The sequence below is a fragment of the Amblyomma mixtum genome, chromosome 4 (assembly GCF_055824585.1).
Source record: "Amblyomma mixtum isolate Tamu chromosome 4, ASM5582458v1, whole genome shotgun sequence".
NCBI classification, from domain to species: domain Eukaryota; kingdom Metazoa; phylum Arthropoda; class Arachnida; order Ixodida; family Ixodidae; genus Amblyomma; species Amblyomma mixtum.
Genome location: NC_143015.1, coordinates 108,990,805 through 109,052,700, shown reverse-complemented (window position 1 = coordinate 109,052,700; position 61,896 = coordinate 108,990,805). Strand labels below are relative to the sequence as shown.

Genomic DNA, 61,896 nt, shown 5'->3' with positions numbered 1-61,896 from the left:
AAATGGAATGCTCACACAAATAACATATCTGGGAAAGCACTTCGCAAACTTGGTTATCTCAAACGAACATTAAAAAATGCCACGAAGGAATGTAAGCTAACTGCTTACAAATCACTAGTTCGACCCATCCTGGAGTACGCCTCAATTGTCTGGTCCCCTCATTACGCGCGCGACATTGACCGTTTAGAATCAGTTAAAAAAAAAGCAATAAGATTCATCTTCAGCCGGTATGATCGCAAGTTTTCACCTTCTTCCCATATGCACAGTTTATCTTTACAAACTTTAGAACATAGGCGCACACGTGAACGCATCATTATGCTGCACAAGATCGTTCACACATCATCTGGCATTCAGGCACCCTTCACATTTGTGTCATCAAGCGCACGTGCAACCCGACGGAACCACCCATTAAACATTGTTCCCTTCAAACCACATATAGATTGTTTTAAATTTTCTTTTTTCCCTCTAACCGTTGAAATTTGGAATGGACTGGACGGCTCACTTCGTTCATTGCCAATTGAAGAGTTTGTTGTTCAGTTGCCTGACAATTTGACCCGTTGATCTGTTTTTAATATTTCTATGTTATCTATTTCTATGCTACCCATGTTATTTGTTTTTACTCATGTATTCACCCACTCCTGCTATGTCTCTCCTCAGAGACAGCAGTATTTATAAATAAATAAATAAAATAAATAAATAAAATAAATTCTGTTGAAAATAAATAACAAACCTGGAAAGAACAAACAATGTGGCAGTAATGTGGCAGTAATTAGCTCACAGTTGGCCTAAGTGCTAATCTATTATGTTTAAAGGAAAACTAAAAGTTTAGGACGTGCAGTGGACCTTTGGAAATGTCTACCTATTCCTAAAAAAGCCTTTCTTTAACTGAGGAATTACTGTAAAAGCCAGCAAGAAATGGCCGTAACAAATAGAAATTTAGCCAAATATTCTCTTCCAGGTCAGATTGTAAATCTAAACACACATTTGAACTCAGCAGTCTTTAATACCCCTGTGTGCCAAGTTTCAATTAGTTATGTCGTCAAAGGAAAACAGGTTATTACTGTTAGGAGATAATCAACTTGTACATAGCTATTTCATTTGTTTTAGTTTCCTGGAAGAAGCGGCGATCTTAAACTATAATATCGCTAAAACTTACTGTAAAAATTCTTACTCTGCTCTGACGAATTTTCTGACGCACCTCATCCTTTTTCTCGCACCTGAGAAGAAAGACTGAGGTTTTTATTTAGTTTCTTGGGCTCCTCTGAGTCCTTGTCTGGACAAAGACTCTCACCAAGGATACTCAATTTTTGAAAGAAATTATACCATGTGTTTGGCGCATGATGGTCCGAGTTGCTTATGCGTCATAAAACCCAATAAAATATAATACAATGCCATTCTAATCGCTACTTCTACTCATTTTCCTTTAAATTGAGTCATACTTAGTTCAGCGCCTACATCCTATCCCCTACAAGTGGAGAGGGTGGCGTAAGTGGAAAGAGGGTATAATCGCGAAAGGTGGAAAGTAGTCGATGTGGCCCTTTGCCAGGTTTGGAGTGCGACGGGGGAGGGGAGGTGGAAAGCAAGGACGGCTGCAGGTGTCGGAGGCGGCTGGAGCCAGGTCTGGCCACATGAAAGGCGTGACGACGGTCGGCACCTGGCCTTCCCTCCAACGGGATTTCTATGCTATAACATAATAAAAGCATAGAATGCGAGAGGCATAGCACCATGCTTGGAAGCACTGCCTTTTTTCTGTCTAAACAGCAGGGTAAAGATGGCAAAACACGGCCGACTTACTAACGCAACGCAATAAATAATGGAACCAAGAATGTACCGGCTTTGTCTTCTAAGCTGTGTAGTGGGGCTCCAGTAGCATTCCTGGGATCCGTACCCATCGCAGTGGCCAGAACCATATATCTTCTTGCCTTCAGCCATGTTGAAACGCTGGCGATGCAATATGAGCCACACGGTGCAGCTCGGAAGCAAACTTTTGACAAAAGTTGTACGTATTTTGTCCCGCTGACTATGAATACTCGCTTCTAGACAACTTTTTACGAAGCAACGATGTAAAATTGTCGAACATGCACACATTAACGCTATTCGGCAGGGATGTCAGAAACTGTATGTCGTTCATGTCTTGCATCTCCTTTTTATTAGTTCAATATCGTATCACTTGCCTTGGCACATGCAATCAACAGCTCGAGTACAGCCATCGTTTTGTAATTAGGGTTGGGCTTTTTTTGGCGAGAATAGCTTTCGGACCGCTGTGCCCTAGAGACGGTCATTCTGCTTGCGTCGCGTCTTGGCGGCTCCTCCCAGAAATCATGGGCGGCTGCACCTCTTTCCGAGGACTCAATGCTTAATGCGTTCTTGCGTGCGAATGTAACAAAACACACCTCACTGGATGGCTCATTGTGCTAGGGTGGTGCAAGGTGTCAGAGTGCAGGACGTTGACCGTGGCAAGAAAGGGACACTGTCACACCTGTTCTGTGTCAAACTGCAGGGTGCCCGCTACTGTCTCCCGTCAGGCTCGCACATTCCTCGCCGCAGAAGCACGGGGCGACTCACAAAACTGAAGAAACACCGCTGAGCGCCGGGGATGCATTCGTCACGTGGGTGTCAGCCACGACGCCGACGAGCCCACCTTTTTCGCCCTGACAGCGTTGACCGGGCGGGGAAGAGGAAGCCATTCCTTGCAGGTAGGAGTGCCACCTTTGTTGCGCACGTGACCTACCCGCGCCATTCGAAGCTTCACTGGACCCACTTTTCCCCTTCGCTGTTTTAGAGCGCAGCTCCTTGGCACCCGTTTCTGGGTTTCGCGGCCTCGCAGTTGCTATTGTCCCTCGTAACCAGTTTCGCAGTTATTTCACCCTTGTGATTCAGATCTGCGGCCACTACCTGCCCTAAGTAGACTTAATCCCTTGTCAATTGCATCTCCTTACTACAAACTGTGAACTCATTTGTGTTTTCACTAGGGGCGGCTCAAAGTTAAGGTGGGCAGATGAGATTAAGTTTCTGGGGACGGCTTGGCCGCAGCTAGCACAGGACAGGTTTAATTGGAGAGATATTGGACGCGCCTTTTTCCTGCAGTGAGCATATTAAGGCTGATGATGATGATGCGGTGCAGTGGTTTGGAAAAGCAGGAATTGGGAGCACCAAAGGGGCGAGTGGAGTGATGCCACTCTACAGCGCCGAAAAATTTTTACTTGAAAATTTCTCTAGGGATTATGTGCTTTCGGCGTATTTTCAGCCCACTTAGGCTCAAGGGCGGGCCAAATTTGGAATTTGTTCGCTCGTATGCTGCAATGTGCTTCCTTTTCTTCCAAGACATGTGGTTATGTTACTGTTCCACTACAGGCTGGAAATTGCATATTGCTCTCGCGAAAATTGTTTCGAATCAAAAGTGGGCAGTAATCATCAGTAAGAGTTTAAATATGCTTCTGTACCACGTACCTTTACTTGGACGCTGTATCTCGCTGCATTGTGTTTACCTCCCAAATGGACAAGTGGCATCTTTCGCTTCTGTTTCTAATAACTGACTGTGTTCACAGCTGTTTAGGTTAGGTTAGGTTAGGTCAGGTTAGGTTAGGTTAGGTTAGGTTAGGTTAGGTTAGGTTAGGTTAGGTTAGGTTAGGTTAGGTTAGGTCAGGTCGGGTCGGGTCGGGTTGAGTTGGGTTGGGTTAGGACAAGTGACATCTTTCGCCTCAATTTCTAATAAGTGGCTGTGGCGAAAATTCATCAGCTAGTTGTTGATAGTAACACATGTGAGAGACGCAGGTGCGGTCTGGTTCTACAAGAAGCCAGCTGCGCGTGCGAAATGGCAGATGTGTGCGTGCTTGGCAGCTACCGCCATCTGTCGCATGAGCCTGTCACTAACTGGAACTGCGCATGCGCAGTAGGAGCTGGTGGTTTTGTATTAAGCCAGTGGAGCTGGAGGAGAGGAGGAGCGCAGGCCCAAATGGCATTTTGGAAAACACGGACTGTGCTCAGCTTTTGTCATGTCTTGAAATGTTGCCAGTAAGCCCGTATTGCATTCTTTTTAACTGCAATGCTTTGGGGGCGATCAGCAGGACAGATGTTGATGTTTGAACATGATGGTATTGCTTTTCACGTTCGCACTGATGATCCCAGTAAGTTTCAATATCCTCGTGCACTTGATATGCGATTTTACCGACGGATTGGCATTGTCGCAGGCGTACATTAGCTGCTAAAAGCGCAGGGTTTGTAAGCATGATGCGTCACACTCCAACTCTCACTTCGCTTGCACTTGCATGGCGCTCCTCTGGAAGCGGTACGAGCTCCTTCTGAGGTGCATGAGATGGTGCAGCTTGCCGAGACCACAGGTGCTTTCCTAAGACCGTCTTTACAGTTCGTTTCGCGGCTAAGCAAAGCTAAGGAATAGATTGTCTGGGCCTCCATAGAGGTGACATCAGTAATTGTTGCTTTTTTTGGCAATAGTAGATAAAGTTAGTAAATCTGTTTTTGTTATCAATCCCGGCTGCTAATTAGCTCGATGTGCACTTCGCCTTCGCAGCAGAGCTATCGGCGCATTGGATGTGGCACTACGTCGGAGGTGGGCAGAAAGTCGGACCCAGGATCATCCTGGCCGCAGCTCCGGAGCTTCTGAGCAGGCCAGGAAGGTTGGCACAGATCGGCCTCTCTGATACCTCCCTACGTATCCTGAAACCATGAAGTGAACAAATGAGAAATTTATGTGCGCCATTAGGGACACCACACTGGGGCGCCCAGAAGGACACTGAACGCAGGCCACTTATTTGACGTGCCCGCAGGTACCGGCTGATGGTGTCCTAATGGTGGTACTAATTGTGGTGTTGGACTGAGTTGCTAAAGAAACTGTACAGTAGATTTATTTTACATTTTTACAAGAGTGCCTTAGTAACAGAGCATCAGCCCGTTAAATACCGTTCGTATTACCTAGATCCCTGGCTGGGGAATAAAGTTCTATGAACGGTGTCCAATCGGGGGCGCAGTTGTGGACACATGGGGAACCGCCCACAGCAGCGGTATCGTGGGGTCTGTAAAACTCTAAATATTGTGCAATATGAAACTGTGCCTGTCTCTCTTGGCCTTGGGCTCACAAGCCAAACGCGAGAACCATTGAGCCATAAGGGCGTGCCATCAGGAATCAGTACTAAGCTGTAGTAGTTAGTAACGGAGTTCGGCTGTTCACCGTGAGCTCGCTATTTCCATCGCAGCATTTCGTTGAAAGTTAAATTGAAAAACGGCTGAGTAGGAAGATTTCAGAGCACCTTTAGCATCTTTTGCTGACTACCAGCACCTATTATTACCTTATTTGCACGAATATATACTGCCTATACGGCACAAGTTATTGCCAATTACATGTGCTGCGTTGGTATTCTCACTCACTGATGCCAGATTAGGCTCTCTTTCCTCATTTCTTCCTGCACTAGAACTGAGTTTAAGAGGCCCATATGTACTGTGCGATGTCATGGAACGTTAATGAACCCCAGGTGCTCGAAATTTTCGCAGCCCATCACTACGGCGTCCTTCATAGCCTGTGTTGCTTCGGGACGTTAAACCCAAAAAAAATCAACCAACCAAAAAATGTACACACGAAGCCACATCTAAAAATTTCTCCTAAATACAAATCATAAGAGCCAACCGCTGATCCACACTTGTTCTTAGATTATGTAGAAACGTAAACGTAGAGAGCTTGATTGATCACGATCCAACTGGGCATTGTCTCATGGTGGCATTTGATAACTTTGTGGACAAATTCTCACCTGCTGTGTCTTTGAAGCCTTAATTTCGAACTGCATCATGGTGTAGGCTGACGTAACATTATTCATGCGTAGGCCGGCAGGCGTCCAAGCACACCCGGTCGCATGAAATTCCTTCGTCGCGTCGCGAGTGGAGAATCGCGGAGCCAGTCCAACGCTGCAGCCTTCCTTTCACTACAGCGGTAAGTTGTCATTGTCGAGCGAAGGGACAGCTGGCGTGGCATGTCGGTGGTAGCAGGGCTCAGTCCATGAGCACTAGGTCGCGTGTTCGACCGTTTCAACGTGAACCGGACTTTGAGATGCAAAAACACCTGCGCAGTGGAATTTTTGTGGTACTCTTTTATAGTAACCAACACATTGAAGTCATAAGTGCGTAATGTAATCTGGAAAAGGGAGTGAGGATTACAAGAGAATATTCTGTGGTTGTGTTCTATTGCTTTTTCTCCACTTCCTTATTCATGGTTGAAATAAAATTATTGATTGATTTGCATGCTCTGCAGCCAAGTTGCCTATAAAGCACAAGTGCAAAGCTCTGCACACAAAATGAGACAGCAGGAGTACACGCTTACAACATGCTAAAAGGAGGTAAAAATATCCCGCTGCGGGTGATCTTTCGAGCACCCCACTACCGGATGCCTCGTTGACTTCCGGCTCTTCGCTTATGCGCAACATCGATTCAAAATAGTGAAAATCATAGAGGGTGAGGAGCATGAAAAAAGGATGATTCCTTTTGAGTCAACGGCATTATACAGAGTAGTGGAATGCCTCTACCATATCTCCAGCTTTCATAGAGGAAAAAAAATTTGAATATTGGAATATTGTAAGCTACTGTTGTTGAAATATTGATGATGATGGTTCATTCTTCCAATGTCGTTTTTCCATCGCTCGCATCGGAGTATTTAAGACCTCAAAAAAAAAAACGAAGCGGCGCATTTTTGATCTGAGGGGAGATCTGCGGACATATGTTTACAGTGATATCTTTTAAAATAAGAAAACATCACATTCACCACCTCTGTCTAGTTTAAAAACGCTTTTGTCCAGATTTTCCGGGTGTGCACGCTCAAGACGCAAATTCTCGAGCATAGCCGAGTAACAAGGTACTGCGAAGGGCTAGTTTGTTTAGCACGGCAGAAAAGAACATCGCGAACGCAGGTCAACGGAGATGACCGACACAGGCTCTTACTAACCAATGAAGTTCATTCCAAGGTGCACACACAATATGTAGTCTCGCGGTAAGTAATCAGCTGAGCCGACATCAGGAGCGGTGGAAACAGCCGAATAAAAATTGAAGACAATTAAGTTTCTTCTTAAGTGATCCTTTCGCGGAGCCCCTTCACACACAAGTGGAGGCGCTGATTCTCATTTCTTTAAATTTTACTTAATTCATTCTCAACTTTAATTGAATGGTACGACGAAACAGCGCTAACGGACGGAACGGAAGAAGAAGAGACAAGCACATGCACTGAACTAACAACCAAATGAATTATTGTGAAAAAAGGGAGGGAGGAGGGGGGGGGGGGGGCCAGATGGGAAGCAAATGCGGGACGAACAAGATGTGACATACATACGGAAGCTATCAACGCATCCCAGATTACGAAAGGCGTGCTCCTGTGCTAATAGTCACCGATGATTGGTTTACACGAGTTACCAAATTCATGAATGTGAAAAGCCTTTGATACGAGGTGCAAGGTATCTCTATACTTCGCCATGATAGACGTGTGGTTCAGAGATGCCACAGTCTTTCCAATCTGCGGAATGAATGACAATGTTAATTCGGCGTAACCGGTTTCCAATATTCTTCGGGTGTTTGCGTAGTCGTTTATTTACGCACCGTCCGGTCTCCCCAATGTAAACACGGCCGCATGACAGTGGGACCTTGTAGACTACACCACAGCCACAGGTGGTCGAAATTTCCGGAGCCCTTCACTACGGCGTCCCTCATAGCCTCAGTCGCTTTGGGACGTTAAACCCCAATAAACCAAACCAGTTGACAAATTTATTTCGGTGTTTTTTTCTGACACGCTTATTTTCCACTTCCCTGGTTCACTCTCCGTCACAGGCCTCGCAACTTCAGAATAGCCAAAAAAGTATCAAATGACGACATCACCAGCAATCAGGATCACTAAAACATACCAAAGGTTAATTTTCAGTCTTTACATATGTTTTCAGCGCGCCTTTGTCGCTTCTTTCAGCCGAACTCTGGATAACATCCCCCTTGTTCTGCCACTGCAGGGAAGCTTGCAGCTGGTCAATCGCACGGCACTGGAGCCTTGTTTCCACTGCCCGAGTGGCTACACCGCACGTGGACCTGGCCAGCACCTCTCCACAGACATGCTTCGTGTGGCGCACTTGCATCGCGTGTGGACGCCTGCCTGGTGATGACTCTGCCCCCCACGTTTCCAGTGCAGTGCCGAGGTGCGAAGTATCTGCTGAGAGGATTGTTTTATGGTTTTATGGGGTTTCACATCCTAACGTGACTCAGGCTGTGAGGGACACCGTAGTGAACCCAACACCCGTAGTGATACCAACACAAACCAGCAGATTTCCAACAGGAAATTATCACCTGGGAAGGGATCCGGAAATTAGGCCACCTGCTAGAATAACCTGTATGCATATGATATTTACACTCGATATCTGTATGGGTAACCTGTATGAAAACCTGTATGGGCAACCTGCATAGGTGACCTGTAGGGATGAATGGGGTCCAGAAAGCGTTATAAAAATCTTTGAAAAGAAACCGAAACGGCCCTATTGGGTATTTGTTGTGCCGATCGGATGGTATCTAAACCATGGTGTGTTAAAAGAATTGCATTAAACGGTGTAGTTAGGCGGGTTCAGAAGGCTGGCTATAATGTTTTATTTTTTAGGCTCACTCTGGTATGCTGCTCGGCTGCTGACCTGAAAGACGCCGGTTCGACCCCGGCCGCAGCGGTCGCATTTCGTGTATGTACTGCGCAATGCCAGTGCGCGTTAACAAACTCCGGGTGGTCGAAAAGCCGCCACTATGGCGTCCCTCATATCCCGAGTACCCCCATTACCCATAACCCATAAACATCATATTCTGCCCCAGTGTGCTTTAGAAGGGAGCTCTGATATATATCCGTTCCAAGCCATTTATTCATTTTGCTTTCGATGAAATGATCGCGACATTCCACAGCCACTTATTCACTGTACAGGCATTCAGTAAGTCAAACATGAAATAGACGATATGCGAAATTGCTTGGTGGTCTGGCAACACCGCGCCCACAACTTCCGGTGTTCATCTTGGTTCGGGCGAGCTCGTCGAGCTGGTGCATCGTTTGCTATGCGTACATTCTTGATATCGGTATAGCTGTCGTGAATCTTGCGTGACAAATTTCAACAGGCAAGCTTCAGCTGCTGCGTTGTTTTCACTGCTGATATTTTACCAAATGTAGGTGCTTTCAGTAAGCACCAACTTCCTCCTACCGCGTCCTGAGCTTCGCTTGAAGTCTGGCGCTGATGATAGCCAGAATCGGCACTGGGAAGTATGTTGGCAAGTCGAACTCTGCGCCAATGCCATTTTAATTTGCGCATTAAAGCACCGGTTCAAGCATCACGCATTATCATGGCTATTTTATTCCCAGGTGGACGCGATTTCATCTGTTGGGGTAGAAATAAAAACTGGTATGGCGCAAGAAACGGGGACACAGAAGGCACACAAAACACAGGACTGACGCCGGGGTAGGGAGCGGTTATTTTGCGCTGAGTGCACAGATGGCGTGACAAACTTCTGTGACAGTGTGAACTTTCGTTCGCATCGACGCCTGGAGCTTCGTGCATTGCAGTATATTCACACAGGACCCTCGACCAGCGGCGTAACGTGATTCCGTTAGCGCAATGTTCAATGCAGATCCGCGGTTTTCAACGTCACCATTTCAGAGCCCGGCGCCGGCTGGTTTTCGCCGCAATTCGTTGAAACCGCGTCTTGCTTAAGACGCAGTTGAAGCGAGTATTCCGATGTTGTCAGTCGATATTAACAAAAGGAAAGTGGGCACATATAATTCAGAATATTGTAAGCAAAGACGCAGTTTTTTTTTTTTTTTCAGATTAGCACTGAGCTACCACGTACAGCTGTAGGTGCCTGCACGGACTCGATACGCTGGTCAAGCTGTGTATGCGGGGGGGAAATTCGCGTGTTCGGTTGCCTGCGACACTTAATTCGCTTCATCCCAAACCTACAAAAATTTCTTCGTTGCAAAACAATGTTGCACGTACTTTCTAGTTTGGAAATGCGTCCCACCTTCACAATAAAGTAGCTATATTTTTTATTTCAGACTTTCAGCGCCGGAGATCTCGAATGTATAATAATCCTCAAAAAATAAAGCATTCGCAACTCTTTTTTTTTATACGTAGGATGTATTGCTTCACAAAGACGCCTTAACGCGCATAACATATGCGGGCGCGATCACGTACGACATTATAAGAAAACAATGTGTGGGATCTTGCAACAACCCGATGGTCCAGAGAGATTGCTAGCCCTTCCAAAACGAATCGAACATGGGGAAAACTTAACTGCAACACGTAACAAACTAAGCAGTAATGTGCGTGTGGTTCTTCGAGTGCGCTTAGTACGCCACGGCATGAACAATCAAGGTTTTTAGATGGAGCGCACTGAGTGTCCATGGCCGCGATTTACCTGCACATTAATGAACGTGCTTCTTCGCGACTGGAATACACACTTGAGGAACACAGGCGTAGGCTCGCTCAAAAAAAAATACCTTCTCTATTACGTTCCTCAAGTATGCGTCTACATATATTCACGCCCGACCGGAGAGTTAATAAATGCACTAAATCGTCTTCTAATTTTGATCAGAGGCAACAAAGGCAGTGGTCCGTATCTTAATGTAAACGCAAATCACCTAGAAAGCTTTGTGCAAAACCAGCGCAGAAAGCGCAAGCTGTGCACTGAATGGCGTGCTGACACACGATAGCTCACATGGCATTTGCTGCTATTAAAACGTTGGGGAGTAAAGAAAAAATAGAAAAACGAAAAGCTCGAACGCACCTAGTTCTGGCACGCATCGTAGTTTCTTTGCATAGTGGACAGCATCGCGTAAGAGCGCGTCGTCATTCCACTTTTCAAACGAAGCGCAGCCGTTTTAACCCAACGCAGGGCCGCGGTTTCGTTTTCTCTACCGAACCAACATGGAGTACTTAGTTCTCGGAGCGCCGAGAGATGGCGCTGCGCATTTAGCATATCTATTATGTGCACCGATCTTGTGCCACGTGGTGGCGCAGCGGCTTTTCGACTGCGCCTGTTTCGAAACAGTGAAAGCCACAGTACCGTGGGGCACTGTGGCTTTAACGCCACCACCCAGAGGAAAACGGCGTTTTTGGGAAAACGGACGATAATGTGTTTAAGAAGCGTACGTTTCCATTGCGTCTGTTGCACAACTGATTAGTGCTTCCTTCTCCAATAGCAGTTCAAAGCTCTAATCTCGGTCACGGAGTTTCGATGACGGCGAAACGTGAAAGGCGCTAGCGCACATTGACGAACCGAAAGTGACCTAAATTATTCCGGAGCCCTCCACTATGGTGTTCCCACACAGCCCATTTGTCGCTTCGAGACTTGAACCCCGCAATATACGGTTTTTTCTTCTGAAAAATAGCTTTGATTTTCCCCAAGGTGTGTACTATATTTTTTAGATCGCATGGCAAGATCTTTTCCAGCCAAAATCCGCGTTTGAACAGTTGGCTAGGAAATAATTTTTACTCCAGTGTTTATCATAACAATAGGTACCAGCACGCAAAGCAATTTCGCAATTCACTTTGAGTGCCTGCTACCCTGTTACCTCGCACACTCGGAAGTTTGAAAGCTCACACAGGAGCTGGGACGTTACACCGAAAGTAGCTGCTATATAAAGCGGCAATAGGAAGAGAATACAGTCAACAAGCAAAAAGATGTTGCTCTTTGAAAGCAAAGCCGCGGTAAAAATTCATGCTCTCCTAAGAAATAGTGCAAACGAAAAGTCTTTATCATGGCAACGAATAGATTACCTTGGATTTGCTGATATCATCGGTGAGCGCCGACACGTATCTCAACTTGCAGGCAGCTGCCCTATCTCCCGTCAGGCTCGCCAATTGATCCCTCACCAAAGCAGGTATGTGGATGATTCCAGAGAAATCGAGAGCCGCTGGCATTTAGCGGGGCAGCAGATGACGGGAAGGTCGTACAGCACATTTTCCCCGTTCTCCTTCTCTCTCTTTTGTGAAGAGGCAAGCAGCGGACTCCAGGCAGTGCCCATGGTACCTTTGCAGCGGCCAAAGCCCCCGACCACCGCATCTGAAGTTCGTTCGTCGCGTGGGTGTAGCACCCAAGCCGCCCGCACTCAGCCTCTTCTCTGCGCCGGGCAAGGGAAGAAATGGTATGTGACACCTGGAAAAGGAACTACGCTCAAAAATGGCGCATACCTTGTCCCGGTCGCTGTGTCTGAGCAAACGAAAAGAGAAAAAAATGGTAGTGTTTTAACGTATTTAAGAAGAGTATGACGTGCGAAAGGACTTGAGGCAACACCGGCTCAAAGGCAACCGCATGCAAGATCAAGGTCAAAAGTTCAGGTGTCAGAGGTTAAGGCCGATGTTCAAACGTTGAGGCTTGAAAAAAATTCTCCGTTTTTAACGCGACGGCGTTAAAGGCACAAAATCTGGAGTCGGCATTGTCGGCGTGGTGAGCGAAAAATCACGAGCATGACTTCTCAGGTGGTGCCCAGAGAGCAACCTAGGAGGCAGGTGGGCCGCCTAGGTGACGTGGCCTTGTGGTGTCCTCAGAACCTACCCACCGTGGCAGGTGACAGAAAAATTAACGATTGGTCACTCGGACAGAGCAACCTGGGCCACACAAGCAAGGCCCCCCGCAGGGAGCACCTGCCATCGCAGGGCAGTGCCGCATAGCTTAATCACTGCACCAATGCGCCAGGAGGGCTACAAGGGTTCTCGGGACCTATGAATGTAGAGGATGACATTTTGCATATATGGGAATTAACACACTACGCTTACGCATCATACCCTTAATGCGGAGGGTAAGTGACCCCTCCAATGTTTTTCAGCTTTGGTTGGGAAGGAGTACTTTCACAGTAGAACATAATTCTGTAACACGTTAAATTGCCATGTGCACCGCCAAGTTTATAGTTGCTGTCACACGCCAGGCGTGCGGGTTAGATGTGCTTCTACCCGTCCTTTTACTCGTGTTAGTATTTGATAACCCTCTGGACTGGGAACATCTGATGCACATTCAAAGCCTAAATTTCTGAGCGCCGCACGGCTGAGGCTCATTTAACATTCTTTTTGCGAAGGCCGGCAGGTGTCCAAGCACTCAGGTTCGCATGGAATTCCTGCGTCGTGTGCAGAGAGCCGTGGGACAGACGTCAGTCCCGCGCACCGCAGCCTTGCTTACATTACGTAGTAAGTGATCATTGTTGTAGAAGGGGGCAGCTATCACGGCATGTCGGGCTAATGCATTCATTGGCTAAGCACAGGGTTACGCGTTCGAACTCCTCATCGGTGACCTGAGTAAGCAGCCCAAAAGGTAAAAAGGTCCTTTCATTGTGCATTGAGATTATCGGTGTACTTCGACAAACAGAATGCCGGCTTTGGTTTGGTTTGGTTCGGTTTTGTTCATGGGGTTTAACGTCCCAAAGCGACTGAGGCTATCCGGAACGCCGTAGTGGAGTGTTCCGGATAAAATCTTTCACCTGGGGTTCTGTGACATGCAGGATCGGACCCGTGTCTTTGGGGTCGGCAGCCCAGCACTATAACCACACATAAATATGAATGAAAAGTGCGCTACAGAAAGTGTGCCGGGATTACTCTCTGGTGGTTTTCCTGTGTTTTTGCTTTCGCTTACACGTCCGCGTACTGTGATGTGTCTGTGCACGTGAAAGAACCCCAGGTTATCCAAAACATCTGGAGCCCTCCACTGCCCGTCACTCATAGCCCTTATGTCGCTTCACGATATTAAAACCCACAATTAAGTATACACTTCATTCGGTAAATATTTTACGCAGACTGTAGCCAAGATGAAAGACACAGGAATATGCACAAGCAGAAAATAAAATCAGCAAATAGTATTTCATAACAGCCATGCACAGAACGCGCTGAAAGGAAACGAAATGTGAAAAAAGGATGCAGAGTATCATTTTCCTCAAGGGCTTTGCGATATAATGATCTAGCGATACACCAGCGTGCTTGGCTGTTGGCTCTGGCATCAACGGACCTATTGAGAAGCACTGAAATCTTCGAGGAACTTATTGAAGAAGCAAACGCATTCAAGAAGGAAATGCTGGAATAAAGCAGGGTGAAGCGAGCTGTGGAGATTACAAATTGCAATTTAATGGCTCTGTACTTATTTACATCTACCTTCACATTCATGCCTCGATTGCATTTTTTTTATTGAGTAGGCGTCTTTTCATTCAGAAATTTCTCGTTAGTGTACAACCCCATCCCTCACCCTAAGGGACCACGCTTCCACACTGGGAGTGTAAAACTACGACTGGCAGGAGTAGGCACCACTACCATAACGTCCGGAGTGCTTCTCGCCTCGTGTATGTACCGATGCTATCGCCTGAGTCGTCCCCACCGTAGCGATAGATGAGAGGCTGAGTTGTCGCAAGCGATGGGGTCTTAAAAGCTGAAAAACAAGTTTATGATGAGAGCAGTGAAGGTGCCAGATGATGCCACACGTTTCTGAACATGTGCAGGGCATCTCTGGGAAACCATGTTCGATAAAAGAGAAGCCAACAGCCACAGAAACCAAGGGGCACAGGGGATTTTTTAATTAATTTATTTTGTGGTGTTGATCAATTTACAATATTAATGAATATGTTATCGCTTAAAGGTAATTGATTAGAAAAGCAGAAGAAAAAACAACCACATGCCGCCGGTGGGATCCGAACCCACGACCTCCGAATCCAAGACTCCAAAAGTGCAAAATCCAAAACTCAAAAACTCCAAAACTACAAAATTCCGAAACTCCAAAACTATGAAACTCCAAAATTCTTAAACTCACAACCCTGAATCTCCAAAACTCCAAAACTCCAAAGCTGTAAAACTTAAAATTCGAAACTCCAAAACTCCGAAAGTCCAAAACTCCAAAAATCCAAGACTCCAAAAATCCAAAACTCCAAAAATCCAAAACTCCAAAACTCCAAAACTGCAAAAATCCAAAACTCCAAAATTCCGAAACTCGGAAACTCCAAAACTCGGAAACTCCAAAACTCCGAACCTCCAAAATCTCCAAAACTCCACAACCCCAAATCTCCAAAACTCCGAAACTCCAAAAATCCATACCTCCAAAATCCAAACTTCTAAAACTCCAAAACTACAAAACTACAAAATTCTGGAACAAAACCCCAAATCTCCAAAAATCCATACCTCCAAAACTCCAAAAATCCAAAACTCCGAAACTCCAAAACTCCAAAAGTGCAAAAATCCAAAACTCCAAAACTCAAAAACTCAAAAACTCCAAAAATCCAAAACTCCAAAACTCCGAAACTCCGAAAATCCAAAACACCAAAACTCCAAAACTCTGAAACTGTGGCTGTTGGCTTCTCTCATATTTATAACGAGCCCCTCTGTCACAGAAGTGGCGAAGGAGGAGTATCTGTTCTCGCTTCGGCGAGCGCGGCTTCGGCCGCTTCTTTTTGAGCAGCGTCCGCTCAGGCGGACGCAGTTGTTGCTGCGACGCGCGTCTTTTCTTTCCTTTTCTCTTTCCTCTGATCTTTTAACTCTCCTCTATCTGCACGTGGCAGCGGTGGTGGCTTGGCTCGAGCCAGTAGCAGGCCCGTGCAATTTCCTCTTCATCCTTCTCTCAGTCACAACAACAACAACAACAGAAGTGGCGGCAGCCTGTAAATTACTTTTGTTTGTATAAAACTGATGCGTCCGCGTTTCTTTGTATGTGTCTCGGGAAGAGCAAGAATGCATGCACGCTTTTTTCAGTTATGTAGACAACCCCTCGCATTGCGAAAGCGGAAGCGGCTCAAAGTCGTCCCCGATACTGCCGAAGTCTGAAGCTGACCATTAGCGGGAAAGAAGTTGCGGCCTACGTGACTGGCCTTTTGGTTGTGTTTTACTTTTTTGCGTTTCCAAGCTCACCGAATCGAGAGTCGAAGCCTGGGGCTTCTTTTTAGTTGTGCGTTAATTTTTTCCTCCTCCAAGATGGCGGCCATGCAGAGTCAAAGCGTAGGTGCCTACGTGCTCTCGTCGCGCTTTTTGGTGTTTTGTTTTTTTTTGACGCCGACGCTGTGGCGCCGCGAGTGCTCGCTCGCTAGCGCCCGAGGGCTTTAAAAGGGGGCCGTATGGAAACGAACTTCAGTCCGCTCGTCGGTGGAAACGCTGCCGCCGCGAACTCCCGGGTCTCCGAGCCGCCGCACCGCATCCTCGAAACCGCAAGCTGCCCTGGACGGACGTCGCCTTCGGGGGCCGCACTGACTGCGTTTTTGTGGATGGACTGCAGCCGCGCTTCCCGGTTGACTGTATGTTTGTTCACCTTCTGACTATTGATCGACTGTATCTAATTGGCCTCTCACTTGTGTTCTGACCTGTGTAGAAATATTCAATGTATAACTTAATTCAGTGTGTTTACTGTTATGTGCTTTCGCAATTGTTTTGTAGAATGTAAATTACGTGTCTGTGAAAGCTGCCGCATTGTTCAATCGAAGCTATAAACGTTGTTTTGTTGTTGTTACCTCTTAAACACGCCTCGGTCTCAGTCACTGCGTTTGCTTACCGGCTACGCCGGGCATCAAACGGCCAGCCCATCATTGTCCGGACTCGGTGATGATGTCGACTAGTCACCGAACCCGTGAATTAACTGGCGTCCGTGACAGGACGTTTGATGCGAAGGGAACGTGGTGAACTGAGAGAGACTTGTTGAGGTGTTGAACTGTGCCGACTTTAGAGAGGTGTCGTGTATCAACAGGATTTGCTTTGTGCTGAGCTTGTAGCTCTGTTATTGAAAGTGTGCTTGGAGATAGAAGCATGGATTTGGAAAGGTTGATAGCTATGGGTAGCCAGTTGGGGCTGAAAAGCACTGAGCTCAGAAAAAGGGTCGAAGATAAGCAGCGCGAAGAGCGGGCGTTTGCCCGAGAGAGAGAGCGGAGCAGGAGCGCGCAGCCGCGGAGCAAAAGCGCGCGGCCGCGGAGGCAGAGCGCGCGGCCGCGAAGGCAGCTGACGAACGTCAGATAGAGATTATGCGTTTGAAAATAAAGCATCTGCGACTGGAGAAAGAGGCTAGAGAGAAAGAGCGGGAGAGCCAGCCAACAGAACGCGTGTGCGACGCGATCTGCGGCGTCACCGAATCGGACAGCGAGGGAGCCATTCCTGTTCCGGCGCTTGGACAGTCAGAGAGCGAGCGAGATGTGAAGCTTTCTAATGATTTGAAGGCGGATCAACGGAGACAGCTCCGAGGAGTGATTTCAGAACACTCTCGCATCTTCTCCGACGTCCCGGGCAAGACGGACTGGGCCGAGTGCCGGTTAGAGCTCACTACCCGCACTCCGGTCCACATAAAACAATACCCACTTCCGTTTGCGACGAGAGAAGCCGTAGAAAGAGAGATGCAGCAGATGGGGCGACTGGGAATAATCGAGAAGTCCCAGTCACCCTACAATTCACCGGTCCTCTTGGTGAAGATACCAGACGGCACGAACCGGCTTTGCATTGATTTCCGACGCCTGAACGACGTCTTGGTTGCCGATTCGGAGCCAATGTCCAGAGCGGACGCGGTCTTCGCTGCAGCTGGAGAGAAGAAATACTTCTCAAAGGTAGACTTTGCCAAATGATATTGGCAAATCCCATTGACTCAGGAGTCCAAGCCCAAAACGGCGTTTTCAACGACATCGGGTCTCTTTCAATTCCGTTTGATGCTGTTCGGCATAAAAACTGCCCCGGCAGTATTTTCAAGATTGATGCAAAGAGGGGTGGAGGGAATTCCCGGAGTGCAGCACTATTATGATGATGTCCTCGTTGCCAGTGCTACGTGGGTGGAGCATCTTTCTTCGCTGAGACAGCTGTTTACGAGAATCGAGATGGCCGGCCTGACAGTACGACCAAGCAAATGCGAATTCGGGATGGAAAACATCGAGTTCCTCGGGCATCGCATTGGCAGAGGTGAGCTGGCACCACTCGGGAAAACGCTCGACAAGATACAGGCGGCGCCAACTCCTCGAACAAAGCGTCAGGTACGCGCTTTCCTTGGCTTGTCGGGGTATTACCGCGACTTCATACCCGACTACGCAAGAATAAGCGAGCCCCTCACCCAGCTGACGAGAAAAGGAGAGAGGAACGTCGTAAGGTGGACGCCGGGCCATCAGGAAGCCTTCGAAGAGCTCAAGCGACGGGTCTCAAGCCCTCCGATACTACGGCTGCCAGACTTCTCCAAACACTTTGTGCTGCGCACGGACGCCTCCGATACCAGCCTTGGCGCGGTACTAATGCAGCGGCATGACGGAACGCTTCACCGGGTGGCATACGCGAGCAGAAAATTGCTCCCCAGGGAAGCAGCTTACAGCACAATCGAGAGGGAGTGCTTAGCGTTAGTTTGGGGAATACAGAAGTTTTCCACCTACCTGTATGGGGTACCGTTCTTAGTTCAGACAGACCACCAACCACTGAGCTACATCCAAAGTGCCAAACAGCTAAACAGCAGAGTCCCGCGCTGGAGCTTGCTGCTCCAAGAATATCAGTTTACCGTCGAGCATATAAAGGGCAAGGACAATGTCGGTGCTGATTTTCTTAGCAGGCTGTAGATTTGTCGCGCGGTTAATTTTCGCTATTAATTTATTCAAGTATTATGGTGCATGTGTACACGCTGACTTGAATTGTGTGCTAGTTTTAAATGTGGTTATGTCACGCGCTGTATATCTGTGCACAGGCCTGCTCGCCGACTTCTGTGGGTCTAGAATATTATCGGATAATATTCCGAAAGTGGGGGGCCGTGTCACAGAAGTGGCGGCAGCCTGTAAATTACTTTTGTTTGTATAAAACTGATGCGTCCGCGTTTCTTTGTATGTGTCTCGGGAAGAGCAAGAATGCATGCACGCTTTTTTCAGTTATGTAGACAACCCCTCGCATTGCGAAAGCGGAGGCGGCTCAAAGTCGTCCCCGATACTGCCGAAGTCTGGAGCTCACCATTAGCGGGAAAGAAGTTGCGGCCTACGTGACTGGCCTTTTGGTTGTGTTTTACTTTTTTGCGTTTCCAAGGTCACCGAATCGAGAGTCGAAGCCGGGGGCTTCTTTTTAGTTGTGCGTTAATTTGTTCCTCCTCCAAGATGGCGGCCATGCAGAGTCAAAGCGTAGGTGCCTACGTGCTCTCGTCGCGCTTTTTGGTGTTTTGTTTTTTTTTTGACGCCGACGCTGTGGCGCCGCGAGTGCTCGCTCGCTAGCGCCCGATGGCTTTAAAAGGGGGCCGTATGGTAACGAACTTCAGTCCGCTCGTCGGTGGAAACGCTGCCGCCGCGAACTCCCGGGTCTCCGAGCCGCCGCACCGCATCCTCGAAACCGCAAGCTGCCCTGGACGGACGTCGCCTTCGGGGGCCGCACTGACTGCGTTTTTGTGGATGGACTGCAGCCGCGCTTCCCGGTTGACTGTATGTTTGTTCACCTTCTGACTTTTGATCGACTGTATCTAATTGGCCTCTCACTTGTGTTCTGACCTGTGTAGAAATATTCAATGTATAACTTAATTCAGTGTGTTTACTGTTATGTGCTTTCGCAATTGTTTTGTAGAATGTAAATTACGTGTCTGTGAAAGCTGCCGCATTGTTCAATCGAAGATATAAGCGTTGTTTTGTTGTTGTTACCTCTTAAACACGCCTCGGGTCTCAGTCACTGCGTTTGCTTACCGGCTACGCCGGGCATCAAACGGTCACCCCCCTCATTGTCCGGACTCGGTGATGATGTCGACTAGCATGGAGGTAAAAAAAACTAGGAGGGAGTGCGCTCAGCCTCTGCAAGCCATCCTCCTCTGACGCCGCTGCCGAGGGCCCTTTTGCGCACTGACTCATGGGAAATAGGCCCTCCTCCACAGTTACCAGACTGCCAGCCAGCGGTGCTTTTTAGTGAACGTCCGTGCTCCGAAGTAGCGCAGAAGCGCAGCGCCTGTGTTGCAGCTTTGGCGGAATGCGTACCGAGCTCGAGGTTGTCTGAAGGCTCCGCGTCTCAACACTTCTGTTGATTACACTCTTGAGTTTTTTGGTGCACTGTAGAAAACTGCAGGTAAACTTTTCATCAAAGGGTGCGGCCGCGACCTCGTCACTGTTCAACTGTGGTTCATAAAGAGACGGAGCGTTTATTTCAGCGCATGCTATAAGCGGAGAACTCGAGAGTAGGCGAAGAAACGAGCCTCTAAAAAAGGGTGCAGCGGCTTCCAGAGCGCTCACGGCGGATGGACGTGTTTAACGAGCGCTCCGGCGCGCTGCGCAAGATTCTATTTCTCGGGCAGGCGGACTTCGGCCCGCCCATGGGCCCGCCGTTCTCCGCTATTCTCGAGGCACAAGTCGTGCCGAATACGCTCGCGCACATAGGCGGTTCCGACGTGAAATGCAGAAGTGAAGTATTTCTCTCTCTCTCGCTGTCGAGAGAGAGTGCCGGCGGCTTTACGTCTGCCCCTGCGCGCGGTCTCCCGGCCACTGCGCACAATCACTTACAAAAAGAAGTAAAATGTATGTATACATAGCCGCGCGCTCGTAGCGTCCTGTCTCGGACTAATCGCGCGCGCGGCACATTGCACTAGCGACCGGGGTGGGGCGCCCGGCCGCGTATACCGTCCGAGGTAGCACCCACGGAGCGTTCGTGTCACGCGTGCACTACCTGGCGAAGAGCGAGCGGGAAGTCAAGCCCGCCTGCTCGATGAACGCACAGAGGCTCACCACTGTTCTGTCACGGGTATAGAGGCTAGAATATCACGGGTGCGCGCACTGCCGCGCGGCCACAGGAGCGCTTCGAGACTGTCCGGGATGATTCCCAGCGCCCTGCAGGCCGCGAGAATCTCGCGACGCGGCACAGCGAAGGAGCATGTGCTCCGATGTCTCCACTGCGCCGCAGTCAGCGCACGAGTCGCTCGGGGATGGTGGCCGCTGCGGCGAGCGAGCAGTTTGCGCTCACCACGGAGCCGTCAGTGAACGCAAGCAGATGGCCGCGCAGTTGCTCGTACAGCGAGAGAGCGAAACCGAAACCGAAATCCGGCTAAGAGCTACCACTGCCTTGTCACGTGAGGGCCTATTTCCCATGATGCTTTCCATTATATTTTTTATGACTAGGCTTCAAGATTGTGACGTCATGGTCCCTCCTAGTTTTTCTTCCTCCATGTCGACTAGTCACCGAACCCGTGACACCCTCCTTCCCCTTCCCATGTTCGATACAGTACTCTAGAGTGGACCATAGTCGGAATCTCGGTCTGTGTACCTCGTCTTTCCTCTCGTATGCGACTGTACGCCTGTTTACATGAACTCGATAGAGTCGAGCCGAGTTTGCTTGACGGGTAAAAACCCAGTTGTCGGGTCCATTTAAACGCTGTTGGGTTGAGAAATATAAGCGACCGAGCGAGTCAAGTTGCCTGCGGGGGATTAACTTGCTTGACTCTCCTTTCTAAAAACATTGTCGCTAAGCGCCGCTGCGTTACGCGCTTGAACCGAGTTCATGCAGGCTCCAAGCGGGGTGAAACAGGAAACGCGTCCCTCATAGCCTGAGTTGTTTTGGGACGTTAAACCCCAATAAACCAAACCTAACGCAACGCTGACTCCACCCGGTCCTGTTGTGTTATGTAAACAGAGCTTGTGTGTTTCCTTTTTTTAACGCGGTAGCCCTAGAAGCCTCACCATGACGAAAAGACGGCGTTTAATGTTGTGTCCCCACGTGGCACTAACTGCAGGAGGTCGAAATTATCTGGAGCCCTCCAGTACGGCGTCCCTCATAGCGTCAGTCGCTTTGGGGCGTTAAACCACATAAAAATTAAACTAAGCTAATTCTGCTAAAGAAAAGGCATTTGACTCGGAAATGGACACCGATAGTTAAGCATTTACATGCACATTTCTACGGTACAGGGACAAAATTCATAACGTATTGAAACTTGCTGCATTCCACCTTTCGGCTTGACATGTCATTCCGTTTGGACGCGTGTCACGGCCTAGGCTATTTTTTAATGTAGAGCCACCAAACCTTGTCCAGTGTACTTGACCTTAACGTCAAAGGATCTTAGAGCGCGGGCACGTGTGTGGAACACTTTATAATTGGTACGCAATGCGAGTGAAGAGAATGGATTGCTATCGGAACCTTACGCATTGTCCATATTGGAAAGAATAGCCGTGGCCTCGTGCTTGAGTCGCTTTTGAAGCGCAGTCCAATTTCAACATAATTGCACTATTTTCTTCGATATGTATTTGTGGAGCACTTTGAGGATACAAGAATTTGGCATTCACTGCAAGAATGATCTGCATCATTTTAAGCCCTTCGTTGAAGTGTAGAGTACGAAGCTATGTTGTTCGAGGGACGTCACAAGTGCGTCAACAACGCTCAGAGCGCAAAGGGCTATTGGCGCCATTGGCCGCACCTAAACACTTTATATCTGCTCATTCGATTTTTCTAAATTCCATCTGGATTAGAGACAGACATGCTTGCGCAGCGTATTGGCCCTAATTACGTGAGTCCTCAGTTTTCTAATTGGGTCCCTCCTCAGTTGCTCCGGAGATTCTTAGTTGCGGCTCCTCTTTCTTCACCGATTACTGGCTTTTTCGAGCTTTCATTTTGTTTAAGTGTACGCTCCTTTCCCAGGCACACAGTTGCCCTGGAATGGCCAGTTGACCTGCGCAAAACAAAATTTTTCAAATGGTCCGTGTTGCGCAGGTCAGCCAGCGTTGGGACAGGGCGTATGGAATCCCTGAGTCTCATCTCGAGAGCTGCTGGAAAGAAGCCATTCCAGGGCTACTGCGCGCCTGGGTAGGTGATCGTTGCTGAGAATGGAGGAGATGAATATAATATTTATTTTTATTTAATCAATACTGCCAGCCTTAGTAGGCCCAAGCAGGAGGGGCAATACAATGAGTTACGAGGCGAAGTAACATTTAGCACACAATCTAAAAGATAAACAAAAGAAAGACAACCCATGCATGATTCGAACAAAAAAACAGGCAAATTGAACACAATGTCTCGGCAGAACTGGAAGTATAGCATACAAAAGTTGTTATAAAAAACTGGCAATGCTCTGAGTGCTTAACAGTGCAGTCAAAGGAAGCTGGTTCCACTCAGTTATTGTTCGGGGAAAATAAGAATATTTATACAAGTTGGTTCTGACACGACAAGGTGTTAAGGACTGGGCGTGACGATGTCTTGTTAATCGCGTTACTAGTGGTTTTATGTAAGGGTCCGGGCTCATTGATAACTTATTATTTTTCAACAAAAAGAGAAATTTTACTTGCAAAAGCTTTAATTTAGTTTCCAGTGTCTGTATGCCATTAACATTTAAAGTTGCAGCAAAGTCGGTAGTACGGAATTTGGAAAAAATAAAATGAACTGCTTTCCGCTGAATCATTTCTAACGCATGGATGCTAGTTTTAGTGAAAGGATCCCACACTGTACAGGCATATTCTAATTTCGGTCTAATTATTGATGTATAAGCTAGGAGCTTAGTTGCGGAAGGGGCTCGTTTTAATTTATATCTAAGAAAACACAGTTTCCGCAATGATGATGCACAAATGTTAGATACTTCTATACTTCTGTCCACCGAAGTCACACGAAGAGGTAGTTGTGCGTGTCTAAGCGGGGCTCTGCGAGATTTCCAGTCGCCTGGCGTTCTGAGATAAGCTCAGCAGCCCCATTTCTGGTGGTTATGGCTCAACACATGCAGTGGTTTTTCTCGTGACAATGCTCACTTCTTGCTTTCTTTTTTGTTGCGGAATCGCAATGTGCTCTGTGGGGTCAATCTTCTCACTGCTTCGAGACTGGGGCAATTTCAATGAATGCGGCATTGTAGAGGCCCGTGTGCTGTGCGATGTCAGTGCACGTTAAAGAACCCCAGGTGGTCGAAATTTCCGGAGCCCTTAACTACAGTGTACTTTATAGCCTCAGTCGCTATGGGACGTTAAACTCGCAGAGGAAACTGGGCCTCCTAAACTTAAGCTAGCGCATGAAAACTTTTGCACAATGAACTTAAGTTCCAGCCAAGGTGGTGCAACCTCTCTCCTGGCATGCTTACAGACAACACTCAGTTTAGCCGGTCGTCAACAGCCCGGCTGACGTTACCGACGTTCAATTGTAAAGATGGTAATTTTTGAAATGCTCGTGCCACCGTAGGTTGAGAGTTTGAGGAAGAGACCTTTTTATAGTGGATTCTCAGCCTATCTCTGCTCGTTTTAAACGCGTTGCTTTAGGCTTAAAGCTAGCGCTTCGGTTGTCTTTCCAGAACTGCGGCTTTCCTTTGGATGCGGTACCTTTCGACCTCCGTCATTCGGAAGCGAGACGGTGCAACTCGGGGAGACCGGAGATGCATCGAGAATCCTGACGGTGAGTGCACAGCGGCGAAATATGCCACGTTAAACCCACATGAACCTTGAGCTTTGTAAACGGCCCCGCCGCGGTTGTTCAGAGGTTACGGCGCTCAGCTGCTGACCCGAAAGACCCGGGTTCGAAGCCGGCTGCGGAGGCCGAATTTCGATGCCGGCGAAACGACGAGGGTAGGGATGCTCGGCAGACTAAGGACCAGTGAAGTTTCATTGTTGCTTCACGACCTCAGCCGCCCGGCGGGTAGCGGAATAATATTCTCATTAAATCAAAAAAAGGCAACGTTATCACTCGTACTTACTGCTATCGGTGAGGCGAGACGAACCGAAAGGCTGGTGCCCCATTTATGGCCAGTGAACGCACTGAAAAAGGCAGTAACAACAAAGAATTCAGTCCGAAGCGAGGGGTCCGGCTTGTAAGGGCAGCGCCATGTTTGTTGGTTGGTTGGTTGGCCTCAAGTAGAATGGCACATACCCACTACGGGGGAGTGGCCAAGACACAGGCGGTGAACTGTTTGAATGATTAAGAGTTTTAGAGGTAAAGGAGTATTAGTAGGGTATAGGCTGACAGATTTTGTCCCCGCGGGAATGCAACTTCTTCCTCGCCGTCCTGTTGGCCGATGAAAATGGGCGGAATTGTTCTTCCGGCGGCAAAAATCTGTCCTGCACCGATAGGGCTTCCCGCTGGGCATTTCGACGGAATCTCCGTCGTGGCTGTGGACCGGTGATGCGCGGCGCTTCTGAATTGTGGCTGTTGCTGAACCTTTTTCCGCAGATCAGCCGCTGTCGGATACACTCGTGTGACACACCTGCATCGCGTCTGCACCGTTTGCAGCCAAGGAAGAGTACCCGGAGCCAACAGCTGTGCGGAGGTAAGCCATTTTTATTGGGAGCGAAGTGTTAAAGGCGACTCTCAGACGAGTAGAAAATTATTGGCATATTCTAGTAGGTCTTTGCCGGTGCTGAGAATAGCGAGGGCGGAACTAGAGATTGGTGGGAAGTTATATTCTACAATGAACAAACGACGTGAGGCCAGTGCCGATGGTTGCGCCATGCTGTGCGAAAACTTTGCAGCTCTCCGAGTAGTCACCTGCGAAATATCTCTTGTTGTTGATTGGTTTGGATTTATGTGGTTTAAAGTTTCAAATCAACTCGGGACTATGAGGAACACCGCAGTGGAGGTCTCCAGATAATGTGTACCACCTGGGGTTCTTTAACGTGCACTGACATCACACAGCACCCTGGCGCCTAGCATTTCGCCTGCATTGAAATGCGACCGCCGCGGCTGGGATCGAAGCCGCGTCTTTAAAATCCACAGCCGAGCGCCATAACCATTCAGCCACTGCGGGGACATGCGTGACGTTGATATTATACGCTTTATACTATTATACACATACGCCGCAGCGATGCCGTATGTGGCTGTAAGACTCAGGCGGCGACGCGAGCAACGGCGAAGGAGGGCGCACAAAGACGCGTTTGTCTTGCCGGACGAGCTGTTTCGACGCCTTTTTCGACTGGAGAAGCAGACAGTGGACTGGGTGTTCGAAAAACTCGGCGATGAACTAGGAGGTGTGCGTGCGAGTACGCTGTCGGTGCAGCGGCGGGTGCTGTGCGCACTGCGGTTATTTGCGACCGGCGGCTTTCATGCAAGCTTCGGCAGCTGACGTCACCTCTGTGCCTCAACTACATACAGATAAAACATGCTTATCCTGGCGAAGAATTTTATTTTCCCTGCAAATCGCACTTCGTGGTAGCCTTCTGTTTCCCTGTCGAGGAAAAAGAAGCAGACGACCACACATCACACACTGCAATGCTTCACGCCTTCAACATTTGCCACCGATCGTAAGAGCCGAACAACACCTACCTTAACAAGTTGGCTTCATCGATTTTTCCGCACTTAGATCAACCGCACAGTACCTTGAATTTGAACGCCGCGTAAGAAAACAGTATCAAGGCGTGAAACCGCTGTTTTCGTGCAAAGCGGCTCGTTGATGTTTTACCGCCGTCAGCGCACCCCCGCGGAAGCAAAAGTTACCCACTAGAACCCCAGGTGGTCCAAACTTCCGGAGCCCTTCACTACGGCGTCTCTCATAGCCTGAGTTGCTTTGGGACGTTAAACCCCAATAAACCAAACCAAATTTAATAGCCTAACTTCTTGCGCTTCTTGTTTTTCTTGATATTTTTCAGTTTTAAACATAACTTTTTGGCAAAATAAAATAATTATTTTTATCGCTGCGCATTTCTTTACTCTCCAATCCAATATCTTTGTTCTGTGGCTTCTAGAAGTTTGCACAATAATATTTCGTTATCCATAAAAGACATGTAGGGGAATGTTGTATCTGTTAGTGGATTAGTTTGTGTAGAATGCAGCGTTGAAAGTTTGTCGTTATAAGCCATTTCTTCTTTAATATAAAGACCCCTAAAGTTTGCGAAAAAACTTACCATGAGTCATGCTTCCAGAATTCACTTTGTACGAACTCGCTACAACTCGCTGCTTTACAGTCGCGAAATACGCACCTAAGCGTCGAATCGGCGTTGGCAAAATAGCTTCCCCTCCCTCTTTGGTGGCTGAGGTCTCTTTTTGTCTTTCTCTGGTATCGTGCAGGAGATGCCTAGCCGCTCCACCGGCCCGCTGTACCAGTTCTTCCACATTCGTGGAGCGGCTCCGGTGGCGGGCAGCGGACGTCTTCCAGCTACTGTGGAGGCACGGCAACGCTCGGACAGCCTCCAGGGAAGAAGACTGTGCCATGTTCATGGGGTGGCTTTCTCTTCGTGCGCGTCTATGTGTGGAAAGGTAGAAAAATAATGACGACTGTGACACTAACGATCACTGTAATAGAGATAATGTTAACTCATAACATACGTTGAACACGTACGGCTGGTACCGGCCCATTTGGTCGTTACACGAGGTCCCAGCTGAAGGAAATCGAGGCTTTTAAAAAGACGGGGCGTTCAGCACGAGCGAAATGGACAGTACCGTGGGGAGTCAGTCGCTTGGCCTTGCCTGCCGAGTGTATTTCCAGCCAGCCTAGTTAATACTGAATAGCTAGCTTTTCATCTCTTGGAAGACTGAAGAGTTTCTTTAGGGGAAGGAGATTTTCGTTCCACCTCCCGTAGACGCGCGATGCACATTTATGGCCGCCGCTTCCGCTGCGGTCTGACAGCAACGCGTCACGCGGATTCACTTTCGAAACACAACGCATCACCCGCGGCCACCTCTAACTCCAACGCCCATCGTGGACAGCGCTTCTAAGATGGCGATCTACTTCTTTGAGAGCATGCACGGGAGCGATGCTGTCCCGTGGTGTGTTTTCATTGCGAAAGCAATCCTGCTAGCACTTTTCTGCCGTCGGTGGAGGTCGTTCCTTCGATCCGGCGCAGCTGCGGCGCACGACCACGTGACAGCGTGACGTCACGACCAGAGGAGAGCATGGCCCCAACTCGTCTCTTCGGCCGTAGTGGTTCCTTCGCTCGGCGCGGCGGTTACGACGTGACGGCCTCCTCAGCCCGCCGCGTGAGGGCGCTCGCTAAGAGAGGATAAAAGGGGCGCCGCAGGCGCGCTCTGCTTGGTCATGTCTGAGGAGTTGTACAAGGCGTCCCTGGAGCGATGTGATTCGCGCTAACGGCGGCGTCGTGCCGAGGAGACAGATGAGGAAAGGCAAGAGCGGTTGGCTAAGCAACGCGGATATGCAGCAGAATGGCGAGCCCGGCGGCGTTCTACAAGTTCAGTGAGCGAGAGTAGTTTCAATGTAATTACCAAGAGTCGCTACTTTACGGACCACCAAAGTGTGTTCATTGGAATAAACAAACACTAGAAACCATGTTGTGTGCAGAGTAAATCATTTAGTTGCACAAAACGCGAAGCCATGCCAAACCGCCAGCAGAGCCAAGCGCAGCCAGGGAGCTATTGCTTTCGCAATCACTCAGGCTTAACCAGAGCTAAGCCACAGCTAATTTTTTCTATTTCGCAGGCTCTTTTTTACAGGGCGCAAAAAAAAGCGACGCAAAGCAAACTTTGCTGTAAACATTCATGCTGTTTGTTTTTCAAGGCCGTCTGCAACTTTCATACTGCACTTTGTTCATGAAGCCAGTAGTTAAAACTTTGGCTCATCACACTTAATAATGAGATATGCTGAGTGAAAAAAAAATGTGGACATCTAACAGCGACTACTAACAGCACTCGGTTGGATGTATTCGCCTCGGTTAGAAGTACACCATACTCTTTGCTTTCAAACTTCATTTTTTTTGTAGTAGGAACACCCTGTATGTCTGGCTTCGCTTCCACCCGCAGAGAGGCTTGTCCAAGCAGTTTTTTTTTTTTCAGCAGATTCGAATGCAAATGAAACTCCTGAGGGAGTAATCGTAAAATAACGAATACTAAGCAAGTAAGAACTCAACAAACGATTGAGGACTCGTACCTTGCCGAACTGCAACCATGTTTTCACATCAGTGTGAGGTATAATGAGGGTCATGCAATGGCAGTGTTGTCAATAGCACATGTCTTCGTTGTGGCGTCACTTGTATCCATCTTGTTTCCAGGCGTGGCAGGGCAGCAAGGAAGGCTGTATTAAGAACTGCCTTACGCGAAACAACGCTTTCGCGCTGCCTTGGCCGAGACCAGCATCATAGACCTGGACAGCTGGAGGGGCGAGCCTGCAGGCCACGGATTCAAGCTTAAGATGTTCCCAAAAGATGTCCTGGGTCAGTTGTGGGTACCTCAGCTATCTCCTCTTTTCCGCCAAAGCGCAATTATTAAGCTACTCTGCCTAAAGGCCATGATCATCGTCATCATCATCATCAGCCTGGCTATGCCCACTTAAGGGCAAAGGCCTCTCTCGTGTCTCCCCAATTAACCCTGTTCTTTGTCAGCTGCAGCCACCGTATCCGCTGGAAACTCCTTAATCTCATCCGCCCATCTAACTTTCTGCCGCCCCCTGCTACGCTTCCCTTCCCTTGGAATCCACTCCGTTACCCTTAAGGACCAGCCGTTATCTTTCCTTCACATTAAATGCGCTGTCCAAGCCCATTTTTCCTCTTAATTTTGACTAGGATGTCATTAATCCGCGTTTGATTCCTCGCCCACTCTGACCTCTTACGGTCTCTTAACGTTACACGTATCATTTTTCTTTACATAGTTCGCTGCGTTTTTCGTTAGCCTACGCGTTCCTGTTCCGTAGGTGAGTACCGGTAAGATACAGCTGTTATATACATTTCTTGGGGGATATTGATAAACTGCCATCCATGATCTGAGAGAGCCTGGCATATGCGCTCCGCCCCATTCTTATCTTCTATTTATTCCCCTCTCATGATCCGGATCAGCGGCCACTACCTGCCCTAAGTACACGATTCTCCTACCTCTTCCAGCACCTCGCTGCCAATTATGAACAGCTGTTCCTTAGCCGGACTGTTGAACATTCCTCTGGTCTTCTGCATGTTAACTTCAACACCTACCGTACTGCTCTGCCTGCCTAACTCATTGATCATGCTTTGCAGTTCATCTCCTGAGTGACTGAGTGACGCTATGATCATGTCGGTTCTAAAGGTTCTAACTATAAAGGAGGCAAGCAATATTGGTCGATGGTGAAGCTTAATCTTAAGTTATCATGACTGGCTTTCATTTGAAGTTTTATTTGCTGAGTCATACCTTGATCTCTTGTACCTTTGGTTGTTGGATGTTTCTTGCAGACAATGTATTTTGCTCCTATTGTTCCTGTTTGGTTTGTCCTTTTTCCCTCGAGATTGTGTCCTGTTTTGGCTGTCCTCTGTTTTGATGTCAGATGCTTGTCATTTATCTTGTTTCGAGACCCCTAATTGCGGTGTGCTTTGCCACGCTGCATGCGCGAAGGTCACGAGTTCATGTCAGGTGCCATATAATACTTCGTCTCACAAGATGTTTGGAGCACTACGGAAGGTAGAGCTCTCTCGTCCAATCAGGGCTCCATGAACACAAAAAATAGTCCCTCGAATATTTTAGCAGTGTAGGACTATTAATCAAACCAGAAGCACAGCAACTGAAAACGTAGTTTGGACTCGTAGATTTAAATGGTAGAGAGTGCTTCAGTCACTGATGAAATCTACTGACATATCCCGTACGTACACAGCTCTGCGGAGGCCTGCTAGGAGGTAGTGATGCGTCCATATTTTCCAACGTGGCGTCAGCCGAGTCAGTTGTGTCGCCTGTGTGCCCCACATAGACAGTGCGCTGTTTTCCCAAGCAAATGATCTCATTTGGCTTCTTGAAGTGCTTCGAGTTAAGAGCGGGGGTAGTTCAAATACAAATGCGCTCACCAAGAGGACTGCAAAACTCACTCAAGTGAGCGAGCGAACGCTTTACCAGTGGACAACAGAGACGTTGAAGGCGGGCCGAATGTTGTTCTCGAAGGCAGCGTTACAGTGATGGACAACGCGCCATATCATTCTGTGAAGCAGGATAGAGTGCGTCGGTTGAGTAGCCTCAAAAATGACATACAGACTTGGCAGTCCGGACAAGGCGTCGCGTGTAGCAGCGACATGGTTAAGGCCGAGCTCATGAAGCTTGTCAACAACGTGAACACAGGTGGGGACCGATACCGTGTGGACTGCATCGCCAAAGCTGCTAGCCATCACGTTGTGCGCCTGCCACCCTGCCACTGCCAAGTGAACCCGACAGAGCTTGTTTGGAGTGATGTCAAAGGTTTCGTGACCAGTCAAAACAAGACCTTTAAGCTCCAAGACGTGGAGCCTCTGGTTTGGCACGGCATCATGCAAGTGACTGCTGAGAAACAGAAGTATTACGAGCAGCATGTTATCAATGAGGAAAATGTGTTGAGCAAACTGGACCACATCATCGACGATGTTGTTGACCAAGGACTGGCTATTGTCAACCTAGAGGACGACACAACCAGCAGTGCTGAATGGAGTTGTGGTGAGGACGATAAAATGAGCTCCATTAACGTGCTAACCTGCTTGCGAATGTCTGGACCATTCAGTACTGTCGCAGTGAGAGTAACAAAAATGAGAACCCCATCATATTTCATGAGATGCGGTAGACGCCGTGCTCCGGGTAAATTTTGACCGCTTGTGCGCGGCTGGCTTTCGCGCAGCGCATGGGGTTGTTTTGCATTTGGCCACCATCGACATTCGGCTACCCCGGCCTGCATTCGACCTAGCATAAACAGTGTAGTGACAACGCTGGAAGAAATAGATTTATATACACTAGACAGGAACAGCGCCGCCGCGGTGGCTCAGTGGTTACGGCGCTCCGCTGCTGGCCCGAAGGACGCGGGCTCGATCCCGGCGACGGCGGCCGAATTTCGATGAAGGCGAAATTCTAGAGGTTCGTGTGCTGTGCGATGTCAGTGCACGTTAAAGAACCCCTGGTGGTCGAAATTTCTAGAGCCCTTCACTACGGCGTCCCTCATAGCCTGAGTTGCTTTGGGACGTTAAAGCCCAATAAACCAAACTAGACATGAACATTGAAAATAACTGTGACGTAACAACATAGGAACCGATACAAAAAGGTGGCGGCAAAAAAAAAGAAAAAAGTTGGGCCTCGCAGTCCCTTTCGAACGGGTGTCCGCTGGTTCAAAAACAGATGAAAGAATAACAAGACATGAAGCGCACCTGCTAGAGGTATAAACATGCTAACTACTAGTACGCCATTTTTCACGTCGATGGAGCCACCTGCCAGCAAATGGCGGGGCGACAGGAGCGTAGGAACACACTAATGTAGTGCGCACCATCCTGATTGGACGAGAGTGCTCTACCTTTCGTAGTGCTGCAAACATCTTGTGAGACGGGGTAATGACGACTTTTGCCTCAGGAGTCTCAACAGACCTAAGCCCAAAAACTGTCACTTTTTACTACTTGTACTCCAATTTCTGCTGGAATGAAACCTTCAAGCCAAACCAAAACTTCCCTTCAGAGTGCAATGCAATAATAGCACTAGAGATCCATCCGGCGCAAGCACTCCTTCTGTTTGATAGATCGCGTGGAGTTTTCATACCAGTACCCGGCAGTGGTGCAGTTTAAGCGATGCGTCACTTTCCTTGCAGGGGGTTGTTTCATACACAGCTACCGGTGGGGCTTGTGACGCCCAGGTTAGTGGTTCTTGTGGACTCTGTCCATCTCTCGACCAGTGAACTGATGCGCAGTGTAAGGTTCGTGCCGCTCGTAGGTTGAGCGGCACAAATGCTCGTGCCGCTTTAGGTTGACAGTTTGAGGAACAGTCCTTTTAAGAGTAAGTTCTTAGCCTATCTCTGCTCCTTATCAGATGCGTTGCTTTAGGCTTAAAACTCTCGCTTCGCTTGCCTTTGTAGCACTGCGGCTTTCCTTTGGATGCAGTACCTTTCGAGCTCTGTCATTCGGCGGCGAGACGGTGCAACTCGGCGAGACCGCAGATGCATCGAGAATCTTCTCGGGTGAGTGCACAGCTGCGAAATATCGGACCTTAAACGCTCATGAAGCATGAGCTTCGTAAACGCACACACAACGCAACGCTCGCAGAGCAAAGGAGCCTCTTGAACTTAAGCTAGCGGATGCAAACTTTTGTACAATGAACTTGAGTTTCAGACAGAGTGGCGCAGTCTATCGGGATTAATGACAGACAGTGGTATAATGGTAGCGGGGTGGACCATATGACAGGTGTAACGTTAAGAGACCGTAATCGGGCGGAGTGGGTGAGAGAACAAACGCGGGTTAATGATATCCTAGTTGAAATCAAGAAGAAGTGGGCTTGGGCAGGGCATGTAATGCGAAGGCAAGATAACCGCTGGTCCTTAAGGGTAACGAGTGGATTCCAAGAGACGGCAAGCGTAGCATGGGGCGGCAGGTAATTAGGTGGGCGTATGAGATTAAGAAATTTGCGGGAATATGGTGATCGCGGCTGGCGAAGGACAGGGTTAATTGGGGAGACATGGGACAGGCCTTTGCCCTGCAGTGGGCGTAGTCAGGCTGATGATCATGATGATGGTGGTGGACCAAATGGACTCTAAGGGAAGAAATGGGACGGAGCAAGCTCTGCCTTTAACTAAGCTATTTTGCAGGAAGAGCGTAATTTATATGTGGCCAAACTGTAAAAACAAACAACACTCTGCAATGTTTTTCACTAGCCATCAAGGCAGTGCACGGGTCCAAAAAGAAAATACATCCTGCATCCCTGGCCTGAGGATGAATCCCCTCATAAACTCTTTCCATAGTTATAAGCCACGACAGAAACTGGCTATGAATTCACACAGTTGTTGTGCGACTGGCGCAGGCTTCTTTGCTGATAAGAATTCAAAATGCTTCGACTGTTTCTCTGGCGAGCTGGTCTTTATGCCTGAAATAAATGACAGTGCGTGAAAAAGAGGGGGTGCATTTGCACGAGCGATGGCACAAGGGGAGATGTCTGGACGAATTCGAAGAATCACTGTCGCATGAACCAATGTTTGAGTGTTAGGAAGGCTGGGTACCATGACATCCTGCGCGATTCAAAACGGTAGAAGACATGCGAAACCTTCGCTCATATCGCTGAAACCTTTGGCTGTGAAGCTACACTATCGCATTCAGCAACTGTGTCTCGTGCTTGTAACGGGATGACAGCAACAACAATCAATTCCATGTAAGCCATCGCTTAACGTACACAGCACTCCTAACTGTAGTTACCCCACTTCATTTCGTAGCAACCGTTCCTTGACCTTCCAGCCGAGGTCTCGCTCACCCCGCTCAGTAAGGACACTGCTATCAAATCCAAATATCCACATAAGCATCGAATCCGCGTTGGCAAAGTAGCTCCCCCCCCCCCCCCCCCCATTTGGTGCCTGAGGTCTCTTTTTTCTCTTTCTCTGCTATCGTGCAGGAGATGCCTAGCCGCTCCACCGGCCCGCTGTACCAGTTCTCGTTCGACCACCTTGAAAACGGTACATTCGGGGAGCGGCTCCGGTGGCGGGCAGCGGGCGTCTTCCAGCTACAAAGGAAGGCACGGCAACGCTCGGACAGCCTCCAGGGAAGAAGACTGTATCATGTTCGTGGTGCGGCTTTCTCTTCGTGCTCGTCTATTTGTGGAAAGGTAGGAAAATAATGATGACTGTGACACTAACGATCACTGTAAAAAAATTCAGGGGGCACTTTGGCTCTCTAAAGTGCTGCAAGGCGAAAGTGTTTCCGTGAGCACTGTTTGTTTTTTTTGCGTAGCATATCGCAATCACTGAGTTCAGCCATGGGCGCGGCCGGGCAGCCACCAAACCACGTGATAAAAGAAAGAAAATAAATCAATAAAAAGGAAAAAGAAAAAAAGAAAAAAGAAACAAAAAAGGAAAATAAACCAAAAAAGGACGGCTGAGCATGGTGGCGGCAGCCACCGCCCCGTTTCAAAGGGGGCGCTCCTATCCATCCATCCATACGTCACGGAGGAAAAGCTGCTGAGAAAATCGAGTGCCGCCAAGCAATACCTCGCGCAAAAAGACCGCGCAATATGCAATGCATTCTTGGCTGAACCAAGCTAAGCCTGGGCATCTTTTTTTTTACTTTTTATTTCTCATATTTTGTTTTTATTTTTTATTTTTGCCCGTTTTCCTATTTCATTGTTTATTATGATTTCCATATCTTAATTCTATTGTATTTTTATTTTTGTTTATTTTCTTATTTTAATTCTTTATTTCTATTTTCTTGATTATATTTCTTTATTCCTTTTATTTTATTTATGAAACCCATGCATTCACTAGATACGCCTTTATTCATGCTCGAATCTTGAGCCTTCGTGGCGGAGTGGTAGCGTCTTGGCTTCAAATGTCAAAGGCCCTGGCTCGATTCCCACCCTTGGCGCAGTTTCTTTTTAAGCAGTGACGCCGAAAGGCAGACAAATCTGCCGACACGGCTGCAGACGCGTCTGTCGACATGGCTGCCAACGCGTCTGCTAACGGCAGTATGAGGGATTAAAGGCTTTCTCCTTAATAGAGATAACGTTAACTCATGACATGGGTTGAACACGTACTGGTTCCGGCCCATTTGCTCGTTACACGGGGTCCCAGCTGAAGGAAATCGAGGCTTTTAAAAATACGGGGCGTTCAGCACGAGCGAAATTGACAGTACCGTAGGGAGTCAGTCGCTTGGCCTAGCCTGCCCAGTGTTTTTCCAACCAGCCTAGTTAATACTGAATAGCTAGCTTTTCATCTCTTGGAAGACTGAAGAGTTTGTTTAGTGGAACGAGATTTTTATTCCACCTCCCGTATAGACGCACGATGCACATTTATGACCGCCGCTTCCGCTACGATGTGACAGCAACGCGTTACGCGGGTTCACTTTCGAAACACAACGCCTCAGCAGTTGCTGCCGCATCTCCCGTGGCAAACTCCAACTCCAACGCCCGTCGTGGACAGCGCTTCTAAGATAGACTTCTTTGAGAGCGCGGGTGGGAGCGATGCTGTCACGCGGTGTGTTTTTCTATTACGCCGGCGGTTTCTTACAGGACGCAAAAAAAAGCAACGCAAAGCATACCTTGCTGTAAACATTCCAGCTATTTGTTTTTCAAGGTTGTCTACAACTTTCATACTGACACTTTGTTCCTGAAGCCAGTAGTTAAAAACTTTGGCTAATCACACTTAGTAATGAGATATGCTGACTGAAAAAAAAATAATGTGGACATCTAACAGCGACTACTAACAGCACTTCGTTGGATGTAATCGCGTAAAATGCTCTTTGTTTTTAAACTTCATTTATTTTTAGCCCGAACACCCTCTATGCAAGGCTTCGCTTCCACCCGTAGAGAGGCTTGTCCAAGTAGTTTTTTTTTTCAGCAGATTCGAATGCAAATGAAACTGCTGAGGGAGTAATCGTAAAATAAAGAAGGCTAAGCAAGTAAAAACTCAACAAACGATTGAGGACTCGTACCTTGCCGAACTGCAACCATATTTTCACATCAGTGTGAGGTGTAATGAGGGTCATGCAATGGCAGTGTTGTAAACAGCACATGTCTTCGTTGGGGCCTCCCTTGTACCCACCTTGTTTCCAGGCGTGGCAGGGCAGCAAGGAAAGCCGGATTAAGAACTGCCGTACGCGAAACAACGCTTTCGCGCTGCCTTGGCCGAGACCAGCATCATAGACCTGGACAGCTGGAGGGGCGAGCCTGCAGGTCACGGATTCAAGCTTAAGATTTTCCCAAAAGATGTCCTAGGTCAGTTGTGGGTACCTCAGCTATCTCCTCTTTTCCGCCAAAGCGCAATTCCTAAGCTACTCTGCCTAAACGCCATGATCGTCGTCATCATCATCAGCAGCCTCGCTATGCCCACTCCAGGGCAAAGGCCTCTCTCGTGTCTCCCAAATTAACCCTGTTCTTTGTCAGCTGCAGCCACCGTATCCCTTGCAAACTCCTTAATCTCATCCGCCCATCTAACTTTCTGCCGCCCCCTGCTACGCTTGCCTTCCCTTGGAATCCACTTCGTTACCCTTAAGGACCAGCCCTGTCCAAGCCCATTTTTCCCTCTTGATTTCGACTAGAATGTGATTAATCCGTGTTTGTTTCCTCACCAACTCTGACCTCTTACGGTCTCTTAAAGTTACACCTATCATTTTTCTTTACATAGCTCGCTGCGTTTTTCGTTAGCCTACGCGTTACTGCCCCGTAGGTGAGTACCGGTAAGATACAGCTGTTATATACTTTTCGCTTGGGGGATATTGATAAACTGCCATCCATGATCTGAGAGGACCTGCCAAATGCGCTCCACCCCATTCTTATTCTTCTATTTATCCCCCTCTCATGATACGGATCAGCAGCCACTACCTGCCCTAAGTACCCGTATTCCCTTACCTCTTCCGGCACCTCGCTGTCAATTATGGACTGCTGTTCCTTGGCTGGACTGTTGTACATTCCTCTGATCTTCTGCATGTTAACTTAAACACCTACGGTACTGTTCTGGCTGTCTAACTCATTGACCATGATGACGCTATGATCATGTCAGTTCTAAAGGTTCTAACTATAAACGAGTCAAGCAATATTGGACGATGATGAAGCTTAAACTTAAGTTATCAAGACTCGCTTTCATTTGCAGTTTTTGTGGCTGAGTCATACCTTGATCCCTTGTACTTTTGGTTGTTGGATGTTTCTTGCAGACAGTGTATTTTGCTCCTATTGCTTCTGTTTGCTTTGTTCTTTTTTCCCTCGAGAGTGTGTCCTATTTTGGCTGTCCTTAGTTTTGATCTCAGATGCTTGTCATTTATCTCGTTTCAAGATTCCTAATTGCGGTGTGCTTTGCCGCGCTGCATGCGCGAAAGTCACGAGTTCATGCCAGGCGCCCTTCGTCTCACAAGATGTTTTCAGCACTATGGAAGGTAGAGCTCTCTCATACAATCAGGGCTACATGAATACAAGAAATAGCCCCTGGAATATTTGAGCAGCGTAGGACTATTAATCAAACAATAAGCACAGCAACTGAAAACATAGTTTGGACTGGTAGATTTAGATGGTAGAGAGTGCTTCAATCACTGATGAAATGTACTGACATAGCCCGTACGTACACAGCTCTGCGGAGGCCTGCTACGAGGTAGTGGTGCGTCGCCATTTTCCAACATGGCGTCGGCCGAGTCACTTGTGTCGCCTGTGTGCCCTACATCGACAGTGCGGTTGTTTTCCCAAGCAAACGATTGCAGTTGGCTTCTCGAAGTGCTTCGCGTTGAGAGCGGAGGCAGTTCAAATACGAATGCACTCATCAAGAGGACAGCAAAACTCACCCAGGTGAGCGAGCGAACGCTTTACCAGTGGACAACACAGACGTTGAAGGCGGTCGGATGTTGTTCCCGAAGGCATCGTTACAGTGATGGACAACGCGCATATCATTCTGTGATGCAGGATAGAGTGCGTCGGGTGAGTAGCCTCAAAAAGGACCTGCAGACTTCGCTGTCCGGACAAAGTGTCGCGTGGAGCAGCGACTTGGTTGAGGCCGAGCTCATGAAGCTTGTCAAGAACGTGAACACAGGTGGGGACCGATACCGTGTGGACTGCATCGCCAGAGCTGCTGGCCGTCTCGTTGTGCGCTTGCCACCCTACCACTGCCAAGTGAACACGACAGAGCTTGTTTGGAGCGATGTCAAGCGTTTCGTGGCCAGTCAAAGCTAGACGTTTAAGCTCCAAGACGTGGAGCCTCTGGTTTGGCAAGGCATCATGCAAGTGAGAGCTGAGAAATAGATGAATTACGAGCAGCATGTTATCAATGAGGAAAATGTGTTGAGGAAACTGGACCACATCATCGACGATGTTGTTCACCAAGGACTGGCTATTGTTCTCAACCTAGAGGACGACACAACCAGCAGTGCTGAATAGAGTTGTGATGAGGACGATGAGATGAGCTCCATTAACGCTCTAACCTGCGCGCGAACGTCGGGACCATTCAGCACTGTCGCAGTGAGAGTAAAGAAAATGAGAACCACATCATCTTTCATGAGATGTGGCAGACGCCGTAGTGGAGTGCTCCGGATTATTTTGACCGCTTGTGCTCTGGCTTTGGCGCAGCGCATGGGTTGTTTTGCATTTCGCCACCATCGACATTCGGCTACCCCGCCCTGCATTCAACCTAGCATAAACAGTGTAGTGACAACGCTGGAAGAAATAGATTGATATACACTAGACATGAACATTGAAAATAACTGTGATGTAAGAACAGAGGAACTGATACAAAGGTGGCGGCAAAAAAAAAGAAAAAAGTGGGGCCAGTCAGTCCCTTTCGAACGGGTGTCCGCGGGTCCAAAATGAGATGAAAGAATAAAAATGCATGAAGCGCACCTGCTAGAGGTATAAACAAGCTAACTACTAGTACGCCATTTTTCATATCGATGGAGACACCTGTCAGCAAATGGCGGGGCGACAGGGGTGTCGGAACACACTAATGTAGTCCACACCATCCTGATTGGACGAGAATGCTCTACCTTTCGTACTGCTGCAAACATCTTGTGAGACGGGGTATAGACGCGTTTTGCCTCAGGAGTCTCAACAGACCTAATCCTAAAAACTAACTTTTTACTACTTGTACTCCAATTTCTGCTGGAATAAAACCTTCAAGCCAAACCAAACCTTCCCTTCAGAGTGCAATGCAATAGCATTAGAGATCCCTGCAGCGCAAGCACTCCTTCTGTTTGATAGATTGCGGGGAGTTTGCATACGAGTACGCGGCAGTGGTGCGGTTTAATCGATGCGTCACTTTCCTTGCAGGGGGTTGTTTCATACACAGCTACCGGTGGGGCTTGTGACGCCCAGGTTAATTGTTCTGCGCGGATGGTTCTTCGAGAGGCTGTCCATCTCGCGATCAGTGAACTGATGCACAGTGACACGGTGGGCAGGTGGCAAAATCACCGGACTTAAATTAATTTTATTGCCACCTGCCACGATGACCAGGTTGCCACGGCCCGGAGGCAACCTGCTCATCGTGGCAGGTGGAAATGAAAATAATTTAAATAATTTCAATGCAGTTGCCACCTGCGCACCATGACATGTGGGCCACCTGGTTTTCAGTGACACCGACGGACAGACGTTGGATTTTCTCGTGACCAGGACCTCTATTGTTATCGCATTATTACCGTCTACAACTTTTGTGATCCATCGGAAGCAGCCCATCGAATTGAGCAGTAACAACAGCGACAGTCTTTCTGTGAAGCTTTTCCTTCCCCCATATTTCCATGTTCTAATAGGCCCAGAGTCACTGTTTTCTTTTTCGCACTCTTCTCTTTATTGGAGCTGCACAGAAGCCACTCTCCACGTCTTAGAGCTGCGAAAAAGAGGACTTAGTGTGTAGCGAATGAGAAATACGCATATAAGCTTTACTCTGTACACAGCCCATTGAACGTATACTTCAACAGAAAATGTAAAATAATGACACAAATAGCCCTTGGAAGAGTATGTGGAGGAAATTGTGGTTTTCTTCCGTGCAAGCAAGAACCACGAAGCTGCAGCAAAATGCATCGACGCAATTTCTTTATTCCATCTAACAAAGTTACTGGCGAGCGCCAGCAGATCTGGGCCGACGTCAATGACAAACTAGGAAGAAGTGCCCGCGACAGCGCTTGGTGCCGCGGTATATAAACCCTTATCAAAGGGGCGTGTCCCAGTAGCGCGCGTGTTATCAGTAGGCGCGCAGCCGCTACAGAAATCCCCCTGCACCAGTGAAAGTCCAACAATTTTAACAAAAATTTTGAAGATTGGAAAATTGTAAGGTAGTGTTAACGGTCCAATTTACCGATGACTTGCGAAATGTGTTTTTAAATTTTTCCACTGCTCGCATCGAGGAGTTAAGACCGCCACAAAAGAAAAATTGGGAACTTTTCCGACGATAGCAATAACGTTGCTAGCAAAAAAAAAGCAAGCCTGCCGACCGGAGATCTGCGGATGTAGTGATTGGTATAGTGAAATCTTACAAGTGTGAATTGCGTTCATGAACTGTTTGCAGTTCAGAGATGTTTCTGTCCAGACTTGTTGGGTATGCGTGGTTTGGTTTGGTTTATGGGGTTTAACATCCCAAAGCGACTAAGGCTATAAGAGACGCCGTAGTGGAGGGCTCCAGAAATTTCGACCAGCTGGTGTTCTTTAACGTGCACTGACATCGCACAGTACACGGGCCTCTAGAATTTCTCCTCCAAAGAAATTCTAGCCGCCGCGGCCGGGATCGAACCCGCGTCTTTTGGGTCAGCAGCCGAGCACCATAACCGCTGAGCCACCGCGGCGGTCTGGTATGCGTGGTGTAAGTCTGAACAAGGCTATACGGCAGGAGGGCTTTTGCAGTAATCGATATTATAGTTCAAAATACCAATCCTTGATTCCTCTCGGAGCAACATTCATCGGGTGAAACTATAGATGCTTGTGCCGACAGCAGAATGAGCGAGGTAACGTAGTACTGAGGCTCACCAATTACAAACTTCTAGTCCATATGTTGAGAAAAGGCTTGGACGAGCCGCTGAAGCCACTAGAAAATACATTGGCCGTAGTTGTCTCGTTTCGACCTAAGTGCCATCCTACTCATGCTGCAAGCTTACGAAATAAGCAAGGGTCCAAATTAAGCGGCGGAGGGGTAAGGGATGTTTCATAATTTTTGAACGTCTCTGAACCCGTAACCGCCTCCTCGTTTCCAACTGGCCCTCCCTCTGCCTGGCGTGAGCTATTAACTGCAGGCACTGTGTTTTTCCACGGTGTGCAGAATCCCTTTTGGCCAAAGGTGACCGGGTCGTGCCGAGCTCGCCGCAGTCGTCGTCTGTCGACGCAGCCTTCCCCAGCCTCGTTGAGAGCTGCGACGTGTACGCCGCGCCATGCCACCCACCTGGCGACGCGTACTACGTGTTCGTGCAACAGCCGGAGGGGGAGGAGGCTCCCCGATGCTACGCCAAGACTGCGGCAGAAGCCCTGTATGCAGCTCCACTTCCCGCCGGCAATGTAGACCCGGGATTTGGAAGTCTTTCCATCCTTTACGCGGCCCGACCTGGTGCCCAAAGTGGAAGCGGTCATCTCTGCGAACGCCAATGCTCACAGCCGGTGCACCGATGCAGATTGCGAGCAAGTTACCTCCGCCAGCAGTCCTCCCATCTCGACGAACCCCACAAGCCCGGTGATGGCGCACGAGTGCCTGACATTCTCATTTAAAAGCCGCCTTTTCACGGCGCACGGGTGTCTCCAGCAGTGTAGTGTTGAACATACTGCCTATCAAGCATGTCATATTAAAGGGCGTGCTAAATGGTGTGTCATACTGAATCTTGGTTTTGACATTACGACGGCCGGGAACGCATCATCCAAAAGGAGCCGTGGTAACCTATTTTCACTGCGAACAGTAACTATATATGCTTAAGGCTGATGATAGCCTGAAATTGCCCATTTTCCTGCACAACGGCAGTCTTCACTAATGCCACTTCGAATAAAAATGGAGGATAGTTCTATACCGGGCCTGTAGCACGCAGAGTTCTATCGCCAGATAATTTTTTTCTAGTGTTATTAGCACCAAACTACCTTTCTGAAAGCCATCGTTCGTCCCATACTACGCGCTTTTGCCAGCACGAATGCTAGATAGTTAGGGCACAACCCTGCGGTGCAGTCAACAAGGCAGCGGTTTGGATTGTGATCTTGAACATCGCTGAAACTCCATACCGCCTAGCTTTATCCTGCGCAGGCGGTGGAGTGTCAATGTTTGAGCCTACAGAGACTAAAATTGACTTTGGGAAGGGCACAGTCTCATTTTCACAGGCAGTTTGGTTTATTGGTTTTTTGAGGTTTAACGTCACAAGGCAACTCGGGCTATGAGGGACGCCGTAGTGAAGCGCTCCGGAAATTTCGAACACCTGGGGTTCTTTAGCGTGGAAGAGTGAATTTGGGCACGTTGGACTTGGGGCAGTATGGTGAAAGCTTCAAAGCATCCAGCCTTTAGAGATAACCATGCAAGATTTACTGTACCGCAGCGGCATTTACTGTACCGCAGCGACCCCCAGGGACACCTACGGTGCATAAATATAATCGTACGTTGACATTTCACAGCACACTGGCGCATTTTGAGTATCATTTCCAACGAAATACAGTGGCTGCGGCAGAGATCAAACCAGCGGCCTTAGGATCAGCAGCAGACGTCCACCCAGTTGTGTAGATACCATGATGCCGCAACACTGTGGGCACCCCTGAAGAATGTTAAATTGAGATCATGGCCACTCGGCCAAGATGTATTGCATTTTTATGCGAAGCATATTACTAGAGCTACACTACAGCCCGTCGAGCACGGCGGTGGGGCTACCATTGACCTTTAGCGTGACCACGTGACACTACGTGACAACATGTCACAGCAGAGGAGAGATGGGCTGCCGGCTCGCGCGGTCGGCCGCGGCGGTGGAGGCTCCACATCAGAGGCGCTGCAGCTGACCACGTGACGCTACAGCAGGGGTATAAAGCTGAGCTTGCCTCGCTCTCCGGGCACTTACGAGGCAGCCAGGTGTTGGGATGCCGCCTAGAAGCAGGGCTGATTTGAACGAGAAGCGAAAGCTTCAGAGTGCCACAGAGACCGATGAAGAGCGGGATGAACGTCGACCAAGGAAAGCCATGTATTACCAAGCCTAGCAATCAATATGCTTAGCATCTGACTAGGCTCAGCCATTTTAATGAAACCGCTCTCCCAGAGTATGTCGTAGGGAACCTTCCCTAGGCGGCATGCAATGTATAAAAGTTTTCTACCCTGTATACAGAGCTATTTTCATTTCTCACAAGAATAAACAGTTAAGCTTTCTCATGCTCAGCCTATCCCTACTTCAGCGATCTTCTTCTGATGTCCAAAGAACCTCAGGTGGTTAAAATTACTGCAGCCCTTCACTACAGCATCTCTCGTAGCTAGAGTCTCTTTGGGACGTTAAACCCCACAAACCAACCAACCAACCAAATCCCAACGGACTGATGTTTCACCCGGTGAACGCTACTCCATGGATCCACTTTGGCGTGCGTGCAAGTTCGACTGAACTAAGTGCGCCTGTTTGGCTCCAAATGGTAAGATTACCCTATCAAAGCCGTTCTGTGGGTTTAATAAAAGAGGTGTTTTACAAGAGGGGGACACAGGGCGTATAGCAGAATAATATGTACCAGTGAGCGTGCACAGAATTAACTCAAGAGGAGTGTTTGCCAAGCGTATGCACACTGATGCCAGATATTTCCCTGTCCCCCTTAAACACACTCAATTAGGGTTCACAGCAGTTCTTCCCCATTCATTTTTCCTTCTGTGCTATGAAGGCAGGCAGGCCCTGCCAGCTCTTGGAATACTTGAGATACCTCGATGAACGAGGTCGCTAGGAGAGGGATCAAAAAATTACGGGAGTTGAGCAACCTTACGGCCTGTATGCAGGCGCATTCTTGCTCCTGCGGGCCATCGCAAGACCGGGTGGCACATTATGCCAGGAGGGCGTGCTCTGCAGCAGCCGGGGTTCCGCTTTTGGCCAATCCCTTCGTCGACAGCTCGCCGGCCACTCCCAACCATTTCGTACACAGCTCTGTGGCACAGGGCCTGCCACTATGTGAACCCTCATGCACACACCTACACATGACGCTCCTTCCTGTTGGCCCCCACACTACTGAGCACTGTCCTGCAGTGTCTTTCGTCCATATGAGGGGCTGATCGGTGGGCAGGCACGACAGCATACTACAAGACCTCTAAGACCTACAAGACGTGACAGGCTCAATATGGTCGGTGTGGAGTGACTGCACTCCATAACAGTGCGCAACAGCTGCAAGCAACACCTTCGCCATGGCAGATGAGAGACCGTCAGACCAACCGCAGTTGGCAGCCAAGATTCGGCGTGCTCGTGCGTGAAAGCGTCACCAACAGCTTAACAAAGCTGTATATGAAGCAGAAGGAGACGCTAACTGGCTTCATCATGAAACAGAACACCGCTGTCAGCCCATGGCCGCTCGAAAACACAAGAGGCAAGCTTCCGACACAGCCGTGACCAGTCCCGCCATCGCAGCTGCGGGAACAGCTTTTTGCCGAACTGTTTGCGTTAAGCAATACCTTATTTGATGCAATTTTTTTTTTCTGAGTATACAGAGTACACACGCATCCATACAAAAAAGAAAAGCAGGTGTTTTACTTTTTGAGAGCATTTCTTCACTGGTGGCAGCATTAGACGACAAGAACGCACACTCTACATTTTCCCTGTAAGGAGACCAAAACAAGAAATCAGGAAGCAATAACAAAACACAATATCTGTCGAACAGAACAAAGAATACCAATCCCAGAACACCTTCATATCATGAAAGCCATTATGAAAATGATAGAATAGCTGTGCATGCATTGGTAATGACTGCTACAGCCTTATGTACTGCACAGTGCCACTATGAGTGCTGTCATAATTATCCAATTAAAAGTCACCACAAACTACCCATACCAAACAGTGTTTTCGGCAACCCTGACACTTCAACTGTGCTCCTCTTGACCAGTGTGACTCAGTGGCTGAGGTAAACCCACCACGGTGGCTGTTTGCGAGTTCGACTGCTGAGCAGAACGACGCAAATTCAGCCCCTGCCACGGTGGCCGCGCTTCGATTTGGGCGGAATACAAAAGTCGTCGTATGCTGTACGCTATCAGTGGTCGTTGCTTTTAAGGAAAGCAAATGCCTGTCTCTTATATCTTGGTGTACAACCGAAAGGAATGCACACCACAGTACATGTCTCTAAAGCAACCTTCTAAGACAGCGCCGTATTCACTACACGCGCGTTTCCTCCTCCTATCCCAGACAATACGTTTCGGAAAAACCAGGAAGCTATACCCTAAGTTTAGCCGTAAGTATAACCTTACGCTAAACCACGAGCATCGCAGCAGCTTTTCGCGTCGAGATATCCAGGCTTAACCTTAGCTAAGCCACAGCCAATTTTTTGTGTCTCACTCCCTCGTTTATCCCTTCCGTTACGGAGCGGTTCAGATGTCTACCGAGATGTGACAGTTACTGCGCCGTTTCCTTTCCTAAAAAAAGAATAAAAAAAGCAGAGGTCACATGACCAATGACGAACATACCGACGTCAAAAAGAACAAGAGACCAGTGAGCGGAGAGAAGACAGAGCGCGTTCATGAGCATGAGTGGGTGGTGGTGGTGGTGGTGGTGAAAACATTTATTAAATCATAGGGAGAGGTGTTGGGGGTCGTGACTTGAAGGGTCACGCCCTTACAACCACTAGGTGGGATGCCTAGTCAGGTACCCCATTGGCGTTTGCCGCAGCCCGGGCGCGCTGCGTTAGGGCCCTTTGGGCCTCGAGGGTGCAGCAACCGGACAGGGTCGCCTCCCAGCCTTGCGCCGAACACCACGTGTCTCCGGGATCAATGCAACCAAGGGCGTCCGCAGAACTTTTTCGTGGAGGGGGAGGGGAGGAGCACCGATGTCCGGGGATGGGGACGGCGGTAGGTTAGCAGCAAAAAGGAACTAGTGCATAAATAATATCCGTAATTCCAGGAGGGGGGAGGGGGATACAACCGCCGCCCTTGCCCCCCTTCCGGACGCCCATGCGTGCAACAGATGCAGTGTCGGTGTTCATGCCCCAGACAGGTCTTCATGAGAAGGCTCTGTAGGGGACTCCTTGAAGTTATCGTCGGCGCTCTGGAGGCCTTCTGGCATTTTCCTGGAACAATGGCGACCGACAGCTGGTTTCCACAGCGGCAGCCTCTCCGAACAATCGACACGTCATAGCATAAGGTGAGTCCTGTGGTCCGCTTATAACAACGCTATGGCGTCTTCGAGGACAGCGAAGGTAGGCAGGTAATTTTTAACCAGGCATGGTTTCTCACGGGAAATCTGGCGGGAATTTTCGGTCGGTAATGGGGCTTCTCGGCATCTTTGAAACTGTCGTAGCCTTCTACTTCGTTCTACCATCAAACCATTCTTTGCTCTGCCATCGCAAACTCCAAGCTTTCCCTGTCAGTTTTGTCGATGGACTATCTACATTCGATGTTTTGCCAATGAATGAGCCTTTGAGTGCGCGAGCCTGTTCCCGATTTCTAGGCGATACGTAACTACATACGAACCTAACTGCCGGCTTCCTCCAAGCACTTTACTTTCTAAACCTAACGTTCCTAGCGTAGCGTCTTGGAAGATGCTCCGGACACACCGTCTACTTCGCACAAGGCCTTCCAGCCACAGTGGTGACTCACTGGCTCAGGTAAATCCATCGCGGTGGTTGTTTTTGTGAGTTCGACTGCTCAACAGGACGACGCAGGTTCAGCCCCTACAACAGCGGCCGCGTTTCGATTGAGGCGCAGTGCAAAATACGCCGTATGCTGTAGGCTGTCAGTGGTCGTTACCCGGTGGGCCAATTTCAACGCATTTATTAACCCGAAATTAATGCGCAACCGTCCCTTCCTGGTTCTATTCACTCGCTCAGTTCCATTGCCACACAGATTAGTTAAGGCGCCCAACATGAACGCGTATCTCTTTGTGAAGCACTTGCTTTTCTTCTTATTATTCTGTAGGAATTTCATTATTTCGCTTCCTACTTCTGCACGCGTTGTAGGCATGCCCGCGTTTAAATAGTTACTTCACCGAGGATTCGACTGGAAAAACTTCGACCGCATTTCGATGAACGCCATACATCCATAACTACAGCGCAAACGACAGGACACAGATGAAGAAGGGACACCACACAGCCCAGCGCTGTGTGGTGTCCCTTCTTCATCTCTGTCCTGTCGTTTGCGCTGTAGTTATGGATCATCAAAAACACCAACTCGCCCAACAAATGCTTTTGTCGATGAACGCGAAATGGACGCCCGTGTGCTCTCCGCTTTTAGCGCTTAGGAGCCGCGCGTAGTCTAATCCGAAACCCTCCAATCCCAGTGCAGTGTAGTACCTCAAAGAGCGTGCGTTGCGTTGCTTCGGGATGTCACTGAAATTTTTAGAGCGCACCTCTATGGCGCCCGTTTCTGCGTTTCGAGGCGCTGCTGTTATCCGCGCCGTGGCCGTTTTTAGAGCGCAGCTCTTTGGCGTCCGTTCCTGGGTTTCGCGTCGTCGTCGGCGTCGTCGTCGGCGTCGGCGTCGGCCTCGTAACCAGCTCCGCCCTCAATGTCACGCTTTTCAATTGGTCGAAATGCTCGTGACGTCACAGTGCGCGAATTTCAAATGGGGCCAATTGTACTTTGGCTAGTAACCATGCAACCAATCAAAGGGATCGCATAGTGATGCTGCAACTAAGTTGGACTGAGTTTAGTTAATTGCTTAATTAATCAATTAGCCTAATTAATATAGAGGAGAATGAAGAGGTCAGAAGAAAAGAAAAGAAAAGAAAGACGCGCGCCGCAGCGACAACGGAAGGAGACGCTGCTGAAAAAAAACAGATAAGTACGAAGCCGCGTTCCCTCCACCACCACGCACTTCCCCACTCAGTAAGACGTTGCTCGTTTCTTATACGTTGTGTCGAACATCCTAGACAGTTCCAACAATTGACAGGTTAATGACAGAACACGATGGATAGAAATACAAGAATATAAATATGAAATAGCCTAATTAACCTTTCTAGTTAGACCGCATAAATCAATAAAACCGAGAACGAAATTGCTCGAGTTGGGGAATCGAACCAGGCTCTCCGGAGTGCGATACGAGCACGCTAGCCACTCCGTAATGCCAGCTTAATGGTTTGGAATGAACAAAGGCGCGTCTAGCTAATACGGCGTCCCCCTTTCCCTTACGGCGAGGTGCAGGTGTCCACCCAGATATGCGAGAGAGATACATTTCCTTTCCTCAAACAATAAATTTACCGTCCAGCAAGGCGTACAGCCGAATTGGCGATGGCGTTCTGTGGACTCCCTGGCAGCGTTGCAAGACGCTGTCGCGTTCCACTCTTACAGGCGAAGCTTAACATGTTAACCACACATCAGTAACACACGCAGACAGCCAATGGACGCGTCATTCGCTGGCAGCACTTGATTCATCATTCACAACCACATTCTTAACGTACGCTCCCTTGCCGCACATGCCAAGGACGTACACCACGATCACATTCTGCGCCATTCCTCTGTACTTTGCTTTGCTGAAACCTGGATGGATCCCGAAGAGCCTCTCGAAATCATAGATTTCCTATACTGCTGTGGTGCTCGCAGAGACCACAACAGAGCGGCGGGAGTCGCTATCTACTTGCGCACAGGTCTCTCTGCAATACCAGTCGAAATGTTTGGCACGTCACATGAAGTTGGCGAACTGTGCGCCGCAAAGTTGCCCAACGGCTTGCTGGTAGTAGCTGCCTACTTCGCCCCTACCGCACTCACGAAAGACGTCGTGCACTTCCTGCAACTCGCATTAACCGTCCATCGATCCACACCGATGTTAGTAGTTGGGGACTTTAATGTTGACATAAAGACAAACAGCAATTTCCTAACACTTATGCGGGAGAACATCCCGTTCCTCTCGCTCGTAACGCGTCCCACGGCTGTGACAACCTCGCGAGGCACTTGTATAGATCTCGTCTTTGAGAATCAAGCATTGGTGTACCAAGTCGAACATATATCAGTCTATTTCTCCGACCACAAAGCTTCCTTCATGACTGTCAAGAACTGTTAGTGGAGTCTTTGTTAAAGGAATACGTGTGAAAAATAAAAAAAAATTCTGTGATAGCGCATACATGTGTTGCTCGATTTCTCTGCCTCAATCTATCGAAAAGGTGAAACAGCTTATTTGCTGCGCTCAAATTTCGCATTAGGAAGTAACGTAATCGTCGGTACTTTTTTCTTGTAACCGGCAGTGGACACCTTAGTCGCGCTTTAAGCTGCGAAATCAATGGAGCGGGATCTTGGAAAGCTGAGGGAAGGATTGATAAATTGCTTTTTGAGGAAAGGAAATGGCGCACTATCTCAAACATCTCGGTGGACACCTGAACCAGGCAGAATGTGCATAACTGCCTTCTTGGAATAGTGGACACCTCAATCCTGCTTTGAGCTACGTGGTGTTAGTGGCAGATGTGCGCTTCATGCGTTGGCGTTGACAACGTTGTGCCAGAAACGCGGCGCTGAAGCCATAGGCCTTCGGCGTTCGTTTTTATGCGAAGCATATTACTAAAGCTACACTACAGCCCGTCGAGCGCGGCGGTGGAGCTACCATTGACCTTTAGCGTGACCACGTGACACCACGTGACAACATGACGTCACAGCACAGGAGAGATGGGCTGCCGGCTCGCGCGGTCGGCCGCGGCCGTGGAGGCTCCACATCAGAGGCGCGGCGGCTGACCACGTGACAACATGACGTCACAGCAGAGGAGAGATGGGCTGCCGGCTCGCGTGGTCGGCCGCGGCGGTGGAGGCTCCACATCAGAGGCGCTGCAGCTGACCACGTGACAACATGACGTCACAGCAGAGGAGAGATGGGCTGCCGGCTCGCGTGGTCGGCCGCGGCGGTGGAGGCTCCACATCAGAGGCGCTGCAGCTGACCACGTGACGCTACAGCAGCGGTATAAAGCTGAGCTTGCCTCGCTCTCCGGGCAATATCGAGTATCTGTCCTCGCTTCGGCGAGCGCGGCTTCGGCCGCTTATCTGATTTTTTCAGCAGCGTCCGCTCCGGCGTACGCAGTTGTTGCTGCGACGCGCGTCTTTTCTTTCCTTTTTCTCTTTCCTCTGATGTCTTAGCTCTCCTCTCTCTGCACGTGGCAGCGGTGGTGGCTTGGCTCGAGCCAGTAGCAGGCCCGTGCAATTTCCTTTTCATCCTTCTCTCAGTCACAGCAACAACAACAACTCTCCGGGCACCTCGCTTCGGCGAGCGCGGCTTCGGCCGCTTATCTGATTTTTTCAGCAGCGTCCGCTCCGGCGGACGCAGTTGTTGCTGCGACGCGCGTCTTTTCTTGCCTTTTTCTCTTTCCTCTGATCTCTTACCTCTCCTCTATCTGCACGTTGGCAGCGGTGGTGGCTTGGCTAGAGCCAGTAGCAGGCCCCTGCAATTTCCTTTTCATCCTTCTCTCAGTCACAACAACAACTCCTCTCCGGGCACTTACGAGGCGGCCAGGTGTTGGGATGCCGCCTAGAAGCAGGGCTGATTTGAACGAGAAGCGAAAGCTTCAGCGTGCCACAGAGACCGATGAAGAGCGGGATGAACGTCTGGCTAAGCGGCGTGTTCAATATGCGGCTCGGCGACAACGTTCTACAACAACTGAAGAACAAATCGAGGAACTTTACCAAGCCTAGCCATCAATATGCTTCGCATCTGACTAGGCTTAACCTTAGCTAAGCCTCAGCCATTTTTTAAACTCCGTTCAATTTAAGGAAAGGGACTGCATATAACTAGCTACCTGGGACAGTGGACGCCTGAATAGCGCTTACGTGGGGTGTTGAGAGAAAGATATGGGCTGTATGCGTTAGTGCTGACAGTGGTGAGCGAACTCTCGCGGTCAACCAGGGCCACCTGCCAGGGTGGCAGGGTGGGTGGGGACTTAAATGTAGATAAGAAGACAAACAGGAATCTTTTAGTACACATGTGGCAGAGCATCCCGTTTCTCTCGATTGTAACTCCTCCCACGGCTGTGACAACATCGCTAAATACTTGCATAGACCTCTTGTTTGAGAACCAAACATCGGTGCTCCAAGTAGAGCATATATTTATCTATTTCTCCTACCACGAAGCTTCCTTCATGACCATCAAGAACTGTTAGTGGAGTGTTTCCTGAGGAATGAATATGTGTGAAAAGTAACAAGTTATCTGTAATTGTACACACATGTCTTGGTCGAATTGCCTCAATATATCAAAACACTGAAACAGCTGATGTGCTGGGCACAAATTTCGCATGAGGAACTAACGTAATCGTCGGCAGATTGTTAAATCAAAAGCTTTACTCCGTCATGTTATGCGTTTCACCGAATCCTTGACCTTCAGCCGCTCCAAAACGGCGCCGAAACCGATAACGGGAGCTTCGAAAGGAAAGGAAATGAGCATAACTGGCCCACTGGGAGAGAGTGCACCTCAGTCGCTCCTTTGAGCTACGTGATGGTAGTGAGATGTGCGCTGCATGCGTTGGCATTGACAACGTTAGGGAAGAAAGGCGGCACTGAAGCCATAGGCCATCGGCGTTCATGGTGTTATTGGCGTTGGCGTTTACTACGTTTTAGACTAGGATGACTTTTGAGGAAAGGAATGCTCGTAAGTGGCTCCCAGGGTCAATGGACGCTTCTATAGCGCTTTCAGGTACGTGGCGGTGCTGAGAGATAGATATCGGCTCCATGCGTTAGCGCGGACGACGTTGTGGGAGAAAGGCGGCACTGCTGCAATTGCCCGCAGAGTTCATTGGGTGTGTAAACTGGCTATCTATTAACTGTCACCTGCGATTATGGCTTAGTGGGCGCCCTGTCTATCCAGTGTCCGGAACGCATTTAACTTTACTGACGCTAAAGCGCGTCTAGTTGCCCGATGCGTCATAGCTTTCGTTGTCTAGCCAGAATCAACAGTAGTTAAACCGCAGTTGCTTTTTCCCCTGTTACTTTAGCCGCCGCGGTGGCTCAGTGGTTATGGTGCTCGGCTGCTGACCCGAAAGACGCGGGTTCGATCCCGGTCGCGGCGGTTGAATTTCTTTGGGGGAGAAATTCTAGAGGCCCGTGTACTGTGCGATGTCGTTGCACGTTAACCCCCGGTGGTCGAAATTTCCGGAGCCCTCCACTACGGCGTCTCTCATAGCCTTAGTCGCTTTGGGACGTTAAACCCCAATAAACCAATAAACCAATTACTGTAGTACGTTGTACGTACTACATACCACGTGTCCATGGCTTCGTGCCTATAGAGGCGAAACGCATATGAAGCCAGTCTGCTGGGCGATACCAGTGCACGTCCAAGAACCTCGAGTGGTCGAAATTAATCCCCAACCCTTGACTGCTGCGAACCTTTGATTGCCTTTTTTAGCCCTCGAATCCCCATGCCGCTCCTTTGAACTATCGTTTATGGCAGAGTTTTACCTCGCAAAGCGAATCTGGCTATAAGGATCGCCGTATCTGAAGGGCTGTGGAATTAAGTGTGGAGTGACATCGCGCAGTGCAAGGTCCTCTAGAATTTATTCTCCATCGAAATTCGACCGCCGCTGCTGGGATCCAATCCGTGTCTTTCGGGAGAGAAGCCCAGCGCCATAACGAATGAGGTACCCCGGCGGCTGAGCGCGCTTGATTACTGAGCCGGAGTTCCAGGGTTCGCGGCGGCTGCGTATTGAAGAAGGCGGAATGCAAGAGGCGCTCATGTGCTGTGCGCTGTCAATGCACGTTAAATAACCCCAGGTGATCGAAATTATTCCGGACACCCGCCCACTACGGCACCCCTTCCTCCCTTTCTTTCTCACTTCCTTTTTTATCCCTTCCCTTACTGCGCGGCTGTAATGACCACCGAGAAGCGACAGTTACTGCGCCGTTTCCTTTGCTCTTTGCATTACATGGAACACACAATTACCACACCTATCGCTCACACCTTCATCGAAATTTTACCTCCAACCCCTGCTCAATCTCCCTTGTTCGTTCTTAACTGCTATCTTCTACCACGACAGCCAGTTAATCTACTCCCTCCACTCCTCAAATCCGTGACGCAATTGGCTGGATCAAATCCCCTACTCATTGCCGGTGACTTCAACTGCGCACACGTGGACTGGGGCTATCGGCGCACAAACCACAGAGGCACAGTTCTCTGCAATGAAATGATGGTGCTCCACTTGTCCATCTTTAATGATTTCAGCCTGCCTACGCGGGTTGGTAACAGTGTTACTACAGATACCAGCCCAGATCTCACGCTTGGAAGAAATGTGGCCCACCTGCAGTGGGAAAGAACCCAAACCACACTAGGCAGCGACCGCCACCTAATTCGCATAACACTAAGCTATCGCCGCCCTCAGCGCAAGTTTACCGTTAGACAAACTAATTGGGACCAGCTACGAAAATTTCGCCAGGAACATGTACAGTCAACACAGGTACCCTTCGACCTAGACACCTGGACTACCCAGTTACAGGAGGACATTCGCCAACATACCCAAACGCTAGACACTACCCCAGACACCCCCGTAATTGACAGTAAGCTCGCGCACCTCCTTCAAGCTCAAGAACGCATAACACACAGATGGAAAACTCAAAAACACAATAGGAAACTAAAACTCAAACTGGCACAGCTTCAGACCCAAATAGAACACCACAGTACCACTCTTTGCAAAGCTAACTGGAATCAGATTTGTGACAATCTCCGCGGCAATCTCTCCACAACCCGTGCCTGGCACCTCTTACGCCACATGCTAGACCCCACGAAATCTAAAACCTAGACACGACTTAGCATTCGCCGCCTTACTCATAACCACAGGCAGGACACGAACGCCTTCCTCGCGCAGGTGAAATCAACATATACCACCCCAGGTGACCCTTGCAAGCACCCCGAGTACACGTGTCCACCTCAACCCCAGCTTGACGCCCCTATTACAGAGGCGGAATTTCGGGCAGCCCTTTTGAAATTACGCAATACTGCACCCGGGGAAGATCAAATTACCAATGCTGCCATCCGAAACCTTGACGATGCCTCCATATCTCATCTAGTCACCCACTTTAACGAGTGCTGGAAGTCAGGTACACTCCCTGCCACCTGGAAGCATTGAAAAATCATATTTATTCCTAAACCCCACAAACCCATCAACATAGAGAATATCCGACCAATTTCTCTGACATCTTGTCTCGGCAAGGCATTCGAACACATAATTCTTGCCCGACTAACCGCGTACATGGAAGACAACCACCTTTTTCCGCACAGCATGGTGGGCTTTCGTGCGCATCTATCAGCACAGGATGCCCTACTACAAATTACACATGACGTGCTTGATGACACGATCCCCCACCTCACTAAAGCTATTCTGGCGGTTGACCTCACAAAGGCATTTGACAGGATTCGACACGATGCCATTTTGCGAGAACTACAGGCACTACAGGTAGGCTCAAATACCTACAACTACGTTCGCGCCTTTCTCTCGGGCCGCACTGCCTCCCTGCACATAGCTGAGCTGAGCACACCACCTTATACACTCGGCGAGCTTGGAACACCCCAAGGCGCGGTCCTCTCCCCCCTTCTATTTAATATTGCTCTCATCCCCCTAGCTCATAAACTCGCTCTCATCCCACACCTAAGGCATACCTTGTACGCTGATGATATTACGGCATGGACCACTCACGGATCTGATGGAGAAATTGAGCAAACTCTTCAATTAGCAGCTGACACCATCTCCGCTCATGCGTCATCTATTGGGCTCGAATGCTCCCCCTCTAAATCCGCGCTTCTCCTCATAAGACCGAAATCTGCAGCTAATTCGCCCATTCAAATCACTTTACAAGGAACCCCTATCCCCGTCACCCCCACCCTCCGTATCCTTGGCCTTTACTTGCAGGATTCCGGACGCAATGATCATACCCTTAAAACACTCAAGGCCTCCACGCAATCCGTGTTGCAACTTCTACGCCGCGTATCCTCTCTGCACAAAGGTTTAGACGAAGCGGATAGCATGAAAGTAGTGCATGCTTTTACACTTAGCCGCATTTTATACGCCACCCCATATCTTAAGCTGAACCGCATAGAAACAGAGCGAGTGAACGCCATGATTCGTCTAGCAACCAAGGCAGCCTTAAACCTACCCCGCAGCACTAGCACAGCCAAGCTCCTTAAATTAGGCATGCATAACACCATTCAGGAACTAGTAGACGCGCACCTTCAGACACAGTATCTAAGACTTGCCGCGAGCGCAACTGGCAGGCATATCCTCGCTTCCCTTCGCATCAACATTCCCGCTAATCAGACATCCCTTATAGCCATTCCTCGACACATTCATATCCCCCTCGTTGTGAAACCCCTTCCTCGGAACATTCATCCCCAGTACCACATCCCTCGCCGCATGGCTCGCGCTACGGCCCTACACAAGTATTACGGACAAGCCCAGGACGCCATTTGGGTAGACGCCGCGTGCACAACTCATGAAGCTGTAGCAGTTGGTTACAATCCAGCCCTAGCACAGCCCCTCACACACCGCCTTCCCTCGGGCTGTACGTCTGAGGAGGCAGAGGAAACCGCCATCGCCCTAGCCCTTGTACATTCCAATGCAAACTACATCTTTAGCGACTCCAAAACGGCTCTGTTCAACTTCGCGAGAGGCAGGATTCACGCCCCTGCTTGGAAGTTGTTGAACACCCCCTCCAAAAACTTACCACGCAGGGTAGAGCTCCAGTGGGTGCCGGCTCACTCTGGGAATCCAGGAAACGAGGCTGCCGATAAATTGGCCCGAGGTTTGATTTGCCGGGCTCAGGACGGCCTCGGTCCAGGTTTCTCGAGAGAGCGGGCGCACACCTTTGCAGAGCTCACGCAAATGCCCCGCTTGGACCGTCGGACTTACCCTCCTCCACACCCCTCCCTTACCCATTCCCAACAGATCCTCTGGAGACGCCTCCAGACCCGCTCTCTCTCATCCCCTCAGCTGCTATCTCTCTACTGTGGCACCTCCCCTGCATGCACCCTGTGCGGCGACCCTCACGCCACACTCTCCCACATCCTTTTCGGCTCCCCTGCTGATCCTCCCCCGCAGGGACAGCCCGCGTTATCAAGTTGGGAGGACTGGGAGGTCGTGCTCTCGTCTCCGGACCCGCCATCGCAGCTTGCTGCGGTGATTGATTGATTGATAACAACTTTTATTTCCACCGATGTAGGAGGCCCCCTACGATGCTTCGGGGTGCCGACGTCATGGACAAACACCGCATGAACGTTACGACGTAGAGTGGGACCGTGCGGTGGTCCAGGGACCCAAGGGGGGTCTAAACACACTTGCCATGATAAAGTTTTTCTCTCTCTCTCTCTCCTTTGCTCAAAAAAAAACAAAGGCAAAAAAAAACAGGAAACGTCTTGTGACTATAATGCCGAAGCTTTCGATGCCAGGGGGAGCAGCAGACCAGTGAGCGGAGGGAAGGGAGAGCGCGTGCGTGAGCGTGAGTGGCACTGGTGGCGTGGCCTTGCGCCAATCAAAACGTGTCTCCAGGGTCAGTGCAAGGGATGCGGAGTGGCGGTGTCCGTGCCCCAGACAGCTCCTCGTGAGAAGGCTCACTAGGGGACTCCTTGAAGTTATCGTCGGCGCTCTGGAGGACTTCTGGCATTTTCCTGGAAAAATATCGACCGAAAGCTGGTTTCCACAGCGGCGTCCTCTTCGGGCGATCGACACGTCGTAGCATAAGGTGAGGCCAGTGGTCCACTTATACAATGCGAAGCGATGGCGTCTCCGAGGGCACCGAGGGTATTCAAGTAATTTTTTTTTATCCAGCCAATGTTTCTGACTGGAAGTCTAACAGGAGTTGTCGGCCTGTAATGAGACTTCTAGGCATATTTGCGGTAGTCGTAGCGTTCGACTTCGCTCGACAGTCAGCGTTCTGTGCTCTGCCATCGCAAAATTTAAGCGTTCCATTCCGGCTTTGTTCCTCTATCTGCACGCGATGCTTTGTCAATGAATGATAGGTACGTACTGTACAGCCAGCCATTGCGTGCGTGAGCCGGGTCCGGATTTCTGGGTGATATGTCACTAGTACATGAGAGCCTAACTGCCGGCTTCTTCCAAGCTCTCGTGTGCTTAGAAACGTGTGCGTTCAGAATGTGGCGTCCTGTAAGATTAACCCGGGACACACACAGTCTACCTTGCAAAGGGCGTTTGAGCCCCACTGGTCACTCACTGGCTGAGGTAAACTCGCCGGGAGTGGCTGTGTGTTTGCGTGTTCGACTGCTGAGCTGGACGACGCAGGTTCGGTCTTTGCCACGGCGGCCGCGTTTCGATTCGGGCGGAGTGCTGAAGACGCCGAATGCTGTGGGCTGTCAGTGCTCGGTAAAGGAATGCACAGGAGGGGCACTTTTATTGCATTTATAAAGCCGGAATTAATCTAGGGGCGCGTATTTCATTCTCTTCATTAGCTCCTCCGTTCCTCTGCCACACGCACATTGATCTTAGCCAAACGGCCGACAACCGAGAAGCGTACCCCGCCGCGTTGGCTCGGTGGTTACAGCGTTCCGCCGCTGGCCCGAAAGACGCGGGTTCGATCCCGGCCGCGGCGACTGAATTTCGATGGAGGCGAAATTCTAGAGGCCCGTGTACTGTGCGATGTCAATGCAGGTTAAAGAACCCCAGTTGGTCGAAATTTCCGGAGCCTTTCACTACGGCGTCCCTCATAGCCTGAGTCGCTTTGGGACGTTAAACCCCAATAAACCAATAAACCAACCTTTGCCACAAGAATTAGTTCAGGTGTCTACCTTGAACGCGTGTATTTTTTGCGAACCGCTTGCTGTTATTATTATTCTGCAGGAACCTTTTTTTCTCGCTTGCTTGAATAGCATTGCAGCACGCGTTTTGCACACCCGCGCATTTGATGGAGGCGAAATGAACGCCCGTGTGTCCCGGTAGTAATTAATCGTACCTCATAGTGCATGTGTCGCTACGGGACATTAAACGCGGCATTACAATTTTTTATCTGATTTAGCACGGCAGTCTGTTTCTTCCAGGGGCCTCCCAGAAATATGTGCGCATTTTTTCCACGAACGGGGACGCGTATAGGGAAGCTGTGCTGTCCAGCTTGGGCTGCAGATCATCGGTGCCCAAGCAACCGACACTCACACACGCATGGCGACGTAATATTGACGACATGGAGCTGTGAGAGACGCGTGCCTCACTGATCGCTTCTTCGTTTGCGTGCTTCATCACTGAGTGCGGACGCTGGTATTAATCGGCGTCTGGCGTCGTAAAAACGCTGCAGAGTGGTTTCTTTCATCTCAGGGCAGTTGTGTTACAACGCATATTAGCATAAAAATATCAGGACATTTTCATTAGCATAATCTCAGCGCGTTCTGTGGCTCCTTAAAGCAAAGAGGGCCGCCGTCTCGGATGGGGTTTAGGTGCATAGAAGCTCCCACTACCACGGGTCAAATACAACTCTCGTTGTTTCTGCTTTCGAGCGCTTTAATATAAATTAAATCACAATTGAAGGGTCAAATTTTGTAAGTTGACTTTTTTGCTACATTACGGGTGTAGTTGTAAGAGGAGTTGGAACGAAATTATGAAAGCGGAAATAGGGGCCCACGGCGAATCCACGGCGAAGAATCCGTGACAGATCTTCAGTAATGTGTTCGTGCCAGAGTCAGGGGCGCTTCGCAGATGTTCTGTATATGGCGTGCCGGTACACAACCGTTGCAGCGGAATAGGCGGCAGCATAGGACGCTTCGCAGAAGAGCCGCTGTGTCTGCAGGATCCGTGCGGCACATTCCTGGAAGGATTACAGCCACTTAGCCGTCATTTTCTTCAGCGGCCTTAGCGCTGCTGTCAGCAGCCTTGATCCTCGCCTCTATGTGCGGCTGCATACAGCCACCGTTGCCTATCAGATGAGGCGCTGGGTTCTTCTATTCCGAAACCCTTCTACGTCTTGCTGGCAGGAGTACTGCTGAAGCCGTGCAGAATGACCGCAGCAGGCACGAAGCGCCATCATGGATAACCAATATTCGGGCCTCTAACCCCTTTGTGTAAGCACGTATCGCCGCCTGTGCTTCAGGAGACCATGACGACCGGCATTGTAAATTATAAAATTAAGGCGCGTAATACTTGTCTTGAGTGTGAACGCATATAGTTTTTCGATTTTCATTTTTGCTTTCTTTTCTAATGACCACTAGCATGCAGTCGTAAGGCTACGCATACAATAGGTTGTTTTGTTCATCAATACGCAGCGCGATTTCATTGCCTATGAATAGCGGCTCTCCTCACAGTCTGAAGGCCTTGGGTTCATTGCCCCGCACCTGCGCAAGACCGCTCTTCTTTGATACCGCGGTGACGACATCTGGGATTCTTCGGGCCACTGCTGTTGGCCAACGCTGACGCTGGGTTTCGTTACCGATGAGGCGTATAATAATGCGTTCATATTAATAGAGTGACCGAAATTTAGACAACGGCAGTGTACAAATCAAACCCTCCGGACTTGCCTCAAGTGGACGAACGCAGGGACTTAACATTGCCAGTGAAGGGATACGCCTGCATCTGTCTCATGATCATTGCTGACCGCGATTTCTTTTTAACCTGCAGGCGGCTGGTCCCGTCTCTCGTCAGGCTCGTGCGATCCCAGCGTCGCTGAAGGATGCGGAGCAATCTGGAGGCTTAAGAACCGCACTGAGCGTCTGCAGTGCTTTCGCCGCGTGGGTGTCAGCTGGGCGGACGCACCAGCCGGTGTCCTCATCCCCCCCGCGGAGACAAGGTGCGGGAAAGGAACATGTATGCACTCCGTGAGGAACGAGACCGCGACCAGCTTATTAAGCTGAAGAAGATACACTAGCGCTGCACTGTGTGGGTGTGCTGGAGAAAAAAATTGAAGGATCCTTAAGCTCCGCCTTCGGGAGTGAAACGCGACAGCGCGTTGCAGCGCTCTTAGGGAGTCCACGTAACGGCATCGCCCGTTCGCCGCGACGCCTCGTTCTTTGGAAACAACTTTGAACGCAACGCATTTTTTGAGGAAAGGAAATGGCGCAGTAATTTTCTCAGATCTCGTTGGACACCTGAACGGCACCATGAGTTAAGGGACGAATGTGAGAGTGAAAACAGATGAAGAGGTGCCGTAATAATAAAAATTGGATTTCATTTTTTTTATTTGAGCCGCCGCGGTGGCTCAGTGGTTATGGTGCTCGGCTGCTGACCCGAAAGACGCGGGGTCGATCCCGACCACGGCGTTGAATTTCTTTGGAGGAGAAATTCTAGAGGCCCGTGTACTGTGCGATGCCAGTGCACGTAAAAGAACCCCAGGTGGTCGAAATTTCCGGAGCCCTCCGCTACGGCGTCTCTCATAGCCTTAGTCGCTTTCTGCGAGGTGAACAAACGAGATGGCCCCACCGGTGCGATCGCTGACAGAACGGCTTGATTTCCTTCGTCGTCGCTCTTGCACAATGGTGTCGACCGGCGCATGCACTCCACATGAGGATGAACCTGGAGCGTCTCGGGCCCAGGTGCGCATGCGTGTCACGGCCGTCGACAGGTGCGAGTGGTGGCAGTGTGGGCTGGGCTAAGGCTATCCGCTGTATGCGTTTTCTCTTTTCTTCCTGAAGCAGCAAGGACTGACTGCGAGGCAGGTCAAAAACCGAAGGAGCCTGAGCCACCTGATGAGTCACTCGTCGTGTGGGTGTCTGCGACGTCCTCAACGACAGCATGCCCCTCGTCCCGACCGCCTGGATGGGGCAGGAGACGGCGAAGCGCTGCCGCAGGTAAGGGAGAATGCTAATTGACCTTCGCATTCCATCAGAATCGCTGGTTCCTGACCATGCGTACAAACCTGCTAGCAAGCAGATCACTATGAACGGCCTGTGACGAAATGTGGTCGTAAAAGTCGAAAAATTACTCTAATGCACTTGTCTGCTTAACAGTGGAAATGTGAATGCCTTGACCTTTCCTCTCTTCCTCCCTCCAGATGTGGATGCGATGTCGGCCGAGGCGGTGCAATTTTATTGAGGCCAAATTCTAGAGGCCTGTACACTGTGCGATGTCAGTGCACGTTAAAGAACACCAGGTGGTCGAAATTTCCGGTGCCCTTAACTACGGCGTCCCTAATAGCCTTAGTCACTTTGAGACGTTAAACCCCCATAAACATTTTGAATTAGCAGGCGCCATTGGATGAGGGCAATGCTGAAGATGCGCGAAGGGCCAGGAGATCCAGGACGGCACGCCCAGCCGATCTCCACCGAACATTGTTGTGGATGGAATTGGCTTATTTACAGATGAATTCTCGGACCGACTACGGGGAACGGAGTAGGCAGCCAAGCGAACGTCCGTCGCGCGTCTTCTGCCTTGTTCTCCGTCAACGCGGTTTCTGCGTGGCGCAACAAAGTGCTCAATGTATGTAATGAGTTAGAAAAGTAGTCTGAAAATCTACCGTGGCCCTTTAAGCAAGTCCGCACCTTTTGACTATCATCTCATTCTTATGTATGTTGCTCAAGCCAGCATGATCGCTTCGGCGGTCGCGGTTTTGCGCCACACTCCTGTTTCCGTCGTTCCTCCTCTCTCCTATCTAAACGTGGCAGCGATCGTGACTTAGCTCGGGTGTTAAGTCTTCATTCCCCAAATTCTGCGTCATCTTGTCACGTCTTCTCTCACACCGGAGGCCCCGGTTCGATTTCCACCTAGACGACAATTTTCTTGCATTTTGATTCTGTCTCGATCATTACGTATATTGACTGAT

At 49.3% G+C, this 61,896-nt stretch overlaps 1 protein-coding gene and 1 long non-coding RNA gene across 2 annotated transcripts; both read left to right on the top strand.

Annotated features, from left to right (window-relative positions):
* Positions 1-7,444: 7,444 nt before the first annotated feature.
* Positions 7,445-11,881, top strand: LOC149347801 (uncharacterized). Its single transcript, XR_016292213.1, has 3 exons — positions 7,445-7,659; positions 7,747-8,174; positions 11,830-11,881. It is a non-coding gene; the product is annotated as an uncharacterized LOC149347801 (long non-coding RNA).
* Positions 11,882-11,883: 2 nt separating this feature from the next.
* On the top strand, positions 11,884-36,507 carry LOC149347800 (uncharacterized). The gene is made up of 7 exons (XM_089541638.1): positions 11,884-11,913; positions 11,995-12,145; positions 24,175-24,275; positions 25,047-25,143; positions 32,569-32,670; positions 34,090-34,298; positions 36,240-36,507. The coding sequence occupies exons 1-7, from the start codon at positions 11,884-11,886 to the stop codon at positions 36,327-36,329; spliced, it is 780 nt and encodes a 259-aa protein (XP_089397764.1). The 3' UTR covers positions 36,330-36,507.
* Positions 36,508-61,896: the final 25,389 nt, after the last annotated feature.

What these genes read in the sequence shown, in the direction of transcription:
- LOC149347800 (XM_089541638.1), top strand. Translation starts at nt 11,884, where the DNA reads ATGTGGATGATTCCAGAGAAATCGAGAGCC. An exon ending in ATGCATCGAGAATCCTGACG is followed by an intron (nt 24,276 to 25,046) that starts GTGAGTGCACAG and finishes CTTTTTCCGCAG; the next exon opens with ATCAGCCGCTGTCGGATACA. An exon ending in GCTCGTCTATTTGTGGAAAG is followed by an intron (nt 34,299 to 36,239) that starts GTAGGAAAATAA and finishes CCTTGTTTCCAG; the next exon opens with GCGTGGCAGGGCAGCAAGGA.